The 72,089-nt window shown below is 41.2% G+C and overlaps 1 protein-coding gene across 1 annotated transcript; it reads right to left on the bottom strand.

Annotated features, from left to right (window-relative positions):
* Positions 1-11,691: 11,691 nt before the first annotated feature.
* On the bottom strand, positions 11,692-58,278 carry rnd2 (Rho family GTPase 2). The gene is made up of 5 exons (XM_060901887.1): positions 57,909-58,278; positions 52,955-53,042; positions 26,813-26,922; positions 20,407-20,541; positions 11,692-12,786 (listed from the first exon to the last, which is right to left on the bottom strand). Exons 1-5 carry the CDS (start codon positions 58,020-58,022, stop codon positions 12,520-12,522), a joined length of 714 nt encoding a protein of 237 aa, XP_060757870.1. The 5' UTR covers positions 58,023-58,278; the 3' UTR covers positions 11,692-12,519.
* Positions 58,279-72,089: the final 13,811 nt, after the last annotated feature.

Genomic DNA, 72,089 nt, shown 5'->3' with positions numbered 1-72,089 from the left:
ATTGACTTGTGTTATCTTGGCATTTGCACTTGGACTCTATTCTTTGTTTTGAGGAAGAGTTTGTAAAAATAATGTTATATTTGCTTTTTTGCATGTGCAAAGTTTGACAAAAAGTAATTCCTTCTAGAAAATATAGCATAATCATTAGTGCAATGCACAAATAAAGCCAATGAGTTCAAGTAAAGGTTTGGCTTCGAAAATGCTTGATGTTTTCTTTGATTGTTTGCTTTAATTCGAACTTGAGCTTGACTTGGATCATCTTTGGCTTGTATGGTCTTGGATTTGATAGTGGCAGTCTTGACTACAGTCCTATGCTGGAGTATTTGTTCTTTTAGCCAAGATATTATCACATCAGTGATGACCCACATTTATCCTTTCATTTGATCCACCTACCACCACAGAGTGATGGCAATGAAATTGTACGAATCTAACTCCCAGAATACAAACTAAACTCCATCTTCATGGAACTGCATTTCAGATATGGACCAAATGGGCCAAAATTGAAAGGCATTATATCTGAAAAATTACAGAATTGGTTGCTTACATGTGGGTCATTGCAATAACCATCCTTGGTTATGGCTCTGGGTTTGAAACTACCAGTTGACTGGAGCTTTTCTGTGCGGAGTTTGCATGTTCTCCTGCATGGATTTCCTCTGGGTGCTCTGGTTTCCTCCCACAGTTCAAAGATATGTGGATTAGGTCAACTGGCTATTTTAAAATGCCCATAGGTGAGTATATGAGTGTGAATGGCTGTCTGTCTCTCTGCGTTAGCTCCGTGATAGATTGGTGACCTGTCCCGGATGTACCCTGCCTCTTGCCCAATGTCAGCTTGGATTGGCTCGAGCTCAACCATGACCTGCAATGAAAAAACATACAGTAAATGGTATAGACCCTTTTCACGTGACGTCACGACAAACGCGGCCGCCATTTTGGACATGTACTACCAGTAGTTTACCACAGCCAACACTGAGGAACAGCAGCAAAGAAAGTTTTTACTTTCAGCAAGACTTCCATCATGCCACTATATTGTTGTGCACCTGGATGTAGTAACCATCAACAAACAAGGCAAGGTTTATCATTTTATCGGATCCTGACGGAGAAGATGGATAGCGACCATTAACAGGAAAGATTGGCAGCCCTCGGCATACCAACACTTGTGTAGTGACCACTTTGTTGGAGGTAAGACGAATAAAATTAGCCAGAAAAGGCATTACATTGCTGTTAACATTCTGTGGCGGCGAGTGTGTAACCAAATAGGTTAAAATAACCCATTGTAACCTCTTTGTTCTTCTGTAGTAGCTATTGTTGACTAGCTAATGTCAACAACATAGTAGCTAGTATGTTACTGTAGCAATGTTTACGTTCAGTCATTTGGATGACTGTTAAAACCTTTCAGTCTCAAGTTTTTCCTTTACTGTATTTACTAGTTTACTGTAATTATGATCCGGCAGCTATTTACACCGGATCCAGTGTAAATAGCTGCCGGAGCCAACGTCCGAGGTTCCGGAGCGCGCTCCGGCTTGCTCCCCCTCAAATTAAGCAGCGCGCTCCGGCTTGCTCCCGGAGTGCTCCGGCCGAGGTTCCGGAGCGTGCTCCGGCTTGCTCCCGGAGCGCGCTGCTTAATTTGAGGGGGAGCAAGCCGGGGTGCGCTGCTTAATTTGAGGGAGAGCAAGCCGGAGCATACGTCAGTGAACAATCCTGGTGGAAGCAGGTAAACGTCGTTCTCTAAGCCTGCTAACCTCAATTTTTGCAAATACCTCTCCCTCTGCTCGCCCTGTAAATGCCCTACGTCGCTGGTTTGTGAAGGTGTTTTCTGCATCTCGCTCCTTTTTCTTTTATGTTTTTCGTTTGTCGCTTTCCTCGCATTCAAACTGATTCGAGCCAAAGTCCACTACATGTCCAAAATGGTGGTCGCGTTTACGAAGGTCACATGACTGAAAAGGGTCTGTAGAGAATAGACGAATGGTTAATACAATATATTGTATGTTAACACAGTAACCAACACGTTTTTATTGATTGAACTCATATTTATCCATATTTAGCACTGTGGAAATTTAAATAATGTTAATTTATGTGCATGTTTTGCAATTGTGGAGAGAATGAACATAAGCTAATTTAGGTGTGCGTTTTATAGTTCCCATTCAAATAAGCACCAGGTATTACAAGATTACTGTAATATTAATGCAAGCACAATGCTGGACATTAAAAAACAAACAAATGATTAACTCAAAGAATGAGTGGAAATACAGATTACAATAAAGCAAAGGTTTTTCCCCCCCCTCATCTGCTTTGCTATAAAAGCTTGCCAAGTATACTGACCTGCTTGTGACCTTTCTCCCAGACGCCAGACAGAATGTGCAGCATTCGGTTACTGCTGCTGTCCTAGTGAGAGCACTGTGTGAAAAATGATACTGATCTGTAAATAACCGTTTGTGTATAATCTCTGGATATGAAGAGCTGGTGAGGAACATATTCAGCTGAAAAACAATTTTCCCACTGACACATGCAATGTTTCAGTTTAACGCTGATTATGGTGAAAAATCAGCTTATATAAATAGAGTCAGGAAGGATCTTGATCACCTTCAGTTACTCTCATTTTTTTCTGAACTCCATGGCTTCAGGGCACACACACACACACACACACACACACACACACAGAGTCACTCACCTAACGCTCGAAAGTTTCCTTGGCAACACCAATTTCTAATTTTCCATGAACGAGAAAGCCAGTGCACACATGAGATTTAAACCCAGAGAACACGTACTTTTCCACTGACGTGCTTTTACGAAAATCAAGCACTTTAAAAGATATATTAAGAACCACAAATAATCCTTCTCGACTCTTTAATTTTGAACCCAGAGTGATGGTCAGCATTGCCCTTGACCCAAGTGGCACTGCCGCAGATGAGCATTTGCATGCATGTACAACAGACAACAAAAAACACAAACTCACTGACTTATAAAATAGTGACCATGGCGTTTATGGTAAATGGAGACCCACACATTGAGGTTGAAGTGTCATAGGAGTGACTTTTTTTTAATTTTATCAGTGTATGTTGTGTGATCTGTCTGCAGGTGCAAAGTGTGTGCCAGAAAAGTCACACACTCTTTCCAGGCAAGTGGGTGAGAAAGGTGTGTGTGTGTGTGTGTGTGTGTGTGTGTGTGTGTGTGTGTGTGTGTGTGTGTGTGTGTGTGCGTGTGTGTTTTCATGTGAATGCTTAAGAGACACACACACATAGACACAGAGTAATCCTCTTACTCTCAGTGTGAGTTGTGATGCTCTGTTGGTTCATGGCTGATGCTGCCAACCTCATCTACCCCCTGCCTTCATACGACCACATGCCACATGTGCAGTAACAATGTTTCAAGAGATAACAGACAGTAATATGTTTATTAATACAGAATATCTGCTGCATGGAGTGCAACTAAATCATTTTCAATTTGCTTTTGAGTAAATTCGACACCTCCTTAAGCTTTATGACAAGATATTACAGGAAGAATGATTGTCGTCATGCCAGTCATTTTTCATATTTTTTAAAGGAAATTGCATCTATAACATGTCTGCTCTTAAACTGTAGTAACAACAATGTCAAAATTCTGCAGTAATACGTTTATTTCACTGTCCACTCATGACCACCACATTATTGAAAAGTTTGAACGCAACTTTGGAGAAGGCTGTAGTTCTGCCCTCTTGGCACAATTATGTCATATCATACATCCCTGAAAAGATTGCTTCCTCAGTTTACTAGGGTCTTTTTTCTTTGTTCAGAATCAAAAGTTTCCAAACGTTCTGCATTGCACTATCTGTACCCCCACCCTGTGGATCACCTCAAACTTAAAGGGATGAAGAGCCAGATACCAACAAGTGATCTATGCATTGGCATCCTTCATGCAGTGGAGCCACTGGAGTGGGGCATGGTCAGAACAAAGAGTGAAAGGGCATCCCAACAAGTAGTACTGGAAAGTGAAGACTGCCCATTTGAAGGCAAGATACTCTTTCTCGACTGTGCTGTATTTACTCTTCTGCACCCAGAGCTTGAGGCTCATGTACAGCATGGGGCAATCCTCCCCCTCTACCACCTGGGACAAAACAGCCCCCAGTCCTCTGTCTGACAAGTCCATCTGCAAGACAAAAAGGAGAGAAACTTCAGGTGAATGCAACAGCAGGCCCCCACACAAAACTGCCTTTACCCATTTGCATGACTCCATCCACCAGAGTGGATCTGGTGCCCCCTTTTTTTAGTGAGGTCAGTAAGCAGGCTGGTGATGTCTGAAAAATTAGGTACAAACCTCTTGTAATAGCCAGTCAGCCCCAGGAACTGTCCCACCCTCTTTTTGGTCTTGGGTCTCAGGGAGGCTGCAATCACTGCAGTCTTATCAATTTGGGGATGCACCTGCCCATGACCCAAATGAAAGCCCAGATACCATAATTATACCTGCCCAACTGCACATTTGCTTGGGTTTGCTGTAAGTCCCCATGCCTCACAATGATCACAGGACAGTCCTCAGACATTGTAAATGCTGCTGCCAATCAATACTGTAAATAATGATGTCATCTAAATTGGCAGCAGCATATGCACTGTGTGGGTGGAGGATTTGGTCCATGAGTTGTTGAAACATCACTGGGGCTTCAAACAACCAAATGTAAGGGTGAGAAGTTGGTGTAAACCCAGTGGAGTGGAAAAGCCATTTTGTCATGGGATAATGGGGTCAACGGAATCTGCCAATATCCCTTAGTTAAACCCAGTGTCGAATAAAAGTGAGCCGCGCCTAACTGATCGAGCAGTTCATCAATGAAAGGTATTGGATACACATCAAATTTCAGCACCCCACTGACTTTTCTAAAGTCTACACAGAACCAGACCAAGCCATTGGTTTTGGGAACTAAAACTAGTGGGCTGCTCAAATCACTGCGCGATTCCTTGATTAGCCCCATGTTGAGCATAGCCTTGAGTTCATCCTGAAATACATTTTTTTTGTGTTTGGGGAGTCGATACAGGTGGCTGCTTAGCTCCACTCCTGGAGGAGTCTCAATGTGGTGCTCTGTCAGGTTAATGTGCAGAGATAAAAACACACCAGAGAATTCCTCCTGCAACCTGTGCTCTCTAGGACAGCAAGAGGTGGTCTCCACAGGGGACTGAGCTGAGTTGGGCTGCACTTTTTAGACTTACCTCTGGTCCCAGCTCCTCCCTCTCAGGAACCACCATCACCAGATACACAGGAACCTCCTCTTTCTATGGGTTCAGGAGTAAATTCAGGTAAATCTGAATTACACTTCAGGTAAATCTGAAGTGCATTGCATCTATCCATTCACCTGACCTCATAGGCAACTCCTCTAACTCGCTGTGTGACCTCAAAGGGTTCACCAGCTGACATTCGCAACATGTCAGACACCACCTGTGAACATTACCACAAATTCCCAGCCAACAGAAATAGGCCATAAGGCAGTTCAGTGTTTTATCATGACCTAAATGCCCCACCATGGGATTATGATGAGCTGCATGGAATAAAAGTTTGCTATGGCTCTTTGGGACCAACAACTGGGTCATTTCCTCTCCTGTGTGATTGTTCTGTGTCACTTGATATAACCTATCTCTAATAACTGAAAAGTACAGGTAGGAGAGTACAACATTAGGCTGGAGATTTTGACCATTGATTACTCACTTGCTCAAAATCGTGCCTCAGGATTTCATCTTGCAACTGCTCCAATGGAAACTCCAGAAGGGAAATCCCCATGGAGAGTGAAGGAGCAGAGCCTGCCACACCCTCTGGGTCCCCCTGATGCAGATGGCCTTGGGACCATTTCCCCAGGTAATGCTGCACCGTTATGCCACCAGATAATGCCATTATTTGTCCCCAGAATTAGTGAATGGGTGAGGCAAGGACTAACAGCCACCTCCACACTATGCTTCTTGCCCTGAAATTGGATACTGACTGGTACCAGCGAATGTTTGTGAACATCCCTGTTCCTCACCTTCCTCACCTCACTTTCGCCAATTGTGGATTTCCCAATGTCCCGCATTCAATCAGGCTTTGATCAACTGTGGTCTGATTATACATTGAGTCGACCAAGGCCTTATGTGTACCCCATTGAATAGTCACTGCAACTCCGTACATTCCTGCTCGATGGTGGGAAGCCTGAGATGCATAAGGAATGTGGATCAGACTCCCCACCTCCTTAAGAGGACGCTGATCCTGGAAATGTCCAGCTTTCCCACCATGCCCGTGGACTTACCTGTGCTTTGTCCTGGTGGGCATGAACAGTTCCACCTGTGGAGAGAGTTTGTTAGTGGCAGTATTGGCACAGAGGCACAATGGGGTGAGGGAGAACCAGGAAGGACATGGGTTCAGTGAGCAGGCTTGGAATTGGCCCCTGTTTAGGGGAGTGAGAAGGGGTGAGAAGACACAGGAGAAGAGAGAGAGAGAGAGAGAGAGAGAGAGAAGGGGCATCTGCTCCTGAAAACGATGCCAGATGATCCTCCGTAAGCCAGACTGCCTCCTTCAGTGATGCTGCATGGTGGCACTGAACCCAGGCAATGTTCCTTCTGGCAGCTGAACAACAAACTGCTCCAGTACCACTCGGCTGATGATGTCATCGGAGCCACACTCTTCTGTCAGCAACCACTTTCAGTGGGCGTTTTGGAGCTGTTGGATGAAGGCAACATGCTCAAACAGCTTCATAAAGGTCTCTGGTTCTTCCTGCAGACCTACCTTGAGCAGCAGAATGTAGGGTTTGTCCAGAGCATCCAGAACCCAGAAGTGCTGCTCCTGATCTGCGGACAGTGCAATGAGGGCCTGATGTTGGGTTTGGTGGTTGCTGACAAGGGTCTGGAGAATCTCAGTGACTGCTGTGGACTCCATGACAGTGCTTTCTCCTCATTCCTGGGTTTTGGCACCAGTGTAACACTAACAACTGAGAGAATGAGGAACTGGTAGACAGGCTTGCGACAACACAAGGTGCATTTATTCTGAGTTTACTTTCGCTTTTTCACCGACTTTATCTAAGCACACACAGCACTGGGTTGCTCAGTTTGCTCTCTCTCTTTCTCTCTCTCTCTCTGGTTACCAGCCTCTCTCTGTAAGAACACAATAGACACACACAAAAAATTGCCAGTAATCAAACACAGGTGAAACTCATCACATTACCTGCTGGTTCTACTGGACTCCTTGCCATCCACAGCCGATGCTCGATCACGTCCCCACTACGACAATTATATATTATATATGAAATAATAATTCTTTTTATGATGGTGTATGCTTTTTGTTCATTAAATGATAATGACAATTCCAACAAACTGTTCTGTAAACATCTTTCCTGAAGAGTATGTTCACAGTGAAATAAACATTTTAGTTCTAACATTATCCAAATGCTATATTTTTGTTTTCTTTTTACAAAGTATGCAAATTTATACAGGTTTAATTAGATAAAGCCAAATCCATTTATTTAGGAATGGATTCTTTAGGATGTTACTTACATGACACGCCACATGCTTATAACTTAATTTCTTCATTTCATGCTTATAGCTTAGTCACTTCAACTTCACACTGACTCGGCTTCTACATTACAGTGAGTTTGTACAGAAAGATGAGGTTTTTGAAGTCCCATCTTTGTCCAATTTTCCACTAACTTCACTTGGCAAATTATGCCACATCATCACCATTATGTGACTTGGTACATAGTGACATAGCAAAAATATGTTAATGATGCTCATATGATGTCATACCACAATTTTGTGTCCAAATCTTAACTTATAAGACCCTACAAATCTCATTGCTGCATTCTCAAACAAACAGTGTCATGTTTTTGATCAGGATTTTGGAAAACTATGCACCATAAAATGCAACATAAACATAAGCCTGATCAATTTAGTTGGCAATCAGCAATCACCAGCTGTCAAACTGTGCACGCCTGCATCTTCACATTGTCAGAACAGCAGACAAAGCCTTAAAAAGTTTAAATGCCTTAATAAAAAAGACATTACTCACAAAAAATTAGACGTAATCAGAAACTATATCCCTTTCCAATATTAGTGAGATCAGTTGAGTGAAGAGAGGATGATTGAAACTCGTGTTTAAATGTGGTGAGTGTTTTTCATCTCGGGTGATGAGATAGAGAATGATGTGGATGATGCTGATAATCAAAGCTGTAACTCATTTCCCATGAGCAGCAATGTTGTTTTTCTATAAAAATTTTTTTAGTTATAAATCAAGAGGTAGGTGGTGCGTTTTTCAGTGGAATGGGAATGCAATCTTTAAATTAAATTTTCTCCCTTTTCCCTTTTGGGAGTAACTAGGCTATCTCAAGATGAATCTTTAGTTTCAATGCAAAAACTTTAATTCTAATTGAGATACATGCAAAAGAGAAACCTGTTAGAGTTAAAAAAAAAAAAACCTGTAGTTTCTAGAACTATATCTACAAAATGTCAGTTTCCATCCATCCATTATCTATACTACTTATCTATCAAGGTCATGGGTGAAGCTGCTGACTTTGGGTGAGATGCAGGGTACACCCTGGACAGGTTGCCAGTCTATCACAGGGCTAACATGGAGACCAACAACCATTCACACTCACATTTAGAGTAGCCAGTTGACATAATCCACGTGTTTGAACTGTGGTAGGAAACCAGAGCACCTGGAGGAAACCCACACAGGCACAAGGAGAACATGCAAACTCCACACAGAAAGGCCCCAGTCAGCTGTAAGATTCAAACCCAGAACCTTCTTGCTGTGAGGCAACAGTGTTAATCACAGCACCACTGTGCTGTTCAAAATGCCAACTTGACCATATGAAACAGCTTCTACATATACACTATCGTTCAAAAGTTTGGGGTCACTTTGAAATGTCCTTATTTTTGAAAGAAAAGCACTGTTCTTTTCAATGAAGATCACTTTAAACTAATCAGAAATACACTCTATACATTGCTAATGTGGTAAATGACTATTCTAGCTGCAAATGTCTGGTTTTTGGTGCAATATCTCCATAGGTGTATAGAGGCCCATTTCCAGCAACTATCACTCCAGTGTTCTAATGGTACAATGTGTTTGCTCATTGCCTCAGAAGGCTAATGGATGATTAGAAAACCCTTGTACAATCATGTTAGCACAGCTGAAAACAGTTTAGCTCTTTAGAGAAGCTATAAAACTGACCTTCCTTTGAGCAGATTGAGTTTCTGGAGCATCACATTTGTGGGGCCGATTAAATGCTCAAAATGGCCAGAAAAATGTCTTGACTATATTTTCTATTCATTTTACAACTTATGATGGTAAATAAAAGTGTGACTTTTCATGGAAAACACAAAATTGTCTGGGTGACCCCAAACTTTTGAACGGTAGTGTACAACCCCAAAAAAGATGGGAAACTGTGTAAAATGTAAATAAAAACAGAATGTGAAGATTTGCAAATCATGAAAATCCTGTATTTCACTGAAAATAGTACAAAGACAACATATCAAATGTTGAAACTTAGGAGTGTTCTTGTTCTTTGAAAAATATATGCTTATTTTGAATTGGATGTCAGCAACATTTTTTAAAAACTGTTGGAACAGGAGCATGTTTACCACTGTCTTGCATCACCTCTACTTTTAACAACACTCTGTAAACTTTTGGGAGGTGAGGAGGAGACCAACTGGTCTCCTTGCAGTGATGAACTATGTTCATAAACAATGTTTTTCAGAAGTGTTCCTGAGCCCATGCAATGATTTCCACTACAGAACCGTGTCTGTGTTTAATGCAGTGCAGCCTGAGGGCCCAAAGATCACAGGCATCACAAGGCTGGTTTTTGGACTTGTCCCTTGTGTACAGAGATTTCTCCGGATTCTCTGAAACTTTTAATGATATTATGTACCACAGATGATGTGAACCCCAAATTCCTTGCGGTTTAGCACTGAGGAACATTATTCTTAAATTGTTGCACTATTTGCCCATCGTTTTTCACAGAATGGTGACCCCCTCCCCATCTTTACTTCTGAGATACTCAACCTCTCTTGCTCTCTCTCTTTTTTAAACATTACACAACATTCTCAGGCCCTGTCCACACGGCAACGGATTCAGGTGAATCCGATAAAATTTTTTATCGTTTTGGTCTGGAGTCCACACGGCACCGGCGTTTTGGGTGCCCCAAAACGATATTTTTTGAGAGCGGTTTCCAGAGTGGAAAAATCTGGCAACGGCGCCGTTGCGAAGTTGTCTGGATGAGTAGAACGGATTTGTTTACGATGACGTCACAACCACATGACTAGAACAAGCAGCACTCACTCATTCACGCCGGGCAGAAGAAGGGGTTTATGTGCATGCGTCCTACTTCTTCTATTGTTCTGGTGTCTCCGATGGGACCGTCTTAAGGCCTCTGCATGCTCTTGCGACAAGGCTTTCGCAGATAGCTTTTCGCAGACAGTTGTAATTTATCGTTGAGCGGGGAGTAATAGGCGTGCGCGATGTTATTCACCGCTACAACGCAAGGGGGCGTGAAGTCGCGAAATCGCTAGGAGTAGTTGGTAGGTGTGGTCAGTGGAGTGTTTATCCTCCGGTTACTTATAATGACTAGAACTGGAGTCGTATAGATGTACGTACTTCCTCACTTCCTCGATCAACCACTCTTCGTGCTGCTCCATCTTCGCTCGTGTTTTTAAAAATGGCGGTCGTAAAAACAAACCAAACCGGGAAAGTAGGGAAGCGGAAGTGCGTGTACAGCAGATGTAGAGTGGACCAATCAGAGCCCTCTTGTCTGCGACGCTGTCTGCGAGGCTTCTGCGGTGGTCACAATTTTTGGGAGGTGCGCGCAGAGCGTCTGCGAAGGTGGGGGGGCTACGCAGACGCTATCTGCGGCGCCGTCTGCGAGGACTGGGTTGTCAGCATAAATTGGCCTTTACAGCACACGTAGAGGTGTGGCATGTGTGTTGCATCGTTTTCAGCAAGCATTGCGTTGCCATATGTACCTGATATTTTACTGATCCGTTGCCCATGTGGACGCGATATTTTTTTACCCGCTAAAAAAAAAATCTCGTTGCCGTTGTCGTGTGGATGTAGCCTCAGTCTTTTGTTTCCCCTGTCTCAACTTTTTTTGTAACTTTGCTGGCACTAAATTGAAAATGAGCATAAATTTTTCCAAAAAAAAAAAAAGAATTCGTAGTTTCAACATTTGATATGTTGTCTTTGTATTATTTTCAATGAAACGGTGTTTTCATGATTTTCAAATCTTTGTTTTTATTTCACGTTTTACACAGCATCCCAGCCTTTTTGGAATGGGGGTTATACGTCAGTTTTCATCCACCGTCTTTTATCTGTGATGTATAAAGAGATGACCACAGCCAATCAGAGCATCATATTCCAAATTGTGAAAAGAGTAGGTGCATTTTATGAGTTCTGGTGAGGCTGAATCACTGTGGCCTTTGACTGACAGGAGGTATTCGGTCTTGTTGAATTTGTGGTGATGGTCTCTGGGTTAAGCATAACATAATTGTAAAGCACTTTTAACAGTCATAGTTTTGACCTGCGGTGTACCATGGGTGTGCATATTACTGCATTGTTGTTCATTAGCTTAAACAAGATGTTGTGTGGAGGAGCCGGAAACCACAGCAACAGCTCGATTCTGCTGTGACATCACAACGCAGGCAGGAGGCAGTTACTGTGGAAACGGCTGCCCAGTTGCCACTTGTGGTTCGCGTGCATGAGCACAGAATGAAACTGCATCACTTTCTCTTGACTTTTTCTCTCCCTTGAGAGTTTATTGTGAACAGGAATATACAACTAGTGTAAGCTCTGACATGCTTTAAGCATAAATATGAAGAGATTTCGGACAGGATGAATCGAAAGTCATGGTGGCTATGTCACTTGTATGTCACTTGTGTGGCATTTTAACTGGAAAGGCTTCACCTGCCTTGTCCATTTTAGAGTCTCAAATGAGTCAGTGAATTAATCTTACGGCATGATTAGGCTCCAGGCATCAGTAATTCTGTGATTACATGTCTATCTCACTTTGTCAGCCAGTTCTCCTCAGGTCCTTCATCATGTGGCTTCAAGTGTAGAAATAAAATAACCTTTTTGGCATTCTGACCCAGCGTCATTTTCTGAAGTGTATAATTCCACACGAGTGAAGCACCATCACCTATCACAGCCAATTCCCATTAGATTTACTGAGGTGAATAACGGAATTACTGAGGACTGTAGTGATTCAAACCTGTCTGAATTATCTCTGCTAATGACATTGTGACAGCCGAGAAAGATACTACTGAAATAAAATGCAAGCAATTTAAATCAAGGATTGAAATAAAAACCTGCTCACACATGTAATCCCATAAAATCTCTGTATTCTTGCTTACTTTCAGTGACAAAATAATAAACAACAACAACAACAACTTCATGGTCAATAAATAGTCCTCTGTGGCACTCATTAGCACATTTATACAGCATAGAAGCATAAAATTGTAATTTCACTTTTCAACAGACCACAGCTGTGAGAAATCCAGTTTAGGACAAGCTCAGGACACAGCTGTGTTTCATTTGTTTTTGTTGAATTTTTTTCTACATGATATTGCAGCTCTTGGCCCTGTCCTTTCTGAGTGTAGGGGAGGGTTCGTGGGGTGTGGTGCGGGAGTTGACTGGCAGCAGGGGCTGATGGGATATGCGCTTGAGGGTGCGGCGAGAGGAACTTCTATTGAGGCCGGGAGTGGGGCGTCTGACGGATGCAAGAGTAGTGATGTGAAAGACATCTCGCACGCTGTTTACGCACACGCGTGACGAACACTCGACGTACGCTACAGCGCCAAGTTCCCGTGCCCGCAGACTGCCCTGAAAAAAATTGAGAGAGAAAGAAATGTGCTTAAATGATGGTTCATTTGTATTGAGTTTCTTACATTACATTTTGATCTGTGTAAAATGTGTATCTACTTTGGAAAGACACCACAGGAACAAAAAATTAAAATGTACATAATTGTTCACATAAATGTAGCCCATTGGCGAATATGTGTTTGATGTCCAATGTTATGGAAAGTTTCTTTACTTTTACAATGGAGCTACAGGGCTAATGGAGCGAACAAGTAATGGTCTATGGGGGGGAAGCCATGGCCTAATGGTTAGAAAAGCAGCTTTGGGACCAAAATGTCACCAGTTTGATTCCCTGGACTAGCAGGAATGGCTGAAGTGCCCTTGAGAAAGCCACTTAACCCCTAACTGCTCCCCAGGCTGCTCTGGGTATGTTGTATGTCGCTCTGGATAAGAGCACCTGCTAAATGCCTGTAACATAATGTAAAGAATGTCTATGTCACCTAAAATCTTTTCCATATACACATGACCAAATCCAAATATACCTGTTTTAAGCAACATTACGATACATTTTGAGATAAATAATTTAGTAAAATGTCTATATTTACAAATGTACAATATTATGCCAAAGTGCGATATAGTAATTATCTGCCTTACCGGCTTTCCTGTTAAAATTCAGTCAATAAAATGTATTCAAGTCTCAAGTCTTTATTGAACTCATAGTTACTGGTTGAAAATGTTCCTTTTTTTTTTTTTTTTAAACTAAGCCTTAACAATATGATGTAAAAGTTATCAACAAGCAACAGCAAAAATTTGAAAACATGGCAGCAGCTTCAACATTTCTATGTAGTTCGGAGTGCACTGGTAGGACTTAACTGTATATATGCCTATGAAACATTCCCCATAATTATCCCTCACTGATTAGATAATAAATAGTGTGGTGTAGTTTAGCAACTGTAGATGTTGCCATAGAAATGACCAATTTCCAAGTCCAAGGATATGAACTACTAATCTCCAAGCCTTCATTCCTCATAATTACCATAATTCTGGTGTGACCTGAACACACAGAGATGGTACCAGGGCAGCAGAAAGATACCAAGGGAAACAAGGGAATTCTATTTGTCTAAAATGGCAGAGTTCTGCTACATGGTGAAGATGTCCATATTTATAGATTACAGCAATATTGTGTCTAACGTGACATTACTGAAGAACGGGATAAGGTTTGATGCAGATATTTATAGAAAAGGGTTCGAGGGAAAGACTTGGTAACTACATTAACCTCGAAGCAACAATGAAAGACAAAATGCGTCTTGGTTTACATTCCTGCCTTAGACCTTAGTTCCTGGGATAGGCTTTGAACCTACCATAACCCTGATCAGGAAAGTTATATATCATGAGCAGGATACAAGTTATACAACAACAACAACCTATTATTATTCTTGTTAAAGAATGGAAAATGATAGGAAAAACCTGTGACCTATCTTCTCCCCAAGAACCTTTTTCCACTTCTCCCCCTCGTCCTCTCTGCGACACACTAAGTGGGAGCAATCTGTGAACTGCACTCTCAAGCTCCTAGTGTGAATGACAGTTATAACAAAAATGCTGCCTTGATAAAAAATAAATGCTGCCTGGCTCCCCCCCCCCTTTAATTTCCCACCAGCTACCTAGTGCTATACCTCCCTCCTTCCCTCCCTTAATCACTCTCCTGTCATGTAATTATGAGCAGAGTGTAGCACTCTGATTTTTTTATTCCTTAGGAGATGCAATAAATAAATAAATAAATAAATAAATAGGGGCTGTCGCCTCACAGCAAGAAGGTCTGGGTTCGAGCCCCGTGGCCGGCGAGGGCCTTTCTGTGTGGAGTTTGCATGTTCTCCCCGTGTCCGCGTGGGTTTCCTCCAGGTGCTCCGGTTTCCCCCACAGTCCAAAGACATACAGGTTAGGTTAACTGGTGACTCTAAATTGACCGTAGGTGTGAATGAGTGTGTGAATGGTTGTCTGTGTCTATGTGTCAGCCCTGTGATGACCTGGCGACTTGTCCAGGGTGTACCCCGCCTTTCGCCCGTAGTCAGCTGGGATAGGCTCCAGCTTGCCTGCGACCCTGTAGAACAGGATAAAGCAGCTAGAGATAATGAGATGAGATGAGAAACTGGCGCAGAGAACTGAAAACATGGTAATTTGGCCAGGAAAGTGCATATTCAACTTAAAAATCCATATGCTTCTGCAGTCGATGGCGTGTTACTTTTAATTCATACCAACACGATGGTATTAAATTAGTGACACAGTAAATGCTGATTGTGCACCAGGTTGTATTTATGAACTAAAATACAATACTAAAATGTATGTGGTCCATTTCTCCATTAACCTTTCTTGCCATGTTTCCCATTAGTCATGTTTATTATGCTTATTATACAGTAACAGGAAGCTCACACATGACTGAAATAATTCTGCTACAGCTTTCTGGACCTCTGTGTGCGCACGAGTGAGCGTGTGTTGAAATGTTGTCAGAGCAAGTACGTGTGCCGTCACAGCTTATATGCATGGACGGGCGCATCAGAAAACATATTCCAAGTTCCAATGTATACAGAGAGTTGACAGTATGAGTAATGAAAATTAAGTATATGTTTTATTGGTGTAGTGCTTGCGATGGTCATTATGATATGCCTCAAAAAACACTACTGGAACTGACAACTTAATACTTTGGGAACAACTCCAATCAATGTTTCCTTTATAGTGTGTATAAATAATATGAACAGTTAAAATGCTTACGGGATGCAGATAAGATAATTGTGGCTTTCCTAAAGTGCTCATTTGCATAATGCTCATATTCAGCAATATAAGTACTGTAAAAGCCAAAATAGACACGTGATGTATACAGCTCTACAGAATATTGAACAGTATCTTTCCATTACAGTGGTGCTTGAAAGTTTGTGAACCCTTTAGAATTTTCTATAAATTTATGCATAAATATGACCTAAAACAACATCAGATTTTCACACAAGTCCTAAAAGTAGATAAAGAGAACCCAGTTAAACAAGACAAAAATATTATACTTGGTCATTTATTTATTGAGGAAAATGATCCAATATTACATATCTGTGAGTGGCAAAAGTATGTGAACCTTTGCTTTCAGTATCTGGTGTGATCCCCTTGTGCAGCAATAACTGCAACTAAACGTTGCCAGTAACTGTTGATCAGTCCTGCACACCGGCTTGGAGGAATTTTAGCCCATTCTTCCGTACAGAACAGCTTCAACTCTGGGATGTTGGTGGGTTTCCTCACATGAAATGCTCGCTTCAGGTCCTTCCACAACATTTCGATTGGATTAAGGTCAGGACTTTGACTTGACCATTCCAAAACATTAACTTTATTCTTCTTTAACCATTCTTTGGTAGAACAACTTGTGTGCTTAGGGTCGTTGTCTTGCTGCATGACCCACCTTCTCTTGAGATTCAGTTCATGAACAGATGTCCTGACATTTTCCTTTAGAATTCGCTGGTATAATTCAGAATTCATTGTTCCATCAATGATGGCAAGCCGTCCTGGCCCAGATGCAGCAAAACAGGCCCAAACCATGATACTACCACCACCATGTTTCACAGATGGGATAAGGTTCTCGTGTTGGAATGCAGTGTTTTCCTTTCTCCAAACATAATACTTCTCATTTAAACCAAAAAGTTCTATTTTGGTCTCATCCATCCACAAAGCATTTTTCCAATAGCCTTCTGGCTTGTCTACATGATCTTTAGCAAACTGCAGATGCGCAGCAATGTTCTTTTTGGAGAGCAGTGGCTTTCTCCTTGCAACCTTGCCATGCACACCACTGTTGTTCAGTGTTCTCCTGATGGTGGACTCATGAACATTAACATTAGCCAATGTGAGAGAGGCCTTCAGTTGCTGAGAAGTTACCCTGGGGTCCTTTGTGACCTCGCCGACTATTACACGCCTTGCTCTTGGAGTGATCTTTGTTGGTCGACCACTCCTGGGGAGGGTAATAATGGTCTTGAATTTCCTCCATTTGTACACAATCTGTCTGACTGAATTGGTGGAGTCCAAACTCTTTAGACATGGTTTTGTAACCTTTTCCTGCCTGATTGAGCATGAACAACACTTTTTCTGAGGTCCTCAGAAATTTCCTTTGTTCATGCCATGATACACTTCCACAAACCTGTGTTGTGAAGATCAGACTTTGATAGATCCCTGTTCTTTAAATAAAACAGGGTGCCCACTCACACCTGATTGTCATCCCATTGATTGAAAACACCGGACTCTAATTTCACCTTCAAATTAACTGCTAATCCTAGCGGTTCACATACTTTTCCCACTCACAGATATGTAATACTGGATCATTTTCCTCAATAAATAAATGACCAAGTACAATGTTTTTGTCTCATTTGTTTAACTGGGTTCTCTTTATTTACTTTTAGGACTTGTGTGAAAATCTGATGTTGTTTTAGGTCATATTTATGCAGAAATATAGAAAATTCTAAAGGGTTCACAAACTTTCAAGCACCACTGTCTCTAAAAACCTATGGCAGAATAACATAACAGATAACAGTAAATGGTAATGCCATAGTCATGAGAATAAGAATTAATACTACTCTGAGACATTATAGTAACAAAAAATACACTTTACATGGCTAAAAGTATGGAGACATCAGACCATGACACTCATGTGTTTGCTGAACATCCTATTCCAAGGATGGAGCTGGTTCCCCCCCTTTGCCACCATAAGAGCCTCCACTCCTCTGAGAAGGTGTTCCACTAGATTGTGGGATGTTGCTTGGGGATTTGTGCTCATTCAGCCACAAGAGCATTAATGAGATCAGGCACTAATGTTGGGTGAGGAGGCCTGGCATTCCAGTTCATCCCAAAGGTGTTCAGTGGGGTTGAGGTCAGGGTTCTGTGCAGGACACTCAAGTTCTTTCACTCCAACTTTGGCAAACCATGGCTCTCACTTTGTGCACAGAGGCACAATCATGCTGGAACAGGTTTGGGTCCTTTCATTCCAGTGAAGAGAAATCATAATGCTACATCATACAAAGACATTTTAGACAAATTTATCGTAACAGTTTGGTGAAGGCCCACATAGGGGTGTGATGGTCAGGTGTTCACATACTTTTGGCCATATCATATAAAACCACAGCATTGTCAAGGTTAAATGTTTAATAATCGGAGTTATACAGCAGTCATTTTGTGGATTTTTATGGTAGCTGTCAGTTGTTCTGGCTGTCATTTAAAGGTCATAGGCAACGGTCAGAGGTGAAATGTAGAATATCAACTTTATTGTCTAGAAGAACGACCCAAAAAGCGAATTAAATCTTCCTGGTGTCTAATTTGCACCCTAAAATTGAATAAAATGCTTAAAATATACTGTTTTGCCCAATTTCCAAAAGGTTTGTTTACATCTCACTTATGCGCACTTTCACCACCAGGGGACCGTCGTCGTGACGTCATTTAAGCCAAAGAGACTGGGAGCAGCTGTGTGTTTACTTGCAAACCGAGCACACGTGTACGGATTTTAGTTGTGCAAAATGCCTGAAAGTGATGGCGATTTTGAAGCAGGAAGTCTCCAAATTGAATATCGAGAGGTGAAACCATATATGTATGAGCCTATGCCCGTTGTGAAGCAATCTGTGAAAGTGGCTCACTGGTTTGACCATGCAGCCTCGGAATCGGACAGCGACTCGGCTGACTCTGATCACACACACAATCCCTATAATAGAACGTGGATTCGTTTATATTGCTAATATAAGTTATTGCTAATATTAATACAAGCATTATACTATTTATAGCCTACTCTAAACAAGGAAATATCCTTTTTGTCTCATTTACAGTACACAATGATTGTACAGGATCCCTCAGGATTCTTTACTTGAAAAATTGCAAGCAAAGGTAAAAATGTTTACCTCCAATCTTCTCCTTTTTGCTTGAGCATTGCTGGTCTGTTTCTTCTTTGACTGCTTGCTTTTGTGCTCAAATTTTGTTGGAACAGCGTCAGGTTTGAGCCTTCTCTGTCCGACACTGACACCTAAACTCTCCAACACATGGGGATTCTTCAAAAATGAATCCTCCTCGAAGTGATCGGCGCACAGAGCGGCGTATTTACCCGGCTGCCAACCCTCTCGCTTCAGATGCACAATCCACTCTCTCCGCCTCTTCTCCTCTTTTGGAAAATGGTAAAAACTTCTTCCTGAATCAGTCCCATTGTGACAGTTCACTGCACAACAATAAGGCATGTTTTTTTTTTTTTTTGGAAATTCCCGAACGCACGTCTGTAATCAAGCCGAACAGCAATGAAAATACACAGAAGTGGACTCGACTCAAGCGGTTTGTTTGGCTTAAATGACGTCACGCGCCGAGTGGTCACGAAAATAGCCGAACAGAAATTCGCCGCGATCCGCACTAACTCATTTTGATTACTACTTATTAACGATACTTCTTGGGACCAGAAGAAAATTACAGAGGGTTTTTTAACATATAAAGTTTCAAATGTGCATAAAATTAAAACTGTTGCCTATGAGCTTTAAGTGATAAATGCATCACTTTAATGTGCTCATTTTTATAAATTGTTTCTATAGTGACAGCTCATTCACAGGGAACTGTGTGACAGATACTCCACATAATCTTTGCCTAATAATAGATGGGCTAAGAAAGTATGTTATTTAACAAAGATAAATGTATAATTCCTAATATGGTTTATACGCATTCTGTTAGAAGATGTTCATTTTTCATAAATGGAAGAATTCTTGAGTGTCAGGTCTTTGTAAAGGTCAGTAAGTTTTCTGACACAGGAAAGTCATCAGGACAGGAGTGTGTGCTTTCTGGTGTGATAGTAAGACCAAAAAAAACACAGCCTATCTTCAACACGGAGAGAGAGAGAGAGAGAGAGAGAGAGAGAGAGAGAGAGAGAACGAGCCTGGTGAGGGATTGGCTGTTTTTAGCTGTGATAACCTATAATGTAAGGCATAACAGGAACCAACTGTAAAAATTTAAAAAGCATGACATATATAATTCATTAATAAATTAAAAATGGTAACTGTTGGTAAATCACTCTGGTATAAGAGGAATAAAACACTGTGGGGCATGCTGTTACAGGAAAATAATCCACTTTCTCTCAGCCTACATCACAGTCCTCTGCCATAGATTTGTTTTATTCCCTACTGATGTAATTGTCTGTTCTGATTGGTCGGAATGTGTTAAATAATCCTCTTTATTGCACAACTTTGTTGAATACTCAATATGTATTGGTCAATTATGGAATTGTACAGTCTTATTTCTGAATAGCGTGCATGCATGTACGCACGCACGCGAGACTAAAGCCTGTGATATCAGGCTGCACTTTTTCATCAAAGCCTGCTGTTGCTTTCCTTCTTCAATTTGCTAAATCCTAGGCATGAATATTAAACAGTCTGGATAGACTCATCCAAATCTAATCTAGCACTACTGTCGGTCAGGTCCTTTCAGACTGTCTCATTTAGCTGTGTGCACGCACGAGAGAGAGATTGAGCCATCTCTCTGGTGAGACCCACTGCAGTATCTGTGTAAACAGTAATATTAAAAGTGATAGTTTTCCTTCTTCCTTCTCATTGCACAGCCTCCACATTGCTTTCTCTTCATTTCCCTCAAGTGCATGCGCCTTCTCACCTGCTCGTGTGTGACGGGTATGAGGCGCTGTTTGGACAGTTCTCGCAAGGTGCTGACATCCGTCCTCATATCGAGCTTACAGCCCACTAGCACAAGCTTAGCATTGGGACAGTACTCCTGAGCCTCAGCCTGCCACTGAGACACACAGAGGAACAGAGCAGTTACACATCTACATTCCGATAATATACAGTGGGGCAAAAAAGTATTTAGTCAGCCACCAATTGTGCAAGTTCTCCCACTTAAAAAGATGAGAGAGACCTGTAATTTTCATCATAGGTATACCTCAACTATGAGAGACAGAATGGGGAGAAAGAATACAGGAAATCACATTATAGGATTTTTAATGAATTAATTGGTAAATTCCTCGGTAAAATAAGTGTTTGGTCACCTACAAAAAAGCAAGATTTCTGGCTCTCACAGACCTGTAACTTCTTCTTTAAGAGGCTCCTCTGTCCTCCACTCGTTACCTGTATTAATGGCACCTGTTTGAACTCGTTATCAGTATAAAAGATACCTGTCCACAATCTCAAACAGTCACACTCCAAACTCCACTATGGCCAAGACCAAAGAGCTGTCAAAGGACACCAGAAACAAAATTGTAGACCTGCACCAGGCTGGGAAGACTGAATCTGCAATAGGTAAGCAGCTTGGTGTGAAGAAATCAACTGTGGGAGCAATTATTAGAAAATGGAAGACATACAAGACCACTGATAATCTCCCTCGATCTAGGGCTCCACGCAAGATCTCACCCCGTGGGGTCAAAATGATCACAAGAACAGTGAGCAAAAATCCCAGAACCACACAGGGGGACCTAGTGAATGACCTGCAGAGAGCTGGGACCAAAGTAACAAAGGCTACCATCAGTGACACACTACGCCGCCAGGGACTCAAATCCTGCAGTGCCCCCTGCTTAAGCCAGTACATGTCCAGGCCCGTCTGAAGTTTGCTAGAGAGCATTTGGATGATCCAGAAGAGGATTGGGAGAATGTCATATGGTCCGATGAAACCAAAATAGAACTTTTTGGTAAAAACTCAACTTGTCGTGTTAGGAGGAGAAAGAATGCCGAGTTGCATCCAAAGAACACCATACCTACTGTGAAGCATGGGGGTGGAAACATCATGCTTTGGGGCTGTTTTTCTGCAAAGGGACCAGGACGACTGATCCGTGTAAAGGAAAGAATGAATGGGGCCATGTATCGTGAGATTTTGAGTGAAAACCTCCTTCCATCAGCAAGGGCATTGAAGATGAAACGTGGCTGGGTCTTTCAGCATGACAATGATCCCAAACACACCGCCCGGGCAATGAAGGAGTGGCTTCGTAAGAAGCATTTCAAGGTCCTGGAGTGGCCTAGCCAGTCTCCAGATCTCAACCCCATAGAAAATCTTTGGAGGGAGTTGAAAGTCCGTGTTGCCCAGTGACAGCCCCAAAACATCACTGCTCTAGAGGAGATCTGCATGGAGGAATGGGCCAAAATACCAGCAACAGTGTGTGAAAACCTTGTGAAGACTTACAGAAAACATGTGACCTCTGTCATTGCCAACAAAGGGTATATAACAAAGTATTGAGATGAACTTTTGTTATTGACCAAATACTTATTTTCCACCATAATTTGCAAATAAATTATTTAAAAATCAGACAGACAATGTGATTTTCTGGATTTTTTTTCTCATTTTGTCTCTCATAGTTGAGGTATACCTATGATGAAAATTACAGGCCTCTCTCATCTTTTTAAGTGGGAGAACTTGCACAGTTGGTGACTGACTAAATACTTTTTTGCCCCACTGTACAATTAACATGCATTAAATGTTAAGTAATATACTGCATGTCCTTAATATATATTTTTTTAAAAAGGTGCTATAATATACACAACTCCATTTCCAAAAACAACTTTTCCAGTCTTTTGCTGTCCCCATCCCTTTTTTTTTTTTTTTAACGTGTTGCTGGCACTAAATTCAAAATGAGCATATTAAAAAAAAAAAAAAAGATTTCTCAGTTTCAACATTTGATATGTTGTCTTTGTACCATTTTCAATGAAATATGGAGTTTACATGATTTGCTAAATCATCACAATCTGTTATTTACATTTTACACAGCGTCCCAACTTTTTTGGAAACAGGGTGGTATACAAGTTTATTAATATATAAATTGTGATTGCTTTAACACAAATATTTGACTGAAGTTGGAACATCATATTAAACAAATACTCCAGTGTTTTTTTTTTTTTAAATCCAATCTATAATCCATTTCTGTCTGTCGCATGTGTGATTACACAGACAAGTGGTGCATTTTCCTGTACTGAGAATAGAACATGAAGCTCGTATATCCTCGTGTAGACACACAGTCATCTATAAACTCTAATGTTCAGTGTCCTGTTGTCCTCTTTTTTTTTTTTTAGTAACTTTTCATCCAGTTTGTTGTTTCCTCCAGACATCTAAACAGCGCCGCTGTCCTTAGCTCTAAAACCAGCCAGCTCAGCTATGCCAGTTATCCCACTGTTCCCCTCTGGTTGAATGTGTTCAGCCATCCATCAACTCATCACAGTGATGTTTGAGCCCATGGCACAATCACTCACTGTGCAGTTAGAATACAACATCGCTCCACATTCCACGCCTTTCAGCCCCACCTACATGCAGAGGGGTCAAAGGTGACAGGCTGGAGTTCTCAGATTGGCACCTCAAAAACCCCAATGGGTGTTTGGGAGCATTGCACACTATTTTCTGATCATGCACTACTCTGACTTTGGGACTGAGCTCAAAGACAGGAATGTTCTGTCTCTGTCAAGTCTCTGATGTAAACATATGTGGGTTGAGGCACAATACAGGACGAAGCTCCACTTGGATTGCACAACAAAAACGGCCTGAAGTGCCAGGCGTGCCAAAATAACTATTAGGCTACCAAAGCGTGGGAATGTCCCGGACATGGCTGCTTTTAAAACATGAATACGGCAGACCACACAGCTTAAACTCCTCACGATCTTAAACCCTGCAGAGCCATTCTCACACCCTGTGCACACCACATAATTGTTGACCTTTCGTAAAGAAAATAGCAATTTCAGTTAATCCTCTATACAAATAGAGAGAGACGCACACAAACCAAAGACTTTTTTATGGTTTTCGGCAAGTGCTATGTGGAATAAGTTTTATCCAGAAATATTGTTTGAGGAGGGTGAGAGGAAAGTATTTGTTTTTTTCATGCAGAGTTCATTTTAATAGCCTTTTGAACATCCAGCAAAACTGTAATGATTATGAAACCAGATAATTCTTAATTCCCATTTATTCAGATATTTAGTTAGTAGACTATGGTCAACACTTCTAACTATGATGACCTTGTAGACGTAATGCAGGGTAATTATTATACATAATTTAGTATGAATGTACTATTAAAATAAATGGTACACCTTATATAATGTGCATTACATGATGGTACACATTACATTAACTTCCTTAACTGACATCACTTAACATATTACCATGAACAAACCAGAAAATTCAGCATTAAAGACTTTTGTTTTGGGTTTTTTAAGGCATGTAATGATTCATTCAATTCACTATTTGATTCAATTCACAATACTGGATTCATGATTTGATTTTCCAATTACAATTTTTTTTTAATTAAATGAAGAAAGTTTTATTACCAAAAAAAGTACATTTTATTACCTATTCTTTATCAACTTAAAATGTTCCTTTTTTAAATTAAAAAAAAAACCAAAACTTTTGTTTCATTTTCAACAATAATTTTTGACCTCGTTTGTAAAGACTGGAGTAAAATATAATAACCTCATCTCATTATCTCTAGCCGCTTTATCCTGTTCTACAGGGTCGCAGGCAAGCTGGAGCCTATCCCAGCTGACTACGGGCGAAAGGCGGGGTACACCCTGGACAAGTCGCCAGGTCATCACAGGGCTGACACATAGACACAGACAACCATTCACACTCACATTCACACCTACGGTCAATTTAGAGTCACCAGTTAACCTAACCTGCATGTCTTTGGACTGTGGGGGAAACCGGAGCACCCGGAGGAAACCCATGCAGACACGAGGAGAACATGCAAACTCCACACAGAAAGGCCCTCGCCGGCTACTGGGCTCGAACCCAGGATCTTCTTGCTGTGAGGCGACAGCGCTGACCACTACACCACCGTGCCGCCCAAAACAAATATTCATTTTCTTAATAAAACTTTTATGAACATTTGTATGACCTCCATTTGCTTTTCTTTTCTTTAGCTTTCACCAGTCTGTAAAAAGAGAGCTCTGATTTCTTGTTAAATTTATTTGTACAGTCAATCGCAAAACAGCTCGTTCCCAATTAATTCTATTTTTTGTTTGTATTTTCCCAGCATTAACGCTGCGATACCTCCACCTAGGGTGAAGTCACATGTATTCCTGCTATTTTACATTATTGTGCCTTCTGCTGTCTAAGCCACATAATTACCACTTGGAAAAACTAAGATTATACAGCCTGAAAATAAATAAATTCATTTTTAATTTCAGCAATTTGAATAGTCACAAATTTGTATTCTGATTTATCGTCGCACGATACATCATTACATTCCTAGGTTTTTGGGTTTTTTTAAACAACAAGGGTGGCATGATGGTGCAGTGGTTGGCACCGTCACCTCACAGCAAGAAGGTTCTGGGTTCAATCCTGCTGGTTGACTGGGGCCTTTCTGTATGGAGTTTGCATGTTCTCCTTGTGCCTGCATGGGTTTCCTCCCACAGTCCAAAGATATGCAGATTAGGTTAACTGGTTACCTTCAATGGCCCATAGGTATGAATATGAGTGTGAATGGCTCGGTCACTCTGTGTTAGCCCTGTGACAGACTGGTGACCTGTCCAGGGTGGACCCGACCTCTCACCCGATGTCAGCTTGGATTAGCTCTAGCTCACCCATGACCCATAATGGAAAAGCAGTATAGAAAATGAATGAATGAATGAATGAATGAATGAACCAAATAAGTCAAACAGTCAATAAGCTGACAATGACAAACATGTTTTTGACTGTTCGTTGACAAAATTCAGAACTGAGGTTGAAGTGCATTCCAATATTTACATGTGGAGACCAGAGTTAAGGAATGTGCTATTATTTAATTAGTGCTGGTTTATATGGACTTATTTTTATTCATGAATTCAGTGCTGATATCTGTCACTAAGATCTAAACAAATGTCAGTTGATACACTTTGTAAAATTATTTATACTTTATTAATGCCAATTTGAGTTCATTAATGCAGGAAATGTCAGTGTGTATAGAGATCTTGCATGTGACGTCACAGCCGATCCAGATTGTAACAGACGCCATCTTGTCGGTCAAACGCCATATTTCCGCCTTCTACTTCATTCTGGTTCTACTTCTGCTTCTACATTTTCTTCTGGAAAACCCTACTATATACAATTCTACTACAACGGCTGCGGCTACAAGCTCTCCCTACCTGTGCACGTTTATGTTTTTTGTGTGTATTTTTGCGTGTTGTTCGTCTGTACCGGACTTCAATATACACTACAACCGTATGGACTTACTGGACATTGGTTTCCAGCAGAAAATGACGGTTTGTAGCGATTTCCATCGCATGCACAACATTCCGGACGAGATAGCGAGACCAGCGGGGTCTCCGTGGATTGTTATCGGGTCTGGCAGGTGAAGGAGGTGGCGCCGGGAGAGGAAGCAAAAGCGAGGCTGCAGGCAGAGCCGGCCTGTTGACTAAGCTCAGAAAACAGCCACTCAAATCTCCACTGCCAAGCCTCTATCTCTCCAACGCCAGATCCATGGTAAACAAGACAGACGATTTGGAATTACAGCTGGAATTACCTTATTCTATTCTATAATCGGCTGATCAGTGCTATACTAGATACTACTGATATATCTAGCATCAGTACCAGTAATACTTAAGTGACTTACCCATCCAATGAGGATTGTTATTTTCTTGTTTACAAGATGCCACATCTGAGGGGGGCTGACAAATCCTGAATTTCTGTAAAGATAACTGTCCAGAGATTTATAAGCACACAGTGCTTCACCATTGAACAGCGAGGGAAAGTTAATGAGGTAATTATACACGTCTGGGTATTCCACCTCTGGCAGTTCCATATCCACTGACACGGTCGTGAAAACTACGTCCGGTAAGCCATAAGGGTCACTAATCTGTAGGTCGTTTATTTTAGACATATATCTAGTTATCTGTTCATTAGAAAAATGAGCCGTGTAGTCCGTCGGTTGAAATTGATCCATTTTGTACACGAGTGCAGCAATATTCAGCGGTGTTTTTTACCGACAAAATGGCGGCTGTGTACTTTCCGGTCACGTGACTGCAAGATCTCTATATGTGTGATTTCTCCATGCTTCTGAATTAGTATTATGCTTAAGGAAAGGATGAGAGAAAGAGAGCGGAAGTCTGGAGAAGTTTCAGACCTTCTTTGGAATGCTGTCAAGAGTCTCAGGCCGACTGATGTCAAAACAAATGAGCACTGCATCCGAGTCTGGGTACGCCAGCGGCCGCACGTTATCGTAGTATGAAGAGCCTGTAGACACACACACACACGAAGTATTCTTAAATAATAATGAAAGTAAACATCAGAAGGTTATACAAGTTTTATGATTCTGTCTGCTGCTTCTCAATTTTGAGGAAGTGCAGTTTACTACAAGAGAAAGTTTCTCTTACAACTGCCAGAAATGGGCCCTCAAGTAAAGTGGAAGATGCTGAAACTCTTACATTCTCACAGTAATGAAGCAGACACTTTATTCCTTTGTAACTCCCTCTGCACCAAAATAAACAAAAGAGACATGGGAGAAAAGTAACTGCCATTTTTAAGCCAGAAACAGATGGACTACGCAGCAAAGTCAAAAGAAATATGTTCTTTTAGTTTACAATTTACCTACAAAAATATAATAAATTTCACAACTGCACAATGAATAAAAAATTTAAATGTAAATGTAACCTGCAACAAGATGATTCAAAACGTAAGGCAATTTCAACAACAACAAAAATGTAAGCTACGAACAGATGGATTATACAGCTGAATCTTCCCCGTGGCATTACCAGTTTCATTTACACACGCAAGCAAAAACAAGGGTACAAGATACATCTTGCCCAAGATACTGATTTAAAAAAAAAAAAACTACCAGGTGGCTTATAAGTCACAATAATGATCATAAAAAGGAAACCTAAAAGTTGTTGCTGCAACGTATTGTTATAATATAAAATGCATGTTTTGTACTTGATCCATATTTATAGGCGAGTTCACCAGCTGCTGTGGCCATTTCAGTAACAGGATAAAAAGGATATCGCCAGTTGTTTCCTCGACAAATGAGTTTTGAGGTAAAGGCTTGACAGTTTTTTTTTTTTAATAGTCCTCCAAATGGCTACTGTGGGTGTTTTCATTTAAAATTGCCTTGTGTAGGTTCCATCAGATCAGAACAAACTGAAGAGTAGAAGAAGAAGAAGAAGCAGCAGCCTTTGGCCTTTATGCACACTCAAGCACAGTGAAATTCCTCTCTGCATTTAATCCATCTGAAGCAGTGGACACACACACACACACACACACACACACACACACACACACACACGAGTGGTGGACAGCTATGCCACAGTGCCCAGGGACCAGCTGGGGGTTAGGTGCCTTGCTCAAGGGCACTTCAGCCCATGGCTGCCCCATGCTACCCTAACTGCATGTCTTTGAAATGTGGGGGAAACCGGAGCACCCTCAGGAAACCCACGCAGACATGGGTAGAACATGCAAACTCCACACAAAGGCCCAGAACCTTCTTGCTGTGAGGAGACAGTATCAACACCAACACACCGCCCTAAGATTCAAGTGTAGTGATGAGACAAATGAGGAGGAAGCCATGGTCTAATGGTTAGAGAAACAGCTCTAGGACCAAAAGGTCACCAGTTCAATTCCTGGGACCAGCAGGAATGGCTGAAGTGCTCTTGAGCAAGGCACCTAACCTGCAACTGCTCCCCAAGCTGTTCTGGGCATGTTGTACATCACTCTAAAGGCATCTGCTAAAAGTAATGTAATTATACCACCTTACAAGTGTGATGGAACTATCAACAGTGTGGCTATGAGTTTACTGAGATCCAAAAGCACAAATAGTTTATAGCCTCTGATCCAAATCAGAGGCTTAGAATCTGAGTCAAGGCCCAGGTCCAAAATGGTCAAGTCCAAATCTAAATCTCAGAACAAAAAGAGGTTGGCTGGGGAAGCCCAAGACAAGACTGTGACCCAGACTGACAGGCTCAGGGAACCAGCGGACCATTTGAACAAGTGACCCGTGTTTCCACTAGTCTGAGAGCCAAACTATTATGTGACGATATGTGAGAGATACCATTTTGAAACTACTAAAAACCTGCAAAACAACTTCCATCATCAAAAGTCAAATCCTTTAACGTCTATCTACATCATAAGTGTATCATCAGAAGCAACAAGTAATGCAAGAGGAGGTATACATTTTCCTTCACAAGTCTTTTATTGCTGTACTTGACTTACCTCCGAGTTATGACGTTTTTGATCTCCGTGTGTTCGAACAACAAATTCGGGGAAAAAAAAAAAAAAAACACGGATGCCTCCATGTCCGTCTTTTGTAAGAAAAGCTAGCTAGCTAACTCTTCTGAGTGATGAATATTTACCTCCTCAGTACAGCAAACTGTATAGTCAGTGTTAGAGTTAACAAGCTAATATGTTGTTTGATCTAAAACTAGTACTTGTATATACATAGTGGGAAGCCATGGCCTAATGATTAGAGAAGCAGCTTTGGGACCAAAAGGTTGCTGGTTTGAGTCCCTGGACCAGCAGGAATAGTTTAAGTGCCCTTAAACGGCACGGTGGTGTAGTGGTTAGCACGGTCGCCTCACAGCAAGAAGGTTCCGGGTTCGAACCCAGCGGCTGGCGAGGGCCTTTCTGTGTGGCGTTTGCATGTTCTCCCCGTGTCTGCGTGGGTTTCCTCCGGGTGCTCCGGTTTCCCCCACAGTCCAAAGACATGCAGTTAGGTTAACATGGGGCAGCCTTGGGCTGAGGTGCCCTTGTGGGCAGTGTGATGGAAGTGGGAAGCTGAGTGGGCAGCGCTCTAATGTGGCTGCCCACTGCTCTGGGTGTGTGTGCACGCGTTCACTGCTTCAGATGGGTTAAATGCAGAGGATGAATTTCACTGTGCTTGAAGTGTGCATGTGACAAATAAATGTTTCTTCTTCTTCTTGAGCAAGGCATCTAACCCCCAAATGCTCCCCAGGCTGCTCCGGGTATGTTGTACGTCGCTCTGGAGAAGAGCATCTGCTAAATGCCTGTAATGTAAATGTAATAACTCCTTTAAAAGGTAAGTAATGTTACTTTTTGACTGCAGATACTATGAGTTCAGGAGAGTAAGAAGGAAATGGGTACTGTAACCCCAGTGCCTACTGCGTGTAAACAGACACCACCTGCTGTGAACATGTGTCTTTGTGCTGGACATGAGAACAAGGTTCAGATTCACAAACAAGTATCACAGATATATACACATGCAAGAAGACATTGTGTGTGTGTGTGTGTGTGTGTGTGTGTGTGTGTGTGTGTGTGTGTGTGTGTGTGTGTGTGTGTGTGTGCGCACACGTGTGTGTGTGTGTGTGTGCACGTGCGTGTTGCCGTTAGAGCAATGGGGATGAAATAAAGTACATGGCTTTGCAGCAAGTTCCCTGAGCGAGGGGTCATTTTAATTCCACCTCGGGACAGACAGCTAAAGATGGATTGAGCGAGGGATAAAGTAAAGGAGAGAAGGTGACAATGGTGATTAGCACTGCAGCAGCAGGATAAGAGGTGGGAAGAGAGACGTGAGAAGTGGCATTTTTATGAAATGTTTTAACTTTTGCTTTTTCCCCACAAAACACTTGTGGTTCCCCCCCCACACACACAAACTATAAAGAGAGACGTCTGAGCATACACACACACACACACACACACACACTACAGTTAACATAAGTAAGCACAACTGTTTTTACACCTGAAATCAACACACATACACAAGAAGCTGTTCGATGGCTCATGACCTCCTCTTGTTCCTGTCTCGCCAACGCTAAGGTGTTACACCAAGCTGTAATTGGATTGTACTGTGGTTGGGTTGACACATTCCTGAGCTTCAAAGTGCATTACAATTTTTTTTCTTTCTTCAGAGTATATATTTTTACACAATTGCTTCCAGCACCATACACGTTATGGAAATAACATTAAATGTTCATCTTCAATACTTAAAGGGGAACAGAGGGCAATATATAGAGTAAATATAACAATAAAACACACATTAACGAACCTTATTCAAGACTTACAAAAGTTTTTTGTTCTAAGGTTGGAAAGTTATAGTGTTTTGAAAGTAGCTCGAGCAAACTATTTCCGCAGTTTGAACAGCCCGCCATGATATTAATTTTATCCAATCAGAATGCACGTTCATTTTCTCTGCGTAACACTCATGACGTATGTATGTGCCCAGTTGTGTTGGCTCATTGAGGTTGGGAATAGCACGTGTGAATCGGAAAGTAGGATGAATTGTAAGTGATCGGCTACACGATGCCACAGTGTGTTGCTTTCGGGTGTAATAACAGGACCGATGGAAAGCATAACGATCCTCCAGACGTGTCTTTTCACTCGTTTCCGCTGAAAAACACCAAGCGAGTTCGAGCTTTCTTCTCTTCTTTCGTCATCACCGGAGTCGAGAGTACCTCTCCTAGGTTCAAACTGGTACCCTTCTAAGCCATAGCCTGCTTGCAGTGTGTCTTGCGGGATCTCTTCGTATGATTCGACAGAGCTGTCGCTTTCACTTGATGCGCCCGACGCCATGATTACACGCTTCTCTCCTAGTGCAGTGGGTAGGGCTGACGTCACGGTCTTTTAAAAATGGCGACTCTTGTGCCGTTTAGCGTACCGACTATTATATTTACAATTACCAAGATATTTCGTTGTTTTCTAGTATATAAATTTGATAGAATACTTAAGAATACGTTACTTTGTCACAGCAAACTGTATATATTATATTTGGTACCCCTTTAACAATGAATGTCCCAGTGACCCAGTTGTATAAAATATATATTTCAGTGGCCACTTTATGAGAAACACCAATCCGCACAACATAGAAAATCATGTCGATACAGTTAATGTTTATGGCAACATGAACTGAACAAGAATCTGAGGTTATAGTTGGCACAGACTCTCTGAAACTAGACAGCTGAAGGTTGGAAAAACATTGCCTGCTCCTTCCCCCCCCCATCTTCATCTGTCCAGTTCTGATGAGCCTTTCCAGATTCCTGTTCTTGGCTGACAAGAGTGGAATGTGGTGTGGTCTTCTGCTGTTGTTGTAGCCCATGATCCAAATCAAGATTCTTCTGAGATGCTTTTCTACTCACCGTGGATGTAAAGAGTGGTTATTTGAGTTACTGTTCAATTCCTGTGAACTTAAACCAGTCTGGCTATTCTACTCGGACCTCTTTCATCAACATGGTGCGTCTGCTTGCAAAACTGCCACTCACTGAATGCATTTTGCTTTTCGCACAACTCCGTATAAGGTCTATAGACAGTTGTGTATGAAAATCCCAGGAGGAGATCAGTTTCTGAGATACTCTGGCTCCAACAACCATTCCATGGTCAAAATTACTGCCCAGGTGTTGCTAAGAAAGTGACCAGTGAATGTAATATGTTATCTATCTATCTCTCTCTCTCTCTCTCTCTCTCTCTCTCTCACACACACACACACACACAATCAATATGTACAGTAATTAGACACAATAGTAATAGGTTTTTCCTGATTGCAGCCCATTGTTTATCTCATCTCATCATCTCTAGCCGCTTTATCCTGTTCTACAGGGTCGCAGGCAAGCTGGAGCCTATCCCAGCTGACTACAGGCGAAAGGCAGGGTACACCCTGGACAAGTCGCCAGGTCATCACAGGGCTGACACATAGACACAGACAACCATTCACACTCACATTCACACCTACGGTCAATTTAGAGTCACCAGTTAACCTAACCTGCATGTCTTTGGACTGTGGGGGAAACCGGAGCACCCGAAGGAAACCCACGCGGACAACATGCAAACTCCGCACAAAAAGGCCCTCGCCGGCCACGGGGCTCGAACCCGGACCTTCTTGCTGTGAGGCGACAGCGCTAACCACTACAGCACCGTGCCGCGGCCCCCCCATTGTTTATATGATTATATAATGTTTAGCTTTTTCTGGGAATTGAATGTCCACCAAAAAATAAATATAATAATAATAATAATAATAATAATAATAATAATAATTTTGGGAGCATCTACCCCTCGAAAAGAAGACAAAATGCAACTTTTATATAAAATAAGAAAAAAATAAAGTTAAAAAAGTAATTTGGGTTTAGGTAGATATAGTGTTATTTAGTAACAGTATTATACAAGTTGCAAATAAAATAAATCTGTGTGTGCTCATAGGTGTGGGGAAAAAAATCTAATAAGAAATGGAGGAATGACAGGAAATAAAATCACCTTTTGTTTCAGATCTACAAGGACCTGTACTTTTTAACACTTAACTGACTTCATTACTCCCAACTAATCATAACATTAATATTGTCTCTGGAAAATACTGTATTTTAAAAGGTCTCTCTTATTTTGTTATACAAAATGAACCAATCATCTTGAAGGTCACTGCACTTGCAATTTAAAAGTGCAGTTTATAATTTTGACTGTTTCTAAATCTCAAAAGCATCTTCATTTTTCAAAATATACCTTCATAAAAATGTTTCTCTTAGCATTGCCTTGCACTAGCCCTCTCTCGTTTCTTCATTTAAGGCTTCGGTTTACATTTTCTCAGCCTGGAAATTATGTTGCATTTGACTTCAGGCTTTCTGACCTCTGACTATGACAAACCAAAGAAAATACCCCTTCAATTCAGAATTCCTACTCAAAAATTGGGAAGGTGTTCTCGACTCTGAGTCATGTCAACATGGCTGCTCACGTCGTCAACAGTAAATACATCTTTTATAGTAATTTTTTTTTTTTAGATCTATTACACTGATCATACAGTTCGTTGTTTTAAGAAAGTAAATATATCATAAACTCATTACCGCTAATGTTAGTTTGCTTAGCTTGTTGCTAACAAAACACATGCTTTCATGTAGATGGCCATGTTTTTTCCACTTTGTAGCTCAGATGCACTGATGTGAAAAATTATACTAGAGCCTGTTTCCCAGTATTGAGATCAAAATGCAGCATTAGCTGCAGTCTGCGTAAACAGAGTGGCTTAGTTCCACCCCTTCTGCTTAAGGTGGGGTTTACATTAGACCGTATCAGCGGATCATCAGATTAACGTTTTTAAAACGATTAGCGTGCACACAGCAACGCCAATACACGGATACGCTCGGCTCCGCAGGCATCCTGCGCTCCAAATCACTCCGCCCTGAACAGTGAGTGCCCTCTGGAGGGTGCGCACTCCGGCCCTGTGCAGCTCACAGAGCGCGCGAGTGAAGCGCACGAGCAGTGATTCGGGACTGAGCCGCTGTGTGTGTGATCCCAGTGCATATTGGGCATGCGCGTCACTTACCACTTGCAAGTGGAAGGATGGCAAGCCTAAAGACAATCATAACTACACAATAGGCAGTATTTGCATCAGTATTTGCAGTATTTTCATACTTTTATACTCTTTAATGAAAGGTGATACAAGGCGGAAGTCCGTGCCGTTTTTCAGCAGTTGCGTCACATGACCAACGCCAGCGAATCAGGAAGGTGGATGTCACAGTGACGTTGTCCAGTGACGACGCCAGCTAGAGCTCAGCACAGCGTATCCGCGTATTCTCAATGTTTACACAGCACCGGACCAGACACGATCTGGATTGAATACGTGGACCCTGGCGGATTCCCGTTTCCCGGCGTTTTAATGTAAACGGACAGTGCATCCGCGAAGAAAACGAGACAGATACGGTCTAATGTAAACTTGGCCTATAAGGCTCATGGGGTACATGTTGTTTCAACTGTGACTTTCGGTTGTTTAGGGAAATAAGCAAGCTTGCCAATATTTTCATTACAACTGCAATTTACCTGCAGTCAGGGTAAAGATCACTGGGATTCAGCTAAATGCACTGGGAGCACGGTGTTGGATAAAAGTTGCAACTCTATACTGTGACAGCTGACTTCTCAATGTGATTTTTTGTTGTTGTTGCTGTTTAGAAAAATGAAGTGGTGGGGTACAGGGTTTACATTGAACAAACCTCAGAGATAAAGTGAAAAAAACCGAGACGACATTGAGCTTTCTGTCTGAGCTACAGCGAACACAGAGAGAGAGACAGAGTTAAGTGCTTATCAGAGTGGTTTTCTGCTGGCATGTCCACATCGAGTAAGCCCCTGTGGAAAAGGTCTTGAGGATGGCAGACAGCAAGAGACTCAAAGAAACCATTAGAGGAGAAAGAAGAAAATAGTCAGGGAGGAAAGCGACATTTCATTGTTTTATCAGTTTGATGGCTCACTTTCCCATCTGTAAGACCCGAAACCGTTCATGCTGTGTGCATGTGTGTTTAAAGGGGACACAGATGTACTGTACATCTTTGTGCTCTCCCTGAGACAGCTCCAACACCCCGTGTATACACGTTATCCATGGATGATCCCAGCTGCTTCTTTTCCCAGTCCACATATTTGTGTTTGTGTGACTCATTGTTTCACCTTCTCCATTTCTGTTTTTATAATTGCACAGGGAGTTTGTCGTCATGCACAAAGCCAAACTTGTGTGTCACCACCTGAATGTGATAGAACGCAAAAGGGGCCAAAAATCTCACTCTGACTCATGCATACTACTCATGTACAAAATATAATAAATGATCTCTCTGTTCAAGATATCAGATTTGCTCTACTGAACAAGTAGTGACTTCAAAACCATTTAGTCAATATGAATACAGAAAAACTATCATTTAAACTCGCACATTAACCCTTTCACTACTGCGTAACTTTTTCCAGAAGGAGTTTCCCCTACTATAATGAGATCAGAGTAGTGGTCTGCTGTCGTGAAAGGGTTAATATACATACAGCAGGTGCACATTTATTTTGTCAGACAAAAGTGAAGATCAAAATATTTGCCAAGTGATCTTTTACCCCCACAATGAAAATTAAATAAAAACACATGTACTGCTCCTATGGCCACGTACTGTATACACTGCTGGCTAGACTTCATACCCGTGTCCTCTGATCCACATAGTCATGCTAACATTCAAATTTCCTGATTAAACAAACATGCTGTCACATTCAAAGGGCCTCATTTTCAAAGTTGTGTGTAAATGTTTGCGTGAGTAAAAGCAAACTAAAATTTTCCATTAGATTTACAAGTTTCAGAAATGCTGATTTTCTTCATCACTCGCATATGTTGATCACCCGTAAAGTGCAAAGAACATTCCTGGCATGGCTCATTTGCAAATAGTGACACCCACAAAACTCCATAAAAAGTTCAAGTGCACAGACAGCTGGAAGCACAAAATGAATGATTAGGGTAAAGGCTGAAAGACAGAAATGGAAGTTATTTTAACTGACTTCTACGCCAATAAAAATATTTAATATTATTAAAGTGTGCAGTCAAAAGTTTCGACACACCTTCTAATTCAATGTTTTTTCTTTGTTTTTATTATTTTTTACATTCTAAAAACAATGCTGAATGCATCAAAGCATATGGAACAGGTATATATATTATTTACCAGCTGGGAGGGCCGTATGGTGAAATAGCGTGACTGAGGTCTTGAAAGTACTGAGCGAGGCCCTCTGGGCCGAGGTCAGTATTCAAGGCCGAGATCGCGGTATTTCACCATACGGACCGATCTTAAGCTGGTAAATAATATATTTATTTTTTTCTTTACCAAATTCTAACAGAAAACAAGAGCGCCCGAAAGGAAAAACCGAGCCAAGCCGCCATTTTGAATCCTCATTCACGGCTGTAATGCAAATTGCTTCCTCCTCGGTATCCAAGTGCACTTCCATGGCAGGAAAAAACAAACAAACAAAAAAAACCTACATTTTGCCACCTATGTCGTCCCCTATTTATACAAAATTGAGTCATTCAGGATTCAGCCATGTTTTTGCTCGGCGTTAGCAAGTTAGAGGTTTTTAACTGTTTCCTGAAATGTTTTATTTTATTTCTTCTTCCTCAGGGTAGTAAAACTCGCTTTCACTGTGAAGACTGTCATTATCGCTATCCATGATGTAAAATTAATGCTATTTTCCTGAGAAATGTTGGCAAAAATTTAGAAGATTTTTGATAATCTTATAAATAAATCTTATAAAAAAAAGGTTGACAAAAAATGCTACCATGTTTGTTGTTGTGAACGAGCGAGTTCCGAACGAGCGAGTTCCAGAGGTCCGTAACCGGGGTCCGTACGGTAGGATACGGACCCGCTCACCAGCCAATCAGAGCGCAGGATTTGATGAAAACCACATCACGAAAAAAATTAATGGAATTATATGGTTAAAAACTTGTTCCATATTTGAGATTCTTCAAAGTAGCCACTGTTTACTTTGACGCTTTGCACACTATTGTCATTATCTTAACCAACTTCATGAGGTAGTCACCTGGAATGCTTTTTGGTTAGCAGGTGTGTCTCGTCAAAAGTTAATTAGTGCAATTTCTGGCCTTCTTAATGTATGAGATCAAACAGTAAATTAAAAAAAATACAGTAAATAGCCCTATTCCACAACTATCAATCAAAGTCCTTCCCACACGATATAGCGCATAGGGCGGCGCCAATCTCCGTTTCTGTAGCCCTCGACCTCTCGCCTATTACATAGCTAGGGTTACAGTGGGGGGCTAGTCCTCTGGTAACCACGAGAGTTTGACTCCCACTTGCATCTATATTGCAGCATGCCTTGCCAGATGGCAGTAGGTACTATTTTTATGATGGTCTTTGGTATGACCCGACCGTGAGTAGAACTCGCGATCTCCCGATCGAGAGGCGGACACACTAACCAGTAGGCCAACTCGTGGTGTCATTCCACAACTATAGTAATCCATATTATGTCAGGAACTGCTCAACTAAAAGAGAAACGACATCCATCATTACTGTTAATCATCACATGAAAGTCAGTCAATCCAGAAAATTTTAAGAACTTTGAATGTATCTTCAACTAAATAGGCGTGTTTAAACTTTTGACTGGAACTGTATAATAAGTGCATACTAAATCTTCCATCAGCTGAGGTATTTGTTTACAGCTTATTGCTATACACAGACAGACCGACCTGTCCTCCCTTTATACAGCGGCATTTCTTTTGTTATAACTGAATGATTAGTTTTATGCCTTGCGTTTTCTTGATGATCCTGTTATTCCCTAGTGAATTAGTATGAGGATGTTTTTGAGAAAGATTATACAGCACTTCTAGAAGAAGTTTCTCTGAAGAGAGTTGTCTGCTGAATGCTGTAAACACACGATACATAATACATTTATACTTGACAGTATATGAGGTGTGGCTATTAAATATTGAAACTCGGAAAACCATATGATAAACATTAACCGATAGGCAAGCATAAACATCCCCTAAAAGCTGTTTATAAAAGTGACAGTATGGAAGTATGCATCACTTCAAGTAGACGTAAAAATGGTCAGTTCAAAAATTGAGCAATGCATCAATTAGAAATTTTCGGTGAAAGTGAAGAAACAACACGCCAGTACAATCAGCGCTCTTCCCCCCTTCCCTAAAATTAAATCTGCACTCAAGGAGACCCATTTCGAGCCTGTTTGAGAAGTGAAGAAGAAAATGACAGAACTTCTGAGACAACTAACTGAAGAAGACCTACTGCACTGCTTTAATCAGTGGAAGTCCAGAGTGCAGCAGTGTGTAGTTGCAGAAGGAGAATATCCAACTTGATAAAAGAGTCCCATTGTTGATATTATTTGCAAACTTTCCTAAATGTAGTGCTCTTTTTCTGATTAAAAAAAGTTCCATCCTTCCAGAAGGGGCAGCACGGTGGTGTAGTGGTTAGCGCTGTCGCCTCACAGCAAGAAGGTCCGGGTTCGAGCCCCGTGGCCAGCGAGGGCCTTTCTGTGCGGAGTTTGCATGTTCTCCCCGTGTCCGCGTGGGTTTCCTCCGGGTGCTCCGGTTTCCCCCACAGTCCAAAGACATGCAGGTTAGGTTAACTGGTGACTCTAAATCAGACCTGGGCATTTTCCGGCCCGCGGGCCGCATCCGGCCCTTTGGTTCATTCTGACCGGCCCGCGTAAGGTTAATTAGAAATTACAAAATAAACGTATTTTCTAATTTTACCTCATGCATGGACTGAATATGCATTGCTTTTATTTTGAAGTTGTGTTCGACAAAAACGCAATGCGCGCGACATGAACATGACACGAAATCCCACGAAACCTAATCCCGCGATAACTACTTCCGTAATTTGTCCAGACCAACCACAAACTTGTACGTCATCCTTCAAACGGTCCAGCCAATCACATAGTGTGATGTCACCAGCAAGCGCCGGAGCCCGAGCCAATCTGTAGATCTGATTTCTACACCGAATGGACTGATGATCATCTGTCAGCTGTGCTTCGCATCTCCACCTCAGGCATTCAACCTGACTTTGATGCACTCGTTAAAGACCGACAGAGACTAGATTTCTCTCACTGAACAAATAAAAAACACCAAATGAGGTGATTAGACTACAAATGTGGGCATCATAATATGATGTATCTTGTTTGATATTTGGAGTAGGACAATATTGTGATGTCTTTATTGTGTTTTGGGGTGAATGTGACTGAAAAAAAAAGGTACAAACGTTCACATTTTGTTAACCATTGTTTGGGGAAATTTGATTGAATAAATGACATTTTTTGTAAGGCAACCTCGTTTTTTCCATACTCTTACCAGTCTTAGCAGCTTGTAAAAACAATGATATTTATTGCTTTATATAAAGAAATACAATTAATATTATGCATAATTTAGTTCAGCCTTTTGGTCCGGCCCTCCACAAAATTCTGTTTCTCATGTGGCCCCATGGAAAAAATAATTGCCCACCCCTGCTCTAAATTGACCGTAGGTGTGAATGTGAGTGTGAATGGCTGTCTATGTGTCAGCCCTGTGATGACCTGGTGACTTGTCCAGGGTGTACCCCACCTTTCACCCGTAGTCAGCTGGGATAGGCTCCAGCTTGCCTGCAACCCTGTAGAAGGATAAAGCGGCTAGAGATAATGAGATGAGATCCTTCCAGAAAAAGCCTCACACATTTTGCACTATCTGTGTAAACTAACAATGCTAGACAGCTAGAACTAGCATACAAACTAGCATGAAACCACCTAAGTGTTTATCTGTTCAATTTGCGGCTGGTTTTTTCCCCATTTTAATTCAACCAAACGAATAAAAACAGGACCCAAGACTAAATCTATATCCAAACCTCACAAAATATACATCATTGGGACTTCTCTTCCCTCCATTCAGGACATTGCACCAAGGCGTTGCATGTCTTGAGCCAGAAACATCAGTGACCCCTCACACACTCACTATTGAGGTATTTTACCTGACGTCACAGGGTCACGTGACGTCCCGGTGTCCGCCATTTTGGACGGCAAGCTAGCTAATGTCAACATCATAGTACCTAGTATGTTGCTGTAGCAACGTTTACGTTCAGTCATTTGGATGACTGTTAAAACCTTTCAGTCTCAAGTTTTTCCTTTACTGTATTTACTAGTTTACTGAGCCAGCTAGCCCCGGAGCGCTAGCTAGCGCCGGCCAGCCCCGGAGCGCTAGCTAGCGCCGGCCAGCCCCGGAGCGCTAGCTAGCGCCGGCCAGCCCCGGAGCGCTAGCTAGCGCCGGCCAGCCCCGGAGCGCTAGCTAGCGCCGGCCAGCCCCGGAGCGCTAGCTAGCGCCGGCCAGCCCCGGAGCGCTAGCTAGCGCCGGCCAGCCCCGGAGCGCTAGCTAGCGCCGGCCAGCCCCGGAGCGCTAGCTAGCGCCGGCCAGCCCCGGAGCGCGCTCAGTAAACTAGTAAATACAGTAAAGGAAAAACTTATAACGGGCCATGTCTCAACAGACTAAGAAGTTATTTCAATGACATTTAATAACATTTTGTTTATCCTGAGGACCGAAAGTAAATGAAAATGTGAACAAATCTTAGCTGTCAGTGAACAGTCCTGGTGGAAGCAGGTAAACGTCGTTCTCTAAGCCTGCTAACCTCAATTTTTGCAAATACCTCTCCCTCTGCTCGCCCTGTAAATGCCCTACGTCGCTGGATAGTGAAGGTGTTTTCTGCATCTCGCTCCTTTTTCTTTTATGTTTTTCGTTTGTCGCCTTTCTCGCATTCAAACTGATTCGAGCCGTGCCGTCCAAAATGGCAGCATCACATGACTTAGTCACGTGAGTGAAATACCTCAATAGACTGTTCTCCCTTCTGGCCTCTGCAAAGAGGTTCCGCAGCATTAGGTGCAGGACCACCAGACTGCTGAACTCCAAACCCAAACTCTAAACTTCTATTTATAACTTGAACATTCCCAATTCCACAGGTCACTTTATACCATTGCACTTTATAATATTTTTGCTGCTGCATAATTTAATTTAATACACTTCATATTTATTTCTGTGCTGAGCCAAATTGCAATGAAATTTCGTTCGGTGTACACTTGTTGCATACTGAATGACAAAGGTTGTCCAAGTCTAAAAATTTAAGTGTCTCACCTGTGAAAGAATCTGCTTACTAGCTAGGTCACAGGGTTAAATGTTAGCACTTAGCATTATCACATGCACATTTTCTCCAGTTTTAAGTGTTCTTGAAAGCAGAAATATTTTCCGGGCTCAAACTGAGTAGCGTATACATTATATTATTTTGGACAAACTGGAGGGGAAAATGCTTTTTTAGCATGCAGGTCAGGGACACCTCGGCTCATACTGAAATACTCCTTTTCCTGTCCTGTTTCTGTCAGAAACCATTTACTTGCTAGGAGACGTCGCTAATGTTAGTGTTTAGCCCCAATACAGACACCTGTATGATATCTCAAGTTTGACATGTTATTGAAAGCTTTCTTTTTTAAGGGCTCAAACTATGCAGCATATAATAGACATTATTTTTGCAAAGTCTAGAGAGGGAAAATGCTTTTTCGGTTTGCAGTCAGGGACAGTTCGCCTCTACTGAGTCACTGAAATCCTGCATCAACTCCTCCATTTCAGCTGCCGTCAACCTCAATGCAACTGATTGGCAAATGTTTGACTGGTAGACTAATGCATGACCTTGTTCTCAATAAACTGAGATGTGACGATATGACAGGAGACTGAGAACTAAAATAAATAAAAGGCTCTTCAGTGAAAAACATCTATTAAAGCAAACAGAAGAAAGAACTTGATGGAGGAACATAGCTTAGATGTATTAAATGAAGTAAAAGTCTCAAGGGAGAATGTCAAGTAAGCCCATTAAACATACTCTTCAAACAGTACAATTCACTAATTTAAAGAAAAGGTTAATTAAGTAAAACGTCAACAAGAAAATACAGCATGTTGCTACCCACCCATGGTAATATACAAGTAAAACTTTAAAGTTGTGATGTTGGCTTAAACCAGTTCTCATGAATACTGTTCTTTCAGTGCCTATGCGTCAATCCTGCTAATGAATTGTTTGTGTGCACGCGCGTACAAGATGCCATTATAGATTCAAATACAAGCATGAATGTGTCACTCTGATTAGCTTAGCTGCAATGAGTACGCCCTCACATCTCATCAGTACATAGAGACACAAAAATAGGCTGTATGCGTGTGTATGCATGATTGTACATGTTTGAGTCTTATGAGGTGTCATTACTAATTGTCGTAGGTTCAGCTTTAAGCATGAAAATGCCAGTTTTCTTAGCCAAACCATAAAAGCACACACGCACACCCCGCAGAAGCACACTTCATCATCATCACAGATACAGCACGTCTAACATGAGGTGTGATTGCTGCACTCATGTTACAAAATCAGAACAAGCTCCTGATACATCCTGTTTTCAAACACCCAGTCATATTATACAATTACACCAGTCATTTTCAACTTACTCAACGTATTCTTCTGGTGCATGTGTAATTGTGCACCGTGGACAATAATCTAGATTCTCTCAATGGGGGGGGTGGGGGGGGGGGCAGAAAACCTATTTTCTCATAATTCACTTATACCGTATATGGAACCTTTGGTGCAGTCGGGGCTGGACTTATACAGGGTCTAACAGCTCAGGGTCCCCCAAATTAATCAAATCTATGAATAAATATTTAGGATTTCTGTCCAGTGATCAGAATATTTTCAAAGAAATATTACCATTGTTCAATATCAAATACTTTGTTTAAAGATGTGCTGAAAAAAAACCCAACATCTTAGCAAGTGAAAAGATCTTGAATGTAGTCAAATTGATCTTGCATTCTAATAGTCTTGTTCTATTGGCAAATAATGTTTAATATTTTAAGCATTTATATAAAAAGAAGCAAAATTATCTGCCAATAAATTAAGAAAATGTAAAACTTGAAATTGGTTAAAAATGAGTAGAAATAGGTTTAATATCCTTATTTGTTTTTATTATGTAATCTTATTAACTAAAAAAAAATTGACTTTAAAATTTGTGTGTTTACTGGTTTTGACAAGTTGACAGCTGGAAGGAACATGAATACATCACATGGGCTTTTAATATTAGCGCGCTAATGGTCATCATTTCACATAAAAAAAAATATGATAGTGAAGTGATTTTACAAGGACTTTGCTATAAATACAGTACTGTGCAAAAGTCTCCGGCGCATGTAAAGAAATGCTGTAGACCAAAAATGGCTTAAAAAAATACTATCAAGAGCAGTAAGCAATAATAAATGAAGCAAAGTCAATATTTGGTGTGAGACGACCCTTTGCTTTAAAAAATTTTTTAAATAGTAGTCCCAGGTACGAGTGCGGAAATGAGCTGTAGATTTTACTGAGCATCTTACAGAACCAGCCACAGTTCTTCTGGACACTTTGACTGTCACACTCGCTTCTTAATTTTGCGCCAAAACCCAGTAGCCTTCATTATGTTTCCTTTTTTAACCTGAAATGTGGTTTCTTATGTAATATGTTGCTCAGATTTAATTTTGTGCTGGAGAACAAACCTTTGGAACTCAAATGTTTTTGTACTGACTCAATAATGTAGAAGTCCATCCATCCATTATCTGTAACCGTTTATCCTGTACAGGGTCGCAGGCAAGCTGGAGCCTCTCAGCTGACTATGGGCGAGAGGCGGGGTACACCAGGGGTCTTCAATCCTATCCGCAAAGGGCCGGTGTAGCTGCAGGCTTTCATTACAGCCAAATTGGAGGCTCACTTGATTGTTGACTGGAGACGAGGGTGAAATGATTAAACAAGTGAAATCAGGTGTAGCTCCTGCTTGGTTGGAATGAAAGCCTGCAGCCACACTGGCCCTTTGTGGATAGGATTGAAGACCCCTGGGGTACACCCTGGACAAGTCGCCAGGTCATCGCAGGGCTGACGCATAGAGATAAACAACCATTCACACTCACATTCACACCTACAGTCAATTTAGAGCCACCAATTAACCTAACCTGCATGTCTTTAGACTGTGGGGGAAACCGGAGCACCCATTGAACATGCAAACTCGACACAGAAAGGCCCTCGTTGGCCACTGGGCTCAATCCCAGGACCTTCTTGCTGTGAGACGACAGTGCTAACCACTACACCACCGTGCCTCCCTAATGTAGAAGTCATAAAATAGAAATCTATAACAAAGTTTGTATGAAAAAAACAAAAACCAGAGTGCCTAAGACTTTTGCATAGTACTGTATATCCTGATAACTTAAAACAAAAACAAAAAATATCTAAACACTGACATCTGTACTATATTTTAGTGCTTTTGTCTGGACTACCTTTGTCATGGCTTCTGTTCAATGTGGCACAATGTGGCCACCTGATAATAGAGGTTTGTTTTGGCTGGATGCAGTGTGTAATTTTAGTTTCCTATTCAGACATTTTAGATCGATAACAGTATGTTAACCTAAGACTACATGTTTTTAATATGACATAAAAAAGGAGAACTAACTGATTTAAAAGTTAGAACATTTTCTCTGAATTTACTCAGAGTATCAGTGTCACTTAGCCCATGTTTACATTAGACCGTATCAGCGGATCATCAGATTAACGTTTTTAAAACGATTAGTATGCACACAGCAACACCAATACACGATTTGCGTGCACACAGCAATACCAATACACGGATACGCTCGGCTCCGCAGGCATCCTGCGCTCCAAATCACTCCGCCCTGAACAGCGAGTGCCCTCTGGAGGGTGCGCACTCCGGCCTTGCGCAGCTCACAGAGCGCGCGAGTGAAGTGAACAAGCTGTGATTCGGGACTGAGCCGCTGTGTGTGTGATCCCAGCGCATATCACTTACCACTTGCAAGTGGAAGGATGGCAAGCCTAAAGACAATCATAACTACACAATGGGCAGTATTTGCATCAGCATTTGCAGTATTTTCATACTTTTATACTCTTTAATGAAAGGTGATACAAGGCGGAAGTCCGCGCCGTTTTTCAGCAGTCGCGTCACATGACCAACGCCAGCGAATCAGGAAGGTGGATGTCACAGTGACGTTGTCCAATGAGACGCCAGCTAGAGCTCAGCACAGCGTATCCGCATATTCTGAATGTTTACACAGCACCGGAGCTGACACGATCTGGATTGAATACGTGGACGCTGGCGGATTCCCGTTTCCCGGCGTTTCCAGGCGGTTTAATGTAAACGGACAGTGCATCCGCGAAGAAAACGAGACAGATACGGTCTAATGTAAACGTAGCCTTAAAGACCATCACTAAAGTGCAACAAAAAGGAAAGGTGTTAAAAAAAAGTTCATACTGCGAACCGCCTGATTATGAAATGCAAACCACTCCAACCAACTACTGCACACAGACGAACTGACTGGATGAACTTTTCAGTTGGAAAGAATTAAAACGCATCACTAGAACAGTGATTCGTTATACAACAGCATATAACACCCACTCGTTGGGAATATTTAACCTCATATTTGTGTTGAGCATGTAATGGATTCTGAAATCATTAACTGATATTAATAGGGAACTAGAAAAATGGTAAATCTGATACAAGTAATGCATGAGAGTGGCTGAGTAGTTGCTATTATCAATACATTGCTAATATCATCAAAATCAAATCAAAGTCCTTCCGACGCCATGTGGTGCTTAGGGCAGCGCCAATCCCCGTTTCCGTAGCCCTCAGCCTCTTGCCTATTACATAGCTAGGGTTACAGTGGGGGATAGTCCTCTGGTAACCGCGAGAGTTTGACTCCCCACTCGCATCTGTATTGCAGCATGCCTTGCCAGATGGCAGTAGGTACCATTTTAATGATGGTCTTTGGTATGACCCGACCGTGAGTAGAACTTGTGATCTCCCGATCAAGAGGCGGACACGCCAACCACTAGGCCAACTCGCGGTCCTGCTAATCACATAACATATTATAATAGCTACAATTTTGTGTTGTAGTTGATGGTTGATTTTTGTTGATAAAACATTTTAAAAAAACAGATGATATGAGAGCATAATTATAACCTTTGCACTCAAACAATAAAAGTATTGAGACAGACCAGACAAAGTCCTACAAAGCGGTTTTATGCAACTTTTCATCACTGGTGCAATGCAGTAAAAAATAATTCCAGCTCTTTACACTTTGCCAGAGGTTTTGTGGCATCAATGCACCAAAAGCCTAACACAGGTTAGTAACCAGCATGTATACCATATATTACAGAAGACAGTCCCATTTCTGAAAAAGATGCATTTCGGAGAAAGAGAGCTTAACAGACTGAAATCTATCCAAGTGTTTTATAAAACCAATTGGAATCCAATAAGTGCCCTTAGACCGCCATTATAAGTGAATTTTAAATAAACATCTATTTCATTCTTTTGTTAACATAGGGAAATTCTTGTCTGTGGCAATCAACCATTCGCTATACAGTAGATAGGTCTCATAGATTAGGTTTAAAAAAAGAAAAGAAAAACTGGAGTGTTCCTTTTAGCATAAAGCCAGAGAATCACAGAAAAATAAAGCTCTAAAAATGAAAAGCAAAGTCATGATGAAGTAGGGAGGAACCAGGAGCTCAAAATAAAAGGTCAGATAGTGCTTGGGAAACCAGACTTTCTGCCCAGTAAAGCAGAGAAGTAATCTGGAAGACATAAACAATCTCCAGTGAGAGAGGGGAAGACAGGAAGTGAGACAGACTAGCCTCATCACTCAGCTGCTTTAACAGGAAAACATTTGCTCTCAAATAGTTATGACTCGCAACTCAAAACCTGGCACATGGGGACCTCATTAGCATGTGACAACCACTTGTTAATTGTTGCCCTGATTCTCCAGATGGTCAGCACGGTCAAAACAACACACACACACACACACACACACACACACACACACACACACACTAAATAGTGCATAAATGGTGTACCTTTGTGTACTTTTCTTTTTATGTGACTCAAATATACTATAATCACCCTAATCAACTAGTTTGAGTGAGTAATTTTTTAAATTCTTATTCAAACACCAATTTATACTTGACCTTCACTGCAAAAAAATTGAAAACTGAATTTGAGGAGAAAATTATTTCATACTAGCAAAATTATCTTGCTGCATGGACAGATAATTTTACTTGACAAGACATCTTGGAATAAGTTGGTTACAATCCAGAACTAGTTTTAATTATCTCAGGGTTGGTGTCTTGTATTCTTCTAATAGGAAATGCTCGATCATCTCATCTCATTATCTCTAGCTGCTTTATCCTGTTCTACAGGGTCGCAGGCAAGCTGGAGCCTATCCCAGCTGACTACGGGCGAAAGGCGGGGTACACCCTGGACAAGTCGCCAGGTCATCACAAGGCTGACACATAGACACAGACAACCATTCACGCTCACATTCACACCTACGGTCAATTTAGAGTCACCAGTTAACCTAACCTGCATGTCTTTGGACTGTGGGGGAAACCGGAGCACCCGGAGGAAACCCACGGGGAGAACATGCAAACTCCACACAGAAAGGCCCTCGCTGGCCACGGGGCTCGAACCTGGACCCTCTTGCTGTGAGGCGACAGCGCTAACCACTACACCACCGTGCCGCCCAATGCTCGATCATATTCAAGATATTCTAACTTGCTAAGATGATATTTTTAGCAGCGTTCAATTTGTCAAAATGTGAATTTATACTATGTCATGGCACCTTGTAGAAGCTAGCACACTAACTTTGCCCAAATTTTTCAGTAGGTCTTTACTAATATTACAGCTCTTTTCAACTTTTTTTTTTTAGTATTTTATATTTTACAGCTTCCAGCACTGCCTTATGGAACCCCGCCTTTAATCTGACAGTGTTGATGAGGACTCGCATAGTGAACACAGAATTCAAAGCCATTTACCGCACACTGTCACATAGCCTATTTGTTTTAGGCTTAGCAAAATCTGGGCACTACCCAAGCCTACCTACTTGTTTTGAAAACTACCAAGTCCATTCCCAAGCCCTAAAGTAGAAAGATTTATCCTCTAACAGACTGCTCCCAGGAGAGAACCACAGAACCAGTTTTCCCATGGCAAAAAAAAAAAAAGAGAGCATAAGGAGGGGAATCAGAGCAACATTATTACAGGGTGAGGAAATACCCCACTGGCCTTAAATGAGAGTTTTATATGTCACAGTCACTGAGAAACTTCTAAATGTCAGGACAAGTGTGTGAGCAGCCTTCCAATTTAACAACCTGCGTGCCAAGATCGCTTCTGACAAACCCATCCACACACACACACACACACACACACACACACCATAAAGAGCTATTGTGAAGTGTTCACAGTGTGCACCTTACAGACTCTCCTGTGGTTCTTGTTAACACACCAACATGTTGGCAATTATAGGTTGGGGGACCTGAATGAATCCATAAAGCCACATTTCATAATGAAAAAAAAAGGTCTATTTAAGAGCAATAATAAAAACGACCCAGCTCATTATAGCTGTTTACTGCTGTTGGTAGAGTTAGCCAGTTTCCAAGCATAAAGGGATGTAAGAGTGCTTCCAGAATGCATTTTTTTCCAGAAAACATTTTCAAAAAGCTCTCCGCAATTAATTAGACTCAACTGCGGGAAGAAACATTTAAGTAACATTTAATTAACATTTAAGCCTTAGAACCACACAGGTGCTGTAGGGTTAAAAATAAATAAACAGGGGAAAAAAAATTAAATCATGCTTAACCTGTTCAGCTCATATACTTACTCTAATGTTGAGTCTCAGGTTCTCACACTCTTACATTTCGCTGAAAGGTTTCTTTTCACTGAGAAGTTGACTAGTGGGTAAACAGTTTCAGAGTGACACAATAGAATAGTATTTGTCCTATCAATGGGAGATCACAAGTTGGCAAAATTGGCCATGTTACCTGGGTAGGAGGGACGATATACTCGCTCTCCCCGGTCAATCACGGGCATCTGTGAGCTCATGTATAGTACCAGTCAAACGTTTGGACACACCTTCTAATTCAACATTTTTTCTTTATTTTTCTTAATTAAAAGACACTATGTCTTAAAGTAATGATGGATGTCGTTTCTCTTTACTTAATTGAGCAGTTCCTGACATAATACGGATTACTACAGTTGTGGAATAGGGTTATTTACTGTATTTTTATTATTTACTATTTGATCTCAAATGCGGGCAGCACGGTGGTGTAGTGGTTAGCGCTGTCGCCTCACAGCAAGAAGGTCCTGGGTTCGAGCCCCGGGGCCGGCGAGGGCCTTTCTGTGCGGAGTTTGCATGTTCTCCCCGTGTCCGCGTGGGTTTCCTCCGGGTGCTCCGGTTTCCCCCACAGTCCAAAGACATGCAGGTTAGGTTAACTGGTGACTCTAAATTGACCGTAGGTGTGAATGTGAGTGTGAATGGTTGTCTGTGTCTATGTGTCAGCCCTGTGATGACCTGGCGACTTGTCCAGGGTGTACCCCGCCTCCCGTCCATAGTCAGCTGGGAAAGGCTCCAGCTTGCCTGCGACCCTGTAGAAGGATAAAGCGGCTAGAGATAATGAGATGAGATCTCAAATGCATTAAGAAGGCAAGAAATTGCACTAATTAACTTTTGGCGAGGCACGCCTGTTAACCGAAAAGCATTCCAGGTGACTCCCTCATAAAGCTGGTTAAGATAATGCCAATAGTGTGCAAAATGTCATCAAGGTAAACGGTGGCTACTTTGAAGAATCTAAAATACAAAACAAGTTTTTAACCACATAATTCCATATTTGTTCCATATGTTATTTCATAGTTTTGATGTCTTTGGTATTGTTCTACAACGTAGAAAATAGTCAAATGTGTCCAAACTATTTTTTAATCTGTTACTGTATGTGGAAGAGGGTACATAGTGCTTTTCTCCAAATGTTTTCTGATGGCCTGTGGCGCAACGTGTGGCTGGCTTCACGTGTCTCAGGAAGCATTTGTTAGCCTTCAACCTCCCTATATATCAGGGAGAACTGATTGTCGAGTGAAATTCACAAGTGACCAAATTGGATCATGCTTTTTACTGGCAATACCATTCTGAGGCAAAAGAAATAGATCAGGAAAAACCTGATCAATGAAATCAGTTGGTCTGAATGAGTTACTTCAGCAGGTGGCATGACATGCATGTTCTATTAAACAGCCAACACCCTTTTAACTTGCAGGAAACAGACACTTTACAAAACTAGATGGTTATCATGGGAGCACGTACACACATGCACGCACACACAGAGGATGTTACACGGTGGCACGAAGATATGAAATTTATCTTTAAGTGGTGAATGAATACATTGCAAGTGAGCAAAGAGAACAAGTGATATTTTTCAACACGAGAAGAGCCACCCAAAAAAAAATTTTAATACACAAGTTAAATCAAAAGAATTTTAATTTTGAACCGGTTTGCCATTTTGACAGCACGCATCCAGTCAGTGGGAAAACACTGGGAGTGATGTCATTGGAGTAAAATGTGTCATTCAGATCGGCAATCTATTTCATATGAAAAATGGGAGTTTTTCAACACGAGAAGATAAACTTCATATCTTCAAGTCAACGTGTGATTTTCTTTTTATTATATAGACACATTCACAAACAAAAAGTACCCAAATTTATCAAAATCACTGATATCCTCATGAGTGACATATTGAGAAATATATGATGGTTGCCGTTCTCGATGTCCCGGATGTAGTTTGTATGAAAAATATGAGTGGGGTATTTGTCAATAAAACACTAGAATCATTCATTGAAAAAAATTTATATTTTATGTGCGCACACACATACACATATATGAGTGATTCCACGCTTATGGGTACTGAAATGGGGACATGAACTTATTTTTAAAAATTCACCTAAAACCATTTCTTTTTTTTACCATCAGGTCACAAAACATGTAATCTTTAATGAATGATATGTTAAAAGATAACTTTAATTTTCTGAGATGTAATAAAAACATATTTATATGCCAAAGTCAGAACGTAACAGAAGTGTTGTGGACATATATATTCTCAATTTTAACAATGTAGAATTACTTTTTGAAACATAGGAAGGTGATGTTTTAGCAAATATAATTAATAAACATGTGTAGTAGAATAAACATACACATTCTTTCAATAAGATTAACATGGTATATAGCTAGATTGTAATTAATTTGTAACAGACGCGAGATGGACAATCGTAACAGAAGTAATGTAACAGACATCATTTTGGAACTCATAGGCTTGAGTTGGGCACATAAATGTTTTTATTACATCTCAGAAAATTAAAGTTATCTTTTAACATATCATTCATTAAAGATTACATGTTTTGTGACCTGATGGTAAAAAAAGAAATGGTTTTAGGTGAATAAGTTCATGTCCCCCGGGCGGCACGGTGGTGTAGTGGTTAGCGCTGTCGCCTCACAGCAAGAAGGTCCTGGGTTCGAGCCCCGGGGCCGGCGAGGGCCTTTCTGTGTGGAGTTTGCATGTTCTCCCCGTGTCCGCGTGGGTTTCCTCCGGGTGCTCCGGTTTCCCCCACAGTCCAAAGACATGCAGGTTAGGTTAACTGGTGACTCTAAATTGACCGTAGGTGTGAATGTGAGTGTGAATGGTTGTCTGTGTCTATGTGTTCAGCCCTGTGATGACCTGGCGACTTGTCCAGGGTGTACCCCGTCTTTCGCCCGTAGTCAGCTGGGATAGGCTCCAGCTTGCCTGCGACCCTGTAGAAGGATAAAGCGGCTAGAGATGATGAGATGAGAAGTTCATGTCCCCGTTTCAGTACCCATAAGCGTGGAATCACTCATATAAAAAATATGTCACGCCACAAGATTTTTGTTGCAGATGCTCTGTTTACAGAATGCGTAGAAACGGCATTGAAAAGCACCGTAAAAAGTGGTAAATGTATCCTGTAGGGGTGCTATTGAGGTGATTATTTGTTGATTGTTACTCAATCAGCAAGTGAAAATGGTGCAAAATAATCACAGGCTTTTCAACACTGTTTCAACACATTGAGTGCGTTTACATGCACATAGAGAAAATCGAATTTCTGCCGTTGCTCGACTGAAATCGAAGTTCTAAATGCCATGGAAACACCTTAGCTCGGCTAGGCCTAGGCGCGACACACATTTTTATATATATTCGTTGAGACCAGGAACATGTTCACATTTTCTCACACAGAGTTGGAAGAAGAAACATGTTCATGTAATCATTAAACAATATAAAATGTTCTAAGCCTGAGCATTTGATTAATGCGTGGCTGGTCTGCTTTAAGAGTGGACATGAGAGCTTTGTTTAATAATGTCTCACCAATTCAGATGTTCTGCATTAACAACAGAAGTTGTTAGTTGAATAAAAGATGGTCTCAAAAGTTTTAACTCTACTTAAACCTTTGTATTCAAAGAAGAGTTCTTTAATTGTGTGCATTCTCTGCGTTCCCTCATTTTGGATTCAGTTTCCGGTAAATTCCTTTACTGAAAGATTTCAGATTTAAAAGATTTCTTTTAGTAAAATAAATAGTCTGAATGAGTAAAGTACAATCATTATATCTTGACTACTGAGGTTCAGTTTGTTTAAGTATTAAGCAATAAAGATTCAAGGCTTAATATAATTACCGGTAAGTATTTTTAAACCACCACAAAATCAACACATCTAACTTAGAGTCAGAAAATATATGTAATATTCAAAAGTCAAATCATTCCACTGTTAACCAAGCTGTCATAATTCTTTTTTCTTGGTTTCCAAACAGTTTGGACCAGTTGTTCATTTTGCTCAAATACTTTTGACCCCATCATCACTAGTGTATGGTTAAAGGTCACTGAACCGGAGTTCACGACTCCTGCCAGTTTAGTCATACACATACTCATGGGTTATCACAGGCTATGGGAATAGATTTATTGCACCAATGGCATGAACTATTCTCTTACAAGCATTTTATCTCAACCAAGAACAAGCAAAAGAACCTGTCATCACTAGCATGTCATCCATCTGTCTATTCACCCATCCATGCATGGAACCCAAATACACTCACACATACAGAGACTTTGAGCTTCAGCTAAGACTTTACAGCTTCAGACCAGTTCAAACCAATCTCTGTGATGGCTTACAGCTTTGCATTAGGGCTCATCAACTGTCAGAAGGACCGCACTCACCTGATGTGTCCCACATGTTCAGCTCAATCCGGTGTTTGTCGATCTCAAAGCTTGCTGTGTAGTTTTCAAACACAGTGGGCACATAGCTCTGCAAAGACAAATGAGTAGTATAATCTCAGCTACGCCTAAAACCCAAGTACTTTTCTATACAGTCTTTCTATTCACAGGTTTCTTTATCTATAATAATAATAATAATAATAATAAAGTGAATTGTGTGTGTGTGGCCATGTAGAGAACGTAAGGTGAACGTTAGCATTTGGTTCTCTAAAGGTTAGAACCTTTAGAGAACCAAATGCTAACGTTCACCTTACGTCTCTGTTACTAGGGGTAACTCTGGAAAGATGAAGGATCAGACTGACCCACAAACACTGAAGCAAATGTTCAAATGACTTTATGCCTTACCTTCACCAAGGAGGTTATGTTTTCGGTGTGGCTTGTTTATCTGACTTTAAGCAGGATTGCGCAAAACCTATCAACCCGATTTCCATGAAAGTTAGTGGAAGAGTGTAGGGCCAAAGAAGAACCCATTAAATTCTGGACCAGATTCAATTCATGGGGCGGATCCATGAATTTAGTTTCCTCTCCACTAACGTTGTGAGATATGGCATCTGTCCTTGGCAGAAGTCTGCACTCAACAATGCCATACATCTTAAAATCCAGGTGATGGCAGTCAAGTTCAATAGGTGACAAAACATAACTAATGTAGAAACACGGGCGGCATGGTGGGGTAGTGGTTAGCGCTGTCGCCTCACAGCAAGAAAGTCCAGGTTCGAGCCCCGTGGCCGACGAGAGCCTTTCTGTGTGGAGTTTGCATGTTCTCCCCGTGTCCGCGTGGGTTTCCTCCGGGTGCTCCGGTTTCCCCCACAGTCCAAAGACATGCAGGTTAAGTTAACTGTTGACTCTAAATTGACCGTAGGTGTGAATGTGAGTGTGAATGGTTGTCTGTGTCTATGTGTCAGCCCTGTGATGACCTGGCGACTTGTCCAGGGTGTACCCCGCCTTTCGCCCGTAGTCAGCTGGGATAGGCTCCAGCTTGCCTGCGACCCTGTAGAACAGGATAAAGCGGCTAGAGATAATGAGATGAGATGTAGAAATACGCTGACCCCAAAGTACAATCCACATTCATGGGTACCAGCAATTCTCTGGGATACACATGTAGGGACATAATTCTAATAGTTTTGGAAATATATCCAGACAAAGTGGTTGCAGTTGCAGATTTGTGCATCATATTGTCCTTGGTGGAGGTCTGGACTCTCCAAGTGCCCTTCTAGTTTATTTTGTTCACTTGGCAGGCACAATAGACAGACAGCAACTGTCTTAATTAAATGCCCCGTCCAGGTCCTTGGCAGATGATGAAAACCAGAATATTTTGGTCAATTTAAAGTCAGTTTTTTAATCATAAATTATTCTCTGGCCAGATTAAAGAAGACAACTTATACTAATAATAGACCTAAATAAATAAATAAATAAAACACTATTAATGGCTATAATTAACTGAAATGTTATTACAAAGATGGGTTTTATTCCTGTTCCAGAAAGTCTGTCAGACCAAAAATGATCCATGATGGCTTGAATATCAACAGATACTCCTAAACATTTTACACTATTCATCCATAGTCTCCAAATATCTGTGTGGTGATGTATTCATTACATAACAAACAGCAACGTGTGGTTTAGCACTCTACTGTTTAAGTGAATGAGTAACTTTTTTTTTTTACAAAGTCTCTGTGTTTATTAAATTCACAGGATGTAGGTCTGTTAGTGATCCAAAGAGTCAACTGAAGGCTAATAAATAATGTTTTTATACGACAACATTGTTGACATGGTTAAGGATTCTGTAAGGCGACATTTACTTATCATTTACAGAGAGTGTCCAGTATCAGTGGGTTGTAATGGCCAATACATTTTCCACTACAGGAGAGACCTCAAGACAGAGGAGTGTTCCAGGTTCTTTGTAACATAGCGAGCTTGTTTTGGTTTGGTTTTATCTTATTAACTTTAAAAGAGGGCCATGGGTGGTGGAATGAAAGGCTGGTGAGGGAGCAGCAATTTACATCTGTTATAAGGGAAAACAGGAACTTACTTGTCTCGCAGATGTTCCACAACATTAAATGTTGCTATAAACCACTGGATGTGCTTTTAATTAATCAATAAAAAATGGTAAGCATTGGAAAACTGTTGTGGTATTAGAGGAATAAAATAATAATAAACGTCAGGGTGTTATCACACCACCTCATTGTGTTTTATTCCTCACTTATATCATTTTTTCTGTTTTAAGACTTTTTTAAATCCATTTGAAAATATTTTAATACTCCCTTTTACTGTGCTCATATTATCGTGTAATGATTTACTGGCTTTATGAGAAATTTTAATTATGATTCTTGTGTTTATGTAAAACTACCTGCCTTGTGATGCCTTAAAAGACAGAATGTATTATACAGGTAAATAAAACACACAGTAAGAATGCAATTTGGAAGAAAATTATAGGTCTACAATAATTTTGTCTGGTATTAGACAAATTACAAACAGTGCTAGGACACATGACTGCAATAAAACTGACCAGTTTCAACAGACATTATACCACTACCAATGTTTACTAAATCACAAAAGTCACAAAAGACATTCAGTCTAGATTATCTAAGGCCCACGGGGCCTTTGCACGACTCCAGCCTATCTGGAAATCCAAGCAGTACAGCCTGAAGACCAAGCTTAGACTCTACAATAGTAATGTCAAATCTGTGCTCCTTTATGGCTCTGAGTGCTGGCGTGTTGTGAAGTCAGATACGAACAAGATCAGTGCATTCCAAAATGGGTGTTTATGGAAGATATGCCGCATCTTTTGGCCACAGAAAGTGTCGAATGAAGAACTCTATAGATACACGGGCTGCTACAATATCATACTGGAAATTAAGCGCCGTCGCCTGAAATGGTTGGGACACGTTTTAAGAATGGAGCAGGGGCGCATACCAAAGACATCGCTACAGTGGACGCCTGCTGGGAAGCGTAGGCCTGGATGACCCAAAACAACCTGGCGAAGAACAGTCAAGACCGAGCTTGAAGAGGTGGGCCTTACATGGGGCGAAGCCCAAAAAGTAGCGAAGGATCACCGAGAATGGCGCCGCCGGGTCAGGGCCTTATTTCCCACCAGGGAAGAAGAGGATAAGTAAGTAAGTGAGTAAGTAAGTAATGTTTACTAAACACTTTTAGTCTGAGATATTTATTCTCCTGAAAACCTTGAACCTCGTAACTTATAAATGATAAAGCACTTGACGCAGTGTTGATTAACTCATTGAATTGCTGGTTACCTTAAGCCCTGGGAGTTATTTTACAATCCAAACCCTTGACTCACTGTGTAATTATCACACACATGAATTTCCAAATAACTTTGAGCTGATGTATTTATGTAGGCCTAACAGAGACAACAATATGTGGTTTAGTGACATTCCAAAATGTCCCTCATTTATGACAGTCATAGGATTAACCATGTGAACACAGACCGAGGTTTCAGCCGTTCTTTGTTTTTATAAATCTGGTTTATAATGCTTTTCAATCAGTTTGTGTATATATGTCACTTTCTCTTTTTGTAATCATACACTCTTTATTGGATATTGTGATAATTCTGAATTACGAAAGACTATATTTAAAAAGATGAGATAGGGGACAAGTGAAAGCTACCGGTAGGTGTCCCAAGAGTCCGTTTGGTTTGTTTGTTTACAAAAAGCACATTTAGTGAACTTGTACAATAATAATGAAAGATAAAAACATTCCAGTCGGTCCAGAGCATTTTTTAAGGATTTTCCACTAGGAGACCAACTGGTCTGGGCAATACAATCACAGGCCCCAGAGTCCATGCGGCTACACCGCTGTGGCATATTCTGTGATGCAAAATGGTTCACCAATCACCATACAGACAAACACACTACAGTGACTACACAGCTATCAAGAGCAATTACCAAGCACAAATGTTGTCAAAGACACTCAAAGTTACACAGTAATGACATCGGATTCTGACATCAGCCATCTCAGTAACCAAATTTTAGTTTTGTTTTTCTTAACCAACATGATCTTGTGTGTATATATTATAACATAGATCTTCGTTTTCCTTGTTAAATGTATACTTACATGGTACTTGGTTAATTAATTGCAACTGATTGAACCAAATGATAAGACATAACTTGGTTTAAAATTTGGTCTCCCAGTGAAGCTGGTTTGGCATTGACTAGGAGACCAAATCTGGCCAAAAATGGTCTCCCAGTAACTATGTTTAAAAAATGCTCTGAGTCGGTCTAATTAGTGCATATTATTAGTAAAATGATTACCAGAGCCAGTTTTAATGGATAGATTATACCAGTACAGAAACTAATTAAGGCGGCACGCTGGTGTAGTGGTTAGCGCTGTCGCCTCACAGCGAGAAGGTCCGGGTTCGAGCCCCGTGGCCGGCGAGGGCCTTTCTGTGTGGAGTTTGTATGTTCTCCCCGTGTCCGCGTGGGTTTCCTCCGGGTGCTCCGGTTTCCCCCACAGTCCAAAGACATGCAGGTTAGGTTAACTGGTGACTCTAAATTGACCGTAGGTGTGAATGTGAGTGTGAATGGTTGTCTGTGTCTATGTGTCAGGCCTGTGATGACCTGGCGACTTGTCCAGGGTGTACCCCGCCTTTCGCCCGTAGTCAGCTGGGATAGGCTCCAGCTTGCCTGCGACCCTGTAGAACAGGATAAAGCGGCTAGAAATAATGAGATGAGATGAGATATTTAATCTCTGCCCAGAAATCTTGAACCTGTTGACCCATAATGACGTGCTATTGACGTGACATGAGCTGTCTGAGAAACTTTGGTTACCCTAATAGACCTTCAACTCAAGCCTCATGGTTGTGTGTGGAGATGTCAGTGTGTATTTGACTTAAAGAACTTGATCTGCTCTGGTCAATCTGATCTAAAACAGACCCCTGGGTCCTTACCTCAGGATAGCTGTCTTTGGCGAAGACGTGCAGCAGAGCCGTTTTGCCGCACTGAGTGTCCCCGACCACCACGATCTTACAGCGACTGATCTGTCCCTGTCCCTGTCCCTCCATCAGCGCACCGGTCACAGCGTCCCCGTCGGAGGCGCGCGCGCACAGCCGCAATACCGAGCACCATGCGCTGCTGACGGCCAGACTGCACAGCGGTGCGGGCAAAACAGCGCAAAACAAGTACAGAGAGTCCGCTTGTGGAGCTCAGGAGAAAGCGGTGTCTTCAGAGAGAGAGAGAGAGAGAGCTACGACTCCTTCCACCTCCTCTGACAGTAAAGCAGCCTCTCGGTTCCCACAGTGACGCCACGCTCCCTGCAACCTCCTCACTGCTCAATCAGCCGAGCGCGTGGCTCTCGCCTGTCACCTGTTCTGAATAACCACGCCCTCCGAATCTCCGGCATCCAATCAAATTCCAGGGCGTGCCTCGCTTTGTTCTCATTCATAACATTTCGGGATGGGCGTGTCCTAAAGGCTGTGCAGGTTGTTTTGAACGACAGCCATTTCAGGATACAAAAAAACCCCCAAAACATTAAATGTTCTTTATTATCATTAATAATAATAGGGTAGCATAGTGATTAGCACTGTCGCCTCACAGCAAGAAGGTCCTGGGTTCGAGCCCAGTAGCCAGCGAGGGCCTTTCTGTGTAGAGTTCGCAGTTTCCCCTACAGTCCAAAGACATGCAGGTTAGGTTAACTGGTGACTCTAAATTGACCGTAGGTGTGAATGGTTGTCTGTGTCTATGTGTCAGCCCTGTGATGACCTGGCGACTTGTCCAGGGTGTACCCCGCCTTTCGCCCGTAGTCAGCTGGGATAGGCTCCAGCTCGCCTGCGACCCTGTAGAACAGGATAAAGCGGCTAGAGATAATGAGATGAGATTTAATAATAGGGTGACATGGTGGTGTAGTGGTTAGCACTGTCGCCTCACAGCAAGAAGGTCCTGGGTTCGAGCCCAGTAGCTGGCGAGGGCCTTTCTGTGTAGAGTTTGCATGTTCTCCTTGTGTCTGCACGGGTTTCCTCCGGGTGCTCCAGTTTCCCCTACAGTCCAAAGACATGCAGGTTAGGCTAACTGGTGGCTCTAAATTGACCGTAGGTGTGAATGTTTGTCTGTGTCTAAGTGTCAGCCCTGTGATGACCTGGCGACTTGTCCAGGGTGTACCCCGCCTTTCGCCCGTAGTCAGCTGGGATAGGCTCCAGCTTGCCTGTGACCCTGTAGGATAAAGCGGCTAGAGATAATGAAATGAGATGAGATGAGATTTAAGAATATGGTGGTGTAGTGGTTAGCACTGTCGCCTCACAGCAAGAAGGTCCTGGGTTCAAGCCCAGTAGCCGGCGAGGGCCTTTCTGTGTAGAGTTTGCATGTTCTCCTCGTGTCTGCATGGGTGTGCTCCGGTTTCCCCTACAGTCCAAAGACATGCAGGTTAGGCTAACTGGTGACTCTAAATTGACCGTAGGTGTGAATGTGCGTTTGTGTGAATGGTTGTTTGTCTCTATGTATCAGCCCTGCGATATCCTGGTGACTTGTCCAGGGTGTACCCACTTCTCGCCCATAGTCAGCTGGGATAGGCTCCAGCTTGCCTGCGACCCTGTAGAACAGGATAAAGCGGCTAGAGATAATGAGATGTTTCAATATTTAAAAAAAAACCCACTGTAAATAGCAGTAAGCCATAATAAATGAAACAAAGTCAATATTTGGTGTGAGATGACCCTTTGCTTTAAAAAAAAAAGTAGTGTGAGGTAGTGGTGGTGTAGTGGTTAGCACTGTTGCCTCACAGCAAGAAGGTCCTGGGTTTGAGTCTAGGGCTGATGAGGGCCTCCTTTGCAGGGAGTCTGTGTGGGTTTCCTCTGGGTGCTCTGGTTTCCCCCACAGTCCAAAGACATGCAGGTTAGGCTAATTGGTGGCTCTAAATTGACCGAAGGTGTATATATATATATATATATATATATATATATATATATATATATATAAGGAAGCTAGTTAATCAATTTATATTGACTTACGAAGAGGGGTGGGATTAAATAAGTTTTTACTTCAGCCCACTCCTTTTTGGACATGTAAACTCAAAACTGCTTAGTGTGATCCTTGTTTGTATTTTTGATTTGTTTTTTTTTATTTTTTTATTTTTTTATTTTGATATTATATTATTATTACCTAAATTATTTATGGTTTATTTTCAAATTTAGTGGCTTTTTACGTGTTTTTGTTGCAAATGCTGTTTTGCTTTTCTTGTTTTCTGTTTATTTATTCATTGTTTGTTTACATATTCGAAATAAAGATAAATGTGAGTGTGAGTGCTTGTTTGTCTCTATGTGTCAGCCCTGTGATGACCTGGTGACTTGTCCAGGGTGTACCCCACCTCTCACCCATAGTCAGCTGGGAAAGGCTCCAGCTTGCCCGTGACCCTGTAGGACAGGATAAGTGGTTACAGATAATGGATGGATGGATGGATGGATGGATGGATGGATGGATGGAGCTGTAGGTTTTACTGAGCATCTTGCAGAACCAGCCACAGTTCTTCTGGACACTTTGACTGTCACATTCGCTTCTTAATTTTGCACCAAAACCCAGTAGCCTTCATTATGTTTTTTTTTTTTAATCTGAAAAATGCTCTCTTATGTAATATGCTGCTCAGATACAATTTTTTTTCCCCTGCAACATTTAATTTTGTGCTGGAAAACGAACGTTTGGACTCTAAAATGTTTTTGTACTGACTCGATAATGTAGACGTCTCATCTCATCATCTCTAGCTGTTCTACAAGGTCGCAGGCAAGCTGGAGCCTATCCCAGCTGACTACGGGCAAAAGGTGGGGTACACCCTGGACAAGTCGCCAGGTCATCTGACACATAGACACAGACAACCATTCACACTCACACCTATGTTCAGACTGCACCCTGAAATGACCCATATCCGATTTTTTTGCCCATATGCGACCTGTATCCGATTTGTTATTGACAATCTGAACGACACAGATCCGATTTTTTCACATGCGACCCAGGCCGCTTGGATATGTGGTCCTAAATCCGATGCATATCTGTTATTTTCACATGCGACTGCAGTCTGACCGGACAGGTTGCATTCATGCGATCTACACGTCATCAACAAGAGACAAACGTCACTATTCTGCGTTGGCTAATCCCACCTCTTTGGTGGAAAACAACAACATTTGTACAGTTTTCAGAATTTAAATAGACTTTTATAGAATTGATCAAGCTAATGGTGGATTTGGTAGGGACCTGGATGTTGATCTGTTAGCGTGATTAAACAAAACAGTTTCTATAACGGATTTATAACTTAAACCATCCTGTATTACAAGATTATAAGATTGTTCTGGAAATTTCCAGTAATTTGACAACTTCGGTCTCATTAGTCTGCTGCCCACATTAATCAGATTATTGTGCGAGTTCCGCCGCCGCCACAAAAACCACATCGCCAGGTCTCGCCTCATCTCCATAGCAAACTGCACAGGTGTTTATGCACCTTGAGCCAGCGCTGAGAGAAGTTGCAGAATTCAGCTGGCTATAAACAATCTAAATAAATATTTATAAAAATGTAGAAAAAGTTTATTAATATGACGAAATAAATATGTGCAAATTATTAAGCCTGAATTAAGAGTTTGGAAATACAGCAGCCGTATCCCAAATGACTGCCTACTGAAGCTCAAGTGCACTATATAGAGTTTAAAAATCCATTACTTCCTAGTAACATGTAGTGCACTTATATAGAAATTAGAGAGACATTTAGGAGTCAACCCTCGTTACCAGGCTACACGTTTTCATTTCAGTTCAGAAACAAAAACACACACGAGACCTCACACTTTAACACTAACCAGATAATTAAACAAACAAACAAAAAAAGAAATCATTAAACATGAAGAGTGTGCTTTTTTTGGTTTACGTATTACGTAGATGTGCTTATTACGTGTCAATTTGCGCATGCGGGACACTTTTGGGTTGTTTTCCGTTCATATTGGAGATCGCATATAAGTCTCATATAATTGGTAATGTGAACGGCCTAACAAAAAAATCGGATTTCACAACAAATCGGATATGGGTCGTTTCAGGTTGCAGTCTGAACGTAGCTGAGTCACCAGTTAACCTAACCTGCATGTCTTTGGACTGTGGGGGAAACCGGAGCACCCGGAGGAAACCCACGCGGACAACATGCAAACTCCACACAGAAAGGCTCTCGTCGGCCACGGGGCTCGAACCCAGACCTTCTTGCTGTGAGGCGGCAGCACTAACCACTACACCATCGTGCCGCCCAATGTAGAAGTCATAAAATAAAAATCAATAACAAAGTTTGTATGAACAAAAGAAAATAAAAATAGGGTGCCTAAGACTTTTGCACAGTACTGGATATAGTAATTTCATAGAAGTATGGCCATTCTCAAGCCTTTAACCATAGATGGTGAAATAACTAATCTCTTGCAGGAACAGAACATTATTATGATGCAAATTCCTTTGATTTGGAACCACTCAAGCTGATTCATACAAAAGCAATGGTTTGTTGTTGTAAGGAAACAATGGGTGATTCAAAAGAAAAGACTATTTAGGAGTGGCTTCAAACAAGATGGCCTCACCCATATCAGCCCAGCCCAGATACTGAACCAAATTAGGTTGGACAGAGTATGGGGTAGACTTCCTGGCATGTGAATCTATGCAAGAGAATGGTCTACTTCTTCCCTAAACAAGTTTCCTTCTAGAAGTATCTATGACCATCTCTTCCATCTGGATTGTCAATATTTTCAAGACTTTCTCATGTCCAGTTTAGACAGAGATCCTCTGGTTCCTCAGGGTTTGTCCAGTATAACTCTCTCCATAAGGACTTTAACAATAGTTATTCATATGTGATAAAAGAAAACCAAGCAGACAATGCAAAGAACACTGCCTCACTGGTGTCACATGGTGGAATATAATGCCTCTTCCTAACTAATCTAGCCAGAAATGAGACTGAAGATGAAAAACAGCACAATGACTTCAGACATCCATCAAATGTCTCATCTGTTGACTTACAAGACAATGTCTACTGGGGTTTGTACAATCCAACTAGCACAATTCATCTTTACACAATGAACAGACAATTCAGGCTCCAAGTTTTTGTTCAGTGTAAGAGTAACCGAGAAGGAACAGCTGGAAATCAATTGAAGCTGTACAAATTCTAAAGGCCATTTATTGACAAGCTCCTTACAGAAAAATCTTGTACATTTCACATCATTATATATTTTCCCATGTGATTATGTAAGAGTAACACGTGATCACATTTTGGGGGAAAAAATGTGACGGTGCATTCTATGTTATGCCCTGAACACATGCATCCATCCGTTATCCATAACCACTTATCCTGTGCAGGGTCGCGGGCAAGCTGGAACTTATCCCAGCTGACTATGGGTGAGAGGCGGGGTACACCCTGGACAAGTCGCCAGATCATCGCAGGGCTGACACATAGACACAGACAACCATTCACACCTACGGTCAATTTAGAGCCACCAATTAGTCTGACTTACATGTCTTGGACTGTGGGGAAACTGGAGCACCCGGAGGAAACCCATGCAGACATGGGGAGAACATGCAAACTCCACACAGAAAGGCCCCTGGGCTTGAACCCAGAACCTTCTTGCTGTGAGGTGACAGTGCTAACCACTACATCACCATGCTGCTCTGAACACATGCAACATGATGTAAATAATAAGTGATCATGTGAAAATTTAACATGTGAAAATAAATTATTTCAGTGAAAAATAAATCAGGCACGTGTAAAGTCTACATGTACATTAAATCAAATTTACACTACCGTTCAAAAGTTTGGGGTCACCCAGACAATTTTGTGTTTTCCATGAAAAGTCACACTTTTATTTACCACCATAAGTTGTAAAATGAATAGCAAATATAGTCAAGACATTTTTCTGGCCATTTTGAGCATTTAATCGACCCCACAAATGTGATGCTCCAGAAACTCAATCTGCTCAAAGGAAGGTCAGTTTTATAGCTTCTCTAAAGAGCTCAACTGTTTTCAGCTGTGCTAACATGATTGTACAAGGGTTTTCTAATCATCCATTAGCCTTCTGAGGCAATGAGCAAACACATTGTACCATTAGAACACTGGAGTGAGAGTTGCTGGAAATGGGCCTCTATACACCTATGGAGATATTGCACCAAAAACCAGACATTTGCAGCTAGAATAGTCATTTACCACATTAGCAATGTATAGAGTGGATTTCTGATTAGTTTAAAGTGATCTTCATTGAAAAGAACAGTGCTTTTCTTTCAAAAATAAGGACATTTCAAAGTGACCCCAAACTTTTGAACGGTAGTGTACATGTGAAGCTCATGTTACTTTTCTGCAAGGACTGAATATCCTTTCAGTGAAAATAGGCTCATTTAACATTAAAGGAATCAAACCTAGAGCAAAACAACATTGACTTAACTTTCCCAATATTTCCAGAGGCTGTTATAGATTTAGTATGTTAATTTATTTTACAGATATTTGCACCTTTGGCTTTCTTTTCATTAAGCATGTTGCAATGCCACAGATTTCAGTTATAGTCCAGCTTTAAGGCCAATTTATGCTGACAACCCAGTCCTCGCAGACGGTGTCGCAGACAGTGTCTGCGTAGCCCGCCCACCTTCGCAGACGCTCTGCGCGCACCTCCCAAAAATTGTGACCACCGCAGAAGCCTCGCAGACAAGAGGGCTCTGATTGGTCCACTCTACCCGCTGTACACGCACTTCCGCTTCCCTACTTTCCCGGTTTGTTTTGTTTTCACGACCGGCATTTTTAAAAACACGAGCGAAGATGGAGCAGCATGAAGAGCGGTTGATTGAGGAAGTGAAGAAGTACGGACATCTATACGACTCCAGTTCTAGTCATTATAAAAAAGTTCTAGTCATTATAAGCAGTGTTGGGCACGTTACTTTCAAAAAGTAATTAGTTATAGTTACTAGTTACTTTTCCCAAAAAGTAACTGACTTAGTAACGGAGTTACTTTGTCATAAAAGTAACTAATTACCAGGGAAAGTAATTATTCCGTTACATTTTGTTCCCCCTCAAAAAAAAAAAAAAAATCATTCAATTAGTGTAATCATAATAAAAGTGAATGTTAAATGTGTTTAATGACTGAAATGGACACTTAACAGAACCAATTAGCAATGTTATCTACACTATATTAATATTTTTGTGGGACAATGTGAGATAAGACATCTATCAAATGTAATATTTTTGTAGTTATTAAAATTATGTTACTAATTACTGGCCACTGACGAGGACAAACGCTTTGTTCCTCGACATAATGTGCATTGCACGTAAACACTTGCCTTTTATTTCAAGTAATGAAAAGTCCTGGCTGTATTTGCAGTGTGAAAGCGCAGTGCTGGGCTGACCGCTCGCCATCGCTGGCTCTTCCGATTGAAAGAGCGCGCAGTAGTGCAGTAGGCGTGGCCTACCTACATATGTTGTCCAAATCTACTCTGATTGGCTTACTGTGCCGTTGTCTCGTGTCTCCCCGCCCCACACGAAAGCAAAGTAAAGAAAGGCTGAACGAGCAGCGTGCCAGATGAGAACAGCTTTAATAAAGTAACGCATAGTATTTTATTGTAAGTAACGGGAACGGCGTTATAACGATGTAAAAAGTAATTAGTTAGATTACTCGTTACTAAAAAAAGTAACGCCGTTAATTTCTAACGCCGTTATTCCCATCACTGATTATAAGTAACCGGAGGATAAACACTCCATTAACCACACCCACCAACTACTCCTAGCGACTTCGCGCCCCCTTGCGTTGTGCCGGTGAATAACATCGCGCACGCCTATTCCCCCGCTCAACAATAAATTACAACTGTCTGCGAAAAGCCATCTGCGAAAGCCTTGTCGCACAAGCATGCAGAGGCCTTTAGGGTCACAATCCAAAAGCTGTTTAGAGCATATGAAAGGGAATGGAATAAGTCATAAATGTGTGATTGTACACCTTATTAGATAGCATTTACAAAATGCCATCTTTTGATGTCATATCATCTTAATATTATTTTCATCATCAAGCTTGTGATAGTCACAATTTGATCATTACCTAATTCATGATGATAAAGAAACATCCAAGAAATCTGGCTTACTGTTTTATCACTTCTTAATCTTGTCCTAAGACCATGCAAACTTTTACACCTGTAGTAGGTTATATCTGATGATCAAAAATGGCTCTAGCTGGAGTGATACAAAACAACATCCACAGAGCAGTTTCATCTTTTCTCCCCCAATAATGCAAATATAAATAAATTAAATGAGCGGCTTGAGTGTTATGTTTTATTTGACTCTTAATAAGCTTGGATCAAACTGAATTACAGGTGTATCAATAAATATAAGCTGAAATCTATTGAGAAATAAAGGAAAAGAAGACAGATTAGACACATATTATTGAGGAAAAGTTTCAGCATTATCAACATATCATCTGATTTACTCCAGTATCCAATTCCAGTTTCATATCCCCACCTGCTGCATTGATTTTGCCATTACAGATGCAAGCAAATAATATTTTTTTCACTACTGTTTATCTGAATGGTTTTAGTTTATGTGTAGACAGAAAAATTAATAGTAGCCCAATAATGCATAATTCATGTACACCAGTGGTTTTCCCAGTCTTGTTCCCTGCACTGCAATATTAGTGTTTTTTTCTGCTCAAACAAACCCATTTTCACCTCATAAGGAGATTGTTAATGAGGTGATGAATGTGTGTCAGAAAGTTTTTAGAGGACATTTCTAAAAGGTGCCCTGTGTATAGGGTTAATTCAGAAGTTTAGAAAACATTGGTGTGCGGCAAAGAGACGTAATGCACTTCTTAGTTTTACCAGCAGATGGCGACAGAATCTATATTTTAATTCATTTCAATTCATTGCAACATCATCATGAAACTGTACATTCATGGTGGTAATGATCCTTAGGTAGCTGGATCACTGTAAAAAAAAAAATCTGTACATTTTACAGTAATTTATTGGTAATTTGGGTTGCCAGTAAAATACTGTAACATTTACAGGAAACAATTGTAAAACTAAATATTTGCAATAAAGTACTGTAAAGTCTTAATGTAGTATAAAATAATACATAACCCAATACATTTGGCTGATGCAGGATACAACTGAGCTGAAGGTTAAGGGTCTTGAACCACCAACAGCTTGGTGGTGCTGGGGATTTGAACATACGACCTTCTGTGACTCAAGGCCTTAACCACCGAGTGACATCAAGCACATTACAACTAGCTTGCGTTCATTCAACTACATATACCACTGAATGAACTCCACTGAATCAACACAGACTGGTTGTGCTAGTTGTGGTGGCTCAGTGGTTATGGTTTCAAGTCATAGATAAGAAGGTTATGTGTTTAAATCCCAACACCACCAAACTGACTTGAGTAGGTCCTTGAGCAAGACCCTTCAGATCAGTTGCATCCTGTGTTGATCAAATCTAGTGGGTTATGTCTTATTTTATACTGTGTAAGATGTTACAGTTCGTTATTGTAAATATGTAACTGGTGCTGACTGTAAATTTTACAGCACTTTACTGGCAACCGTTTGCCAGTAAATCTATAGAAGACTAACATTTTTAACAATCATAAATTTAAAAAAAAAAGTGCATCAATTTATCATTCTTGTCATTTTGGCAAGGATTTTTTTTAACTAGACAATGTAAAATTCAGTATTGTGTAAATGCAGTTTGTTTTTCTATTCAGTGCCAAATCTCTCTCTCTCTCTCTCTCTCTCAGTTTAATTAAGCTTAGTTTTAAGAAGCTCAGACACGCCCTATTCCACAACTGACACCATACTCTTATTACCGACATTTTCCATTTGAGCTGTCTTTTATTCACCAATGTTCAACCCTAAGTGCACTGCCAAAATCATTTTAGATTTATCTGTTTAATTTCACTTAGTGAAATGAATCAATTATATTAATGTACTGTACAGGAGGGCCTATGATCAATATCCTACTCTATACTAGAGAATGGGCTTCTTAAAGGAACAGTGCAGACAAAAATTACATTCATATAATTTCCCTTTACACCAAATGTACAATTTTTGAAAATGGATCCTAACTAGTACCATTAAGAGTTCTTTGATTTGTCATCCAAGACAAATCTTGAAAGTTCAACATAGAAACCTACAACTGAAGGTTTTTCTTACAGAAAAGTTTCCAAGGAACCTCTAAGGGAGGCAAAGTGGTGTAGCAGGTAGTCTCATGGCTTCAGGGTTTCTGCTTTAAGCGTGGGTTACTGTCTGTACAGCTTTGCACTTCCTCTATGTGTCCATGTGGATTTCTTCCAGCCTCTCCAGTTTCCTTTCACCTTCCAAATACATGTTGGTATGAGTGTGTGAATGTGTGTGCAATGACTAACATCCAGTGTGTATTCCAGCCTGGTGCCCAGTGTTCCCAGTATAGGCTACAGATCCAGAACAAGATTTTAAGAGGATAGTCAATCAATCAAGACATAATCATGTAAAGAAGATTTAGGAAAATTTCACTGGAATGCTGAGGCTAATGTAGCTAATCTTTGTAAAGAAAACTTACTGTATATGAGGATCAATGAAAGAAAAGCGCCTAAAATATATCACTTGGCTCAGTAATACAATTTTAAACACTTATTAAAAATATACAGAATAATTCTGTGTTTAAAAATGTAAAGAAATATAGGCCTACGAATTAAATAAAGTGGTGCAGTGATTCAGCATGTAGCATTGCCAAATCATAGCTCAAGTGTACAAGACAGATTTTACAGTGTGAGAAACCACATAATCAAATCTGTTTGAGATACTGAACAACTCAACATGATTTAAATAAAGTGTGTGATGGTATAGGGTTGCAATTTGCACAATGCGAAACTGGTAGCTTCAAGATTGCAGTATTGTGAGGCAAATTACCTGAAAAAATGGTAGATTAAAATAATAATAATGGGGGGGCACGGTGGTGTAGTGGTTAGCGCTGTCGCCTCACAGCAAGAAGGTCTGGGTTCGAGCCCCGTGGCCAGCAAGGGCCTTTCTGTGCGGAGTTTGCATGTTCTCCCCGTGTCTGCGGGGGTTTCCTCTGGGTGCTCCGGTTTCCCCCACAGTCCAAAGGCATGCAGGTTAGGTTAACTGGTGACTCTAAATTGACTGTAGGTGTGAATGGTTGTCTATGTGATGACCTGGCGACTTGTCCAGGGTGTACCACGCCTTTCGCCTGTAGTCAGCTGGGATAGGCTCCAGCTTGCCTGTGACCCTGTAGAACAGGATAAAGCGGCTAGAGATAATGAGATGAATAATAAATTTAGAAAAAAAAACCTTCAGATGTAAGACTTGGCTGCCTGGCAACATTTGTGATTAATGAACTATTGTGTAAGTTAGATCTTGGGATAAACTATTCCTGTAAATATAGGCCAGTTCACTTTAATCTGGGCATCTCTGCAACTGATCAATCAATGGCCTGCACTTTATTGTATTATTATTTTATTATGGCCGGGTTCCTTGCCCAAACTGATAATTGCATCATCAGTTTTTCTTTGGCTAATCAGAAACAAGGTACACTACCATTCTTGCCAGAGCAGTTGGGGTTAAGTGCCTTGCTCAAGGGCACTTCAGTTAATCCTGCTGGTCTAGGGAATTGAATCAGCAACCTTTTGGTCCAAAAGCTGTTTCTCTGACCATTAGGCCATGTCTTCTCCTGTATTGTGGAGGATTATGGAAATTTTCCAAGCCAAACTGTGCTATATCATCCAGACTTAAGTTCTCATACTAGTGACTTAATACCTCATAATACTGAGATACATTTCCTGATAATTCTGATTTTCTATCTCAGAAGAATGAGATCCTGTCTCATAATAATGACTTAATGACAGTATCTCATTATTATAATTTGCTATCTTAGTATCTCATAATTATGATTTAGTATCTCAGCATGAAAATTCATAATTATGAGATATGTTCTCATTATTATGACATACTATTTGACTTGCTTTTCTTCCCCAAGTGGCACCAACAGTTACATATGACAGGGAAAAAACTAAAACGTGCAGAAGAGGGGTTCTGAGTTTTGGACCTGAGTTTTGGGTTAATGATCAAGAACATCTTTTGTCCTTTTACCTCTTGTACATAAGGGGGAAAATTGATCATTTTCACCTATGTTTGCCTGTTTCAATTGGGTGGTGGAGTGGTTAGTACTATCACCTCATACCAAGAAGGTTCCAGGTTTGAACCTCATGGCTGTCGGGGGCTTTCTGTGTGGAATTTGCATGTTCTCCCCGTGCTGTGTCTGTGTGAGTTTCCTCCGGGAACTATTTTTACATATTTTTTATGTAAAAATACCTAATGCATACTTAGTGCTGGTGCCAAGCCCGGGTAGATTGGGCAGGGTTGTGTCAGGAAGGGCATCTGGTGTAAAACCTATGCCAAATCAAATGTGCGGAACAGATCTGCTGTGGTGACCCCTAACAGGGGCAGTCGAAAGAAGAAGAACAATAACATTTGACTGTTTCAATTAAACCTTGAATATCTGTGGTTCTACACATTGCATAATAATCATTCTTAAAATAAGAATAGCACTAGGTCTGAGCTTTAATTGTGTCAAGATGTTACCTAAAAAGAAATGGTTACCCGGTTTAAATGTTTACATTGTTACCCATGTTCATCCATTATCTGTAGCCACTTATCCTGTCCCACAAGGTCACAGGCAAGCTAGAGCCTATCCCAGCTGACTATGGGCGAGAGGCAGGGTACACCCTGGACAAGTCGCCAGGTTATCACAGGGCTGACACATAGACAACCATTCACACTCAATTTAGAATCACCAATTAGCCTAACCTGCATGCCTTTGGACTGTGGGGGAAACCAGAACACCCCGAGGAAACCCACACGGACAACATGCAAACTCCACACAGAAAGGCCCTCGTTGGCCGCTGGGCTCGAACCCAGGACCTTCTTGCTGTGAGGCGACAGTGCTAACCACTACACCACTGTGCCGCCCTTACCCATATTCAGCTGTGTCAAAATGTTTCCCAAAATGAAATGGTTCCCCAGTCAGCACGCAGTGACTAGTCGTCAGTTGAATCTGGGGAAGTTTGTGTTGATTTATTAAACCACCAGCAGGTGGTGCTGTTTTACAACAATGATTCGTTGTAAAAATTAAAAAATTACGTTATCTTCTTGACTGCCAGTGTGGGAATATCAGTTAATAATAATAATAATAATAATAATAATAATAATAATAATAATAATAAACTAAGCAATGTTTCATTTTCAGGGTCTATAAATTGAACGGATTCAAAACAGACATGGCATCCGTACAGATATGTCATAGTTTATTATCTATTAACAAACTTCTAGAGGTCATGTGATCACGTGATCATGTTTTCTGACTTCTGAGACCTTGGGTGCTCAGTAATCATGATGCAGTGCCTGAGACGCCCACTCACTGCTTCCTGTTTCTCTTCACTTCCTGTGCTCCCCTCCAGCCGCTTTCCCGCACACTTTCTCTGGGCTTTGCTGCTGTTACTAAACTCATGTATTATCATTCAGCAGCTGTTTATATTTCCGTTTTGTCTTGAACAAGAAAATATGAAGTGTTTACCAGACTGCATTTTCTTTTCATATTATGGACGTGCCAGTGTTCCTGAATGTGTATAGCTCAATTATTCATATCTTTCATATATTTATAAATACAGTACTGTGCAAGTCTTAGGCATCCTATTTTTTTTTTTGTTTGTTTGTTTTTTAGTACAAACTTGGTTATAGATTTTTATTTTATGACTTCTACATTGAGCGGCCTGGTGGTGTAGTGGTTAGTGCCGTCGCCTCACAGCAAGAAGGTCCGGGTTCGAGCCCTGTGGCCGACGAGGGCCTTTTTATGCGGAGTTTGCATGTTCTCCCCATGTCCGCGTGGGTTTCCTCCGGGTGCTCCGGTTTCCCCCACAGTCCAAAGACATGCAGGTTAGGTTAACTGGTGACTCTAAATTGACCGTAGGTGTGAATGGTTGTCTGTGTGTCAGCCCTGTGATGACCTGGCGACTTGTCCAGGGTGTACCCCGCCTTTCGCCCGTAGTCAGCTGGGATAGGCTCCAGCTTGCCTGCGACCCTGTAGAAGGATAAAGCGGCTAGAGATAATGAGATGAGATGAGATTTAATTTCAT

This window comes from Neoarius graeffei, chromosome 20, assembly GCF_027579695.1.
Source record: "Neoarius graeffei isolate fNeoGra1 chromosome 20, fNeoGra1.pri, whole genome shotgun sequence".
Lineage (NCBI taxonomy): Eukaryota > Metazoa > Chordata > Actinopteri > Siluriformes > Ariidae > Neoarius > Neoarius graeffei.
This window is presented reverse-complemented; position numbering and strand designations above follow the sequence as displayed.

Coding starts and splice junctions, on each gene's coding strand:
- rnd2 (XM_060901887.1), bottom strand. CDS start 58,022: ATGGAGGGACAGGGACAGGGACAGATCAGTCGCTGTAAGATCGTGGTG. Junction 53,043..57,908: donor CCAAAGACAGCTATCCTGAG/GTAAGGACCCAG, acceptor TTGTCTTTGCAG/AGCTATGTGCCCACTGTGTT. Junction 12,787..20,406: donor TACCCGTCACACACGAGCAG/GTGAGAAGGCGC, acceptor AATTTTTTTCAG/GGCAGTCTGCGGGCACGGGA.